Source organism: Schistocerca nitens, chromosome 11, assembly GCF_023898315.1.
Source record: "Schistocerca nitens isolate TAMUIC-IGC-003100 chromosome 11, iqSchNite1.1, whole genome shotgun sequence".
NCBI classification, from domain to species: Eukaryota; Metazoa; Arthropoda; class Insecta; order Orthoptera; family Acrididae; genus Schistocerca; species Schistocerca nitens.
The window spans coordinates 62,944,400-63,016,488 of record NC_064624.1 but is presented as its reverse complement, the minus strand read 5'-3'; positions in this window follow the sequence as shown (position 1 = coordinate 63,016,488).

The window sequence follows — 72,089 nt, the reverse complement described above, 5'->3', positions numbered from 1 at the left end:
AACGTCTTTTGAGCCATGTCCTCTTCAAAAGTTTACAGACTACTTTTCTTCCCGGAGAAAACTGACTGGTTTCGTGTACCTATACACACTGCAGCTGTGGCTTATGCCATAAATACAACAAGCAAGTGAAGCGTTCATTTTGCAACTAGACAATGTCCACCTAACCTTCTTTCGGACATTTATGGTTATCTCGATGCCGAACTGCCTCAGTGTCGAAATGCACATGGTTCCCATCGTGACCCTCTTCTCCAGTGGCCCCCAGGGTCACCTCTCTTAGCTTAATTTGATTTCTTCTTATGGGGTTAAGTCAAAGATCACCACATTCCTGCTTCCATTGCCACTTAATTTGGAAGAGTTGAAAGGAAGGACTAATATGGTCCCCGACAATGTAAAACTGCCTTGGACAGAAAAACGGCCTTGGACAGATTTAGAAGCATAAAGAACATAACATTATGGCATAAAATAGAAAATTCAGTTTCCAGTTCTTCAGAAGGATGAGAAATGCACTGAACTCTTCCAAAGACTGACATGAAAGAACGTGAGAAACCAATCTAAAAAAAGGATTGGGCTTATGTGCTGCACAGTGATAAAAATTTCTCTGTATTCCTATCTGATAGTAAATACATACCGAGCGAGGTGGCGCAATGGTTAGCAAAAAAAAATGGTTCAAATGGCTCTGAGCACTATGGGACTCAACATCTTAGATCATAAGTCCCCTAGAACTTAGAACTACTTAAACCTAACTAACCTAAGGACACCACACACACCCATGCCCGAGGCAGGATTCGAACCTGCCACCGTAGCAGTCCCGCGGTTCCGGACTGCAGCGCCAGAACCGCACGGCCACCGCGGCCGGCGGTGGTTAGCACACTGGACTCGCATTCGGGAGGACGACGGTTCAATCCCGTCTCCAGCCATCCTGATTTAGGTGCTGTGTAGACAAGTTCCACAAGGTGCATTTTAGCTGTGTATGTTTTTACTTGTGGTAAATCTATCTGCAATGAACTTTTTGTCAAGCCTGTGTGGAATGTGCAATCCGATCTCCACTCAAATGTGAATATCACATGAGTGATGAATGAACAATGGAACATGATGTAGACCCAAACAAGTTTTTAATGATCTGAAGGTGACGAACTTAGCTATTGAAACTGGTAAATAAAAAACAGTTTAGATCGAAGTCTTGCCTATAGACTATTTCTTTAAAGTACGTAGAGACCTATGATTCTCATTTCTGATTATAAGAAACTTCATAGAAGTTATGTGCCAGTTTAAGCTTAGGGAACAGATGTATAATGAACAGGTTCCTGGAAATATGGGGTGAAGTATCACAAAAGTGCCATCAGAAAACAAATTTTGTGAACAAACAAAACAAAAAATTTTGTACATCTGCTTGATATGTATTTACGTAGAAATCGATAACTGGCTGTAGTACCTTTTCAATATAAGGAAACATTTGAAAGTGGAGTCTTCTTAATTGACATTACCAAATTAGAATAAAAAGTGATTGATGAACTTTTGCCATAGACTTTCTTCTACCAGTTACAGTAAATGCACAAGTTAACAAAAGACACGGACTCAGAGAGGAACAAAGCACAAACTGAGTGTGACTTTATGTTCTGGATTCCTTCCCGGACTTTATTTCTAAACTAATTTGAAGTAAAAATGTGAAAATGGGCAGTTAAATATTCATCTAATGCACTTTACACATTTCTTCAACACAATTATTTTCTTTCAACATTCTAACGTTTTCTGTCATTGTTAGCACTTTTTTAAAAGAGGACATTTAAGCTTCATTTGTCTTCTTATTTTTTTCCTGGGGATCGCAGTTCCATGTGACTTTTCAATGTAAATACGTACATTACTTGTAACAATTTTTAAGAAAAGGTTTACATGAAGTAATTGTATTTTGAATGCTGTTAATCACTTCCTCAAGCAAAATTAAATCAGTCCAAGAATAATAATAATTACCAACAGATGAAACTGCAAACAGTTTCTGTTATTCCACTTGCTGTGGCATCACATTGATTGCAAGTCACTCCTGCACCCCACAGCAGTTAAATAAGAGCAAATATTAAAGTTACTCTATAACGAATTTGGAATTATGCTTTGTGCAGGTGCACTTAAAGACACTCAAATACAATTCATTTGCATTTTCAAAAACTACACTTAATCTCTCTAATATCGTTCATTTCCTTTATTAAAAAGTATACTTGATCTGAAGTTATAACCGAGTGAGGTGGTGCAGTGGTTAGCACACTGGACTCGCATTCGGGAGGACGACGGTTCAATCCCGTCTCCAGCCATCCTGATTTAGGTTTTCCGTGATTTCCCTAAATCGTTTCAGGCAAAGGCCAGGATGGTTCCTTTGAAAGGGCACAGCCGATTTCCTTCACAATCCTTCCCTAACCCGAGCTTGTGCTCCGTCTCTAATGACCTCGTTGTCGATGGGACGTTAAACACTAACCACCTCCACCACCACCACCACCACCATCTTAAGTTATACTGTCACCAGAAACCTCCTTACTTCCTTTCTCAAATCCACTAGGTCAGTGTCTAACGCTTTGTACTCTGGAATGGAAACATAGGGCATCTGTGTACACTCATATTTAAATCGCCATCACCTGGTGGCGAGTGTGCCACAGAGAATTTCACTCTTTGTGGAAACAATAAGGTCACTGACCAACAATTAGGATATACATTAAAACAAGAAGTGCACTTTCTTGCAAGCATATTTACATAAGCATTACAACCCAAAATTTTCATTGTGTGATATTTTTTGAATCTCTTCAGGGTTGTCTGTTTCCATTATCATTTTACTCGAATTGTTCACAGATGAATCACTGTCATTATATAGACTATTATCATGGAAATCGTTGTTGTTCTAGTTTTAACTTTAAGATTTCTGTAAAAGCTCTACAATCTCTACCTCAGAAAGGAATGTACATGAAGAACTAGCCATTTCACACCTACTTACTTGAACATGGTAATTACAACTTTTCTCTCAACATTATAGCTATAGTTCGACACTGAGTTGACCCAGACTTCCCTCAATGGGAAGCAATCAGTTTCGAGAATGGCGCATGTAAGAGCTATGAAAAGCAATATTTGGAATATCGAGCGCCACTGGCCATTGGAAGGATTGAGAGCATTGAAGCAGCCAAACCTAAAATCCGAATATACTGCCAGTTCTGTGTTTAGTTTCACCATTTATAGAAATGAGTGCGCTAATGTGCAACTACAAATCACATTCCATTAATTATACAATAATACTTACCTACTCAGACAGAAATCTTAACTGTGCATCATATAATGGAACATCATAAACAGTGTAAATTAACAATGACATGCCCACAACTGCAGTGGCCAAACGTTTCATTGCTAGCAACCCCAAATGTAGAAAGTTAATATTATATTGCTGTTAAAATACACACCATATAGTCACAGTCAGGGCACATGCTGTTTGGAATAAAAGCACCCATGATGTTCTCAAAGTTACTTGGTACTCACCAATAATGAAATCATGCTCCACATCTCTTTTTCTTTTTTTACTTAAGTATGGTAACATTATTATTGTGATCAAACTTTCACAACTATCTCTCTGCGTTTCTAAGAATATGTAGGATATTTTTCTAAACGCACATAAAATTAACTAGTACTTTCTTTAAGTAGGCTATAATATAACTTATTTGCAACTATACAGTTGCAACATAATGTTTAGAAATCAGTCTTTATAAGTGCCTGTTGGACTGGCAGACACACAACTTCCTGTGGCTGTAGCACAACAAACAGTACTAAAACCGACACTTTTTGTAGAGATCTTTGGTATGGTGTAAAACTGAATCAGCATATTATCCTAATACACTGGTATAAATATCAAAGCCACAAATACTGCATACTAGCTTCAGAATCACTGAAACCATAGTGGCAATTGCTCGATTTACTTCTGACACTAATTAGTGTGGGTGAAGGAAAGTAGTGACAAATAGTTAAAACGACTTTGTCTTTTATGACATAGTTAAAAGTGGCTTCACTTGAGTAATGCCACAGTAATCTGGGTGCTACAATTTCTTCATGGTTACACGGTTTTCTATATAGCATCAGTGTCAACTGAAATTATTTAGGCAGGTATTATGTAGTAGTACAGTGCGTGGCATTCGAATTGATTGAGTCAAGAATTAATTACACATGAAATAATATGCAAAGGATACCAAAACGGATTTCAGACAGGAATTAAATGGAAATTACAAATTCACCTTTAAAAGTATTACCATTCAAACATGAAAACTGTTTTATAAATCATTTCTGAACTACAAAAACAAATTTTGAGTACTTCTTGAATCACGTATCAAGCTCCATTTAAAGATGAGGAACACAAATTTTGGATGCAAACCCAGTTTTCCTGAAGCTGCAGGTGATAGATACTGGCATGTCAGCGTTATAGTGCATCTACAGTGTCCTCAAAAATACAGTTTTAGGGTACTTATATGAGATGAAGGATGCAGTTTTCAGATGTAGCAATCATAATAAAATTTCTGTCTGTGAACCAATTTCGAATAACAAGAACAAATGTTGCATAGTTGTATAACTGCATATTGGACACCATTTAAAAATCAGATACTCATATTAAAGATGCATTATAAGTTCGAGTGAAACTGCAAATAACACTTCGATATTTCACATGTGGCATTTACCTGTCATCTCCCCAATATTTATATCATGTCCCCAAATACAAATTTTTGAATTCTGGGATGTTCTGTTGGATGCTGTTTACTATTACCAGAAGACACATTTGAGAGCTAATATTTTTTCATCCTTGCACCCAATGTCAGTTAAAAATGACAAAACATTAATGTTACTCTATGATAAATTTTGGAGTTATGCTTTGTTTAAGTGCACTATAATATAATCGAACATTGAATATCCATGTTGCTGTATTAAAAGCTAGAGTCAAGTTGAAAGTATATTGCCATCAGTAACACAAAATTGTTAAAGCTTTCGTGGCCACTTGTTGAAAACGTCAGAAAAATCATTAGATGAACGTCGACCGAAGAACCCGAGACAGAAGCCAATAGGCAGTTTGCCATCAGTAACCTTTGATACTTCCTTTCTGAAATTCACTGGTTATATGCTCAAATGTATGTCGCCAGTACTGAATACATTTTCCAATATTGCATTGATTTTCAACATTTGTAGAATTCAATGAGCTGCAGTGTAACTACAAATCACCTTCCACTAATTACTCAATTACACATGCTTACACACAACCAGAACCTACCCATGTACCAGATAGCACGGATACGATACATTTCCTCCACATATATTAACCGAACAGCTTCGAAAGAAGGAAATTGATATATGCTTCTATTGAATTAATTTAACTAAAAACACACAGATCATGTTGTAAGAATTGCTGCGTACTCACTTTGTACCCAACCTACAGAATGATACCACACTTCATATCTTCTTGTTGTCACACCGGCTAAGCAGAGTAACAACAGTATTTCTACCCAACTTTCGCAAATTATCACAACATATTTTAAAGAAAATACAGATTGTTTTTCTAACACAAAGAACAAACAAACACCATCCAAACAGGCCTTGAAGGTTCAATAGTACTGACTGGCCGCCGTGTCATCCTCAGTCCTTAGGCATCATCAGATGCGGAAATGGAGGGGCATATGGTGAATACATCATTCTCCCAGCCATTGTCAATCTCAGTGAGCAGCTTTTGTAAACACATATAAAATAAAATAACAGGTTTCTAAAGTATAATTTTTTTCATGTAGTGCCAAACATTTTCAGAAAATCTTTACACACGCCACTCTTCTAAGATTTTAACAATTTGTTATGTTCATTGATTTAGACACAGTGATTAATTGTTATTTTACTTTTGGCACAACTAAATGACAACTGCAGACAGTTCCTGTGTACCTACATCTACATCTATGCTCTGTAAGGCAGCCTGAAGTCAATGGCACAGGGTATGTCCAAATACCAGTTATTAGTGTTTCTTCCCATTTCATTCCCATGGAACATGGGAAGCATGACTGTTTGAACGCCTCTGCATGTGCTGTAATTATTGTAATCTTACCCTCAGTATACCTATGTGAGCTATGCATAAGGAGTTGTAATATATTTGCAGAGTCATCATTCAAAGTCAGTTCATGACACTTTGTTAGTAGCCTTTCTCAGGATAGTTTATGTCTATCTCCAAATTGTGCAGTTCAGCTTCTTCAGTATTTCTGTGAAACTCTCACAAAGATCAAACAAACCTGTGACCATTTGTGCTGACGTTTTCTGTGTACTTTCAATATCCCCTGTTAGTCCTATCTGGTATGGGTACCACACACTTGCCAATATGCTAGAACCAATCACATGACTGATTTGTAAGCAATTTCCTTTGTAGACTGGTAGCACTTCCCCAGTATTCTACCAATAAACTGTAGTCTACCCTCTGGTTTCCCAACGACTAAGCCATCTCATATCGCTACAAAGTGGTACACCCAGGTATTTTTATGGTTTGCCTATTCTAACTGTGACTCATTGGTATTATAGTCATAGGATATTACGCTTTTTCATGTTGTAGTGCACGGTTTTATGTTTCTGATCATTTAAAGCAAGTCGTCAGTTATTACATGCCTTTGGAATCTTATGACGATCTGACTGAAAATTTACACAGCTTCTTTCAGGCAGTACTTCATTATGGATAACTGCATCATCTGCAAAAAGTCTGAAGTTACTGTTAATATTGTCTGTAAGGTCATTGATATACGCTATGAACAGCAAGATCCTAACACACTTTCCTGGGGCACATGTGAAGTTATTACTACACATAACGACGACTCTCTATCCAAATAACATGCTGCACGCTCCCTACCAAAAATTCCTCAATCCAGTTGCAAAATTCAGTTAATACCCCATACAAACGTACTTTTGATAACAAGCACAGGTCCGGTACTTAGTCAGATGCTTTTTGAAAATCAATAAATACTGCATCTACCTGACTGCCTTGATTCAAAGATTTTAGTATGTCATGTGAGAAAAGAATGAGTTGGGTTTCACATGACTGATATTTTCGGAATCGTTGCTGGCTGGCATGGAGGAGGTAATTCTGTTCGAGATACCTCATCCTATTTGAGCTCAGAATATGTTCTAAGATACTACAACAAATCCATGTCAAGGATACTGGAGACTGTAATTTTGTGGTTCACTTCTACCATTCTCTTATAGATGGGTGTGTCCTGTGCTTTCTTCCAACTACTAAGCACCATGTTTTATTTGAGGCATCTGCAACAGATTTTAGTTAGAAATGGGGCTAACTCAGCTGTAAATTCGGTATAGAATCAGGCAGGGATTCCGTTGGGCCCTCGAGCTTTATTAAAGTATAATTATTTCAGTTGTTTATTAGCACCACTGACACTAGTACTTATTCCCTCATCTTTCCAGTGTTATGAGGAGTAAATTGGGGCATTTCTCCTGGGTTTTTCTTTGCAATGGAAAATCTGAAAACAAAGTTAAACATTTCAGAATTTGCTTTGCTACTCTCTGTTTCAGTTCCTGTTTCATTCGCTAGCGACTGGACACTAACTTTTGTGCCACTAACAGCCTTTACATACCACCAGAATTGCTTTGGGTTTTGTGTAATATTATTTGACAACAATGCCCGGCAATTCCTGCCCATCACTACGTGAGGTTTGCCTGGTCTGGGTTCAGCTATGTTTATTCCTTCACAGCTCCACTTCAGAGTCACAGCATTGATATTTGACGTGGGCAGCTGACAGAACACTTGACAATGCTCTGCTACGGCAGCCATTGAAAGCCTCACAAATTGATCTCTTGACAGAAAACTGCGTTTTATTCAGCAATTCTCTAGCTACAGCTCTATGCTTTGTTTTACATCTATTACGCAGTAGTCTCTGTTTGTTTAGCAGTTTCTTTACAGTAACTGTATACTGTAGAGAGTGCCTCGTATTATGAACTGTTCTATTGGGTACATATATATCCAGTGCATGCTCAACTATTCTTTTAAACTTGGGCCAGTGTTCCTCTACATGCTGCTGCCCTGTGCTTAAACTTTCAGTTCCTCATTGAAATATGACACTATTGATTTTTTATCTAGTTTACTGAACACACACACACACACACACACACACACACATATATATATATATATATATATATATAAACAAGGATGAGGTGACTTACCGAACGAAAGCGCTGGCAGGTCGATAGACACACAAACATACACACAAAATGCTAGCTTTCGCAAGCAACGGTTGCCTCATCAGGAAAGAGGGAAGGAGAGCGAAAGATATGCTTGTTTCAGTTATTCTTTGTACTCTGTTAGTACTCTGTTAAGCTGAATAGTGCATATCACAGTCACAATACTAGAAGGGAACTTGATATCCACTATGAACATCTAAATCTAAGTATGGTGCTGAAAGGAGTCCATTTCAGTTGCTGTAAGGTTTTTAATGACCTCCCTTGAAGAATTAAGTGTTTGGTAGATGATGATCTCTTGTTCAAAAATTTCGTATTGCAAGGATCATTTTATACAATAGAAGAGTCCTTGAACTACAGTGTTTAACATTTCTTGTATTGTAAATTGCAAATGAATGCCCAAATTTGTATTTGTAATACCGAATATTTTAATTGCAAACATATATTTTGTAATATCTATTTCTCTGTAACATTTATTATTTTGTAATCTTTATCTGTCTCTAAAATGTATTTTTTTGTAGTGGGACTTAAGTTACTGTTTACTGTTTTTGTTTTGTAATCTCTGTCTATCTCTAAAATGTATTTTCTGTGGTGGGACCTAAGTTACTGTTTACTGTTTTTGTTTTGTTTTGTGTATTACCATAAATTCTGGCCAAAAGCTTATAAAATTGACACATTCTATGTCCTGTGATAGTGTCACAACATGGATCACTGGAACAACAGATAAATTAAAAAATAACAATAAATAAAAAAAGTAATTGCTGTCACAACCATATCATGTTCACTGATGTGGACATCCTCAAAGAGATCAGGTCTGTTTGTTGTTGCCATTAGAAACAATATATTTTCATCATGAGAGACGTTCCTAACTGTCTGTTCTAGGTAGTTTTCAGAGAAGCCATTTAGTAATGTCTCACAGGGTGTCTTACCACACCCATCACTAACAAAACTGTAATTTTCCCAATTGATTGTTGAATTACTAAAGTTCTCCCAATGAGTACAGTATGATTTGGAAACTTTTGTTCAAGCGAAACATTCTCACATGCAGCTTCAGTTGCCATCATGGTGGCTTTGAGTTTTTTGTCTATTGCAACGAATTTCTCATTAGCCTATTCTTTTGATATACTCTTAAATTTTCCCCAGATATCTCACTGTCATTATTTTCAGGCTCAGCCATCTATAATTTAAGCAACCTTTATGTCTAAAGTTCTGTATTTTTGGTGATGGCTCTTGTACTTCCAGAAAAAGAACGTTCCCTACAGCTAAGGATCTGTAATAATGTTGCTAACAACAGGTATTTAAACGTTTTTGGTACTCCAGAACACGCATCACACACAAGACAAATTTATGAAATGGAAACCAAATTACAGCGATGGTGCTTTGAAATTCCGTCAAAAGGACGCAGCCAAATGACGCAATTCACTGGTGGGATTGGTAAGTGGAGTCACAAAGTAGAATGGAGTTGAACTTTATGTCGCAAGATAAATGTTGCTTAATTTTTGTCATGTAACCGAAAACTGTGTCTTTACACATTTAACTGTGGTGTCACTTCAGTATTCCATCATCTGGGGTGTCATATTAGTTGCACATGTGCACTCGGCTTAAATCATGAACGAAGATTTACTACAAAGTATTTCACGTACAGCACTATTAACTTAAGAAAACTCTGAGACATGCACTTTTGTTCATGTTGATATGCTCTGAAGTTAGGGATGAGGGATTCTCTGAATGCTAAAATTGTATAAAGCATTGCTTTATTTAAATTTGTTTAAAATCTGGTAGATAGTTCCTTAAGACAGTATTAAGCTGACATATAATACATTCCACATTACACTTCAAGCCTTGAGAGTCTCTGTTTCCATTAGTAGTATTATTTTTAAAATTTAGATATACAGTATATATTTTTTGCAATATTGTTTTAGTTGAAGCTTTGTTATATAGCCGATTGGGTGAATAATGTTTTTTTTTATTTATGTGACCATAGGATCCATAAATACTGTAGAATTATTTGTAGATTTCGAAACCATACTTGCAACTATGAAAAAATTAATAAAAAACACATAGTTTCCCATACGACTTTCGTGAAACAGCGAGGTGGCGCAGTTATAGCACAATGAACTCGCATTCCGGAGGACCACGGTTCAAACCCGAGTCCAGGTTTCCTGATTGGGTTTTCAGTGACTTCCCTAAATCGCTTACGCAAATGCCAGGACATTTCTTTTGAAAAGGCACGGCCGACTTCCTTCAGCAACGGGACCGATGACCTCACTGTTTGGTCCCCTCCCCCAAATTAACCAACAAACGACTTTAATTTTTTTCCTAGCAGATATGCAGCTCTGATTCCAAGAATATTAGAACGACCTCCGTGGTAGGTTCTTTCTTCCGCATTTATTGACTTTGACCAGAGCAGCAGACGGCTCTGTAGTTCGTGTCATGCGTTCGTACGGTATTGTGTTGTGTTTTCTGTGTAATGTGTAAGTGATTTGATGGTGGAGACAGGAAATCACGGAAAGACAGATATTGAGTGTGGTACTAAGTCAGTACTTAATTTGTATTGTCATTACAGCTAACTGCCTCGAATGAAGTAGTTTGCCAATGCCTTGTAATGATGCTATAGTAACTGTTCGTACAATTATTATATTAGTTTAACTTCATTTATTGGGCACATTTGAACGATACGTTTGTTCCACATTTAATTCTTGTATCATCCTTGGCACTTGTGGTTATGGTTTGAGATAGCCTTAGAATTTCGTAAGTAATTATTTCATGTTATGTGTATCAGAACCAAACACTTGTTATTTTCAGTGAGCTTGTGTTTCCGCATTGCGAGCAGGAGGTGACTAGTGTTTAGACAAACGTATTAGCGCACATTACGTACCTGTTCTGTTCGGCAATTACGAAGAATACCAGATCGACGCGTGGGTATGTAATATGCTTGCTGTTTTCGTTCTGTGCGATAAAATTGCTAAATGTTTCCCGTGATTTAGCAAAAGAACCGCCAGACATTTTGATGTGTTGTCTGTAATTACCGGAAAAGTGTCTATATGCTGTAGTGGTTAGAGAAAGTGAAGGTCAATGTGAAATACTTTGTTATGGACGAAAAAAGGCCCTCATGAAGTTCACACACGCGCTGCATTCATATTGTTATATTTACTTGTGTTGTGCATGCGAAGTTCGGTAACAATATTTGTGAAGGAAGGAATGGGGACAGTAAGAGTTTACTGTAATCTGATCTGTAGTTCGCCCGGGTTGTAGCGCAAACAGTTGTACTGCCGATACATCAGATTCGTTAGCACACGTTAATACAGAGTATCAGGGATTCTTATGTTGGTATGAAAGATAATGCTGTAGAGGGAATTCATTGTGTTGCGTTTCCATGGATTTTCAATGTGCCTATGTGCTCCATAGTTTAGTAAATAGTGTTAACTGCTGTTTGTAGTAATGTGCACGTTTCAATCTATGGAAGGATATGGGAAATGTAATTGACTCTTTAAGGCCTAATGGGTATGTGTAATTGTCACTGACAAAAGCATCCCGAAACACAGATCATTGTCATGGGACGCTTATGAGAAAGTAATTTCACTAAGTCTTGTTAGAGGAATTTACTCGTTGTTAAATCTTGACAGTCAAGAATCATTTATTTTTCTATGCAACGTGCAGGCAGCAGTGTGTGTTTTTTAGGGACTGGGTAACGATTGCAGCATTACTCTATATTGAGTTGATAATGTTGAATATAGATGACTGTATAAGGAAACAGTTGTTAAAAATACATACTAAACTGACTGAAAAAAAGAAAGTTCTGTCTGTATGGGTGGATTTTCATGTTCTGCTTTTCTGAATACCATGAGCAAATATGGGTTTATAGATTGATTGAAAATGCAGCCAGTATGATTGAGAAATAATTCTTTTCTGTTCTTGCATACGTTGCTAAGAACATAATTATAAACCTCTTACATTGTTCTATATATTAAGGAATTTGCAGGATACATTGACAGTCTTCGATATAGCTCGAGACTTATGTAATCTTTTATTCTTCATACGTAAAATTGTCTACAGTAAATAGATTAGTCTGGGAAACTCACTTTATCTTAGTTGCTTCACATGACAGTTAGAAATTTATGTGGAAAAGGGAAGAGAAGTCAGCTACCATAATGAGAATAAGACTGATTACCACAAGCAAATGCTACTAAGTAACAGCAGTAACTGAAAGTCATTTGTTTCCATTGTGTGGGGGTTTTTGTTTTCTCTCAAATTGAGTTTTGTTTTCCATTAATGACACTGAGGCTTCAGAGTCCTCATAACCAGCAAGTTGTAAATTAGTTCATTTTGTCAGGTTCTTTGTCCCTCAGCCATTTTTAAATTTTTCATATGCATCGACTCATTTGCTGCAGCCAGAAAATACTGCCTGTGCACTATGTCGAATAATGACACTGTAAACATATCACTTTTGCTTTCTTGTTTTTCAGTGGCTTAGGAGGGCAATCATGGACTGCAAGGGAAGTAGTTGGGTGAAAAAAGAGAAAAATGAAATATATGCTGAACCAGAATCCTTGGTAAATAGCTTCTTGTATTTTTTACCATTGTTTCATTAATTTCTTTGTGCAATGTGTTGTGTAAACAAGCAGATTACATGTCCTGTTTGTCAGATGAAAAATTTGGTATTGGCTGTTGGTTTTGCTTCTTGACCAAATGAAGTTGTGGCTGTTGGCTGTGCAACATATTTGCAATGGATGGTGTCTTGTAGTATATGATGCTGCTCTCTAATATTTAATATGTTTCAAATTTTCTGCAGCTTATTGTTAGTGTGATGTTGGCATCCCAGTAGTCAATGATCACATGTTTGCTGTCTACTAGGAAATTGTCAAATGCTCTTGAGTTGTGACGTTAGCAATCACTTGTTACAAATTAATTTCCTGCTTTGAGATTTAGTTCGGTGTGTTGTTAATGTCTAGATTTGTTCTTTTTTTAGGAAGAGGTATTATTAATGGGTATGATAAAGTAATATATGAGTGGACTCCACTTGCTAGAGTGCTGATGATTTAGCTACTACTGTAGATCAGTTGCATGGTTCGCTGGACAAATTGATCATATGCTATATTTGTGGTCAATTTTTAAGTTCACCAAGTCGCTTTCTCAGACAAGAGGGATATATATATATATATATATATATATATATATATATATATATATATATATATATATATATATATATATGTGTGTGTGTGTGTGTGTGGATTTATTGCAAAGACAATATTTGGCAGTCTATTCGTCATGGTCCCTGATGGAGAAATCTAAACTCATGACCTAAAATATTTTTATCCTGGTGTAAAATTTTTGCTATTGATCATCTAATTGGTTTTATATCCTCAAAGTTATTGTTAGCAATATTACCGTACTTGATCTGTTTTTGTTTTGTCAGTGGGTATTCAGAATCTATTAAATATCGGGAAGTGGTAGGGGACCAAGAGCTGTTGATGAAATCCTTTGAGGAGCTTAAATACTATTAAATGAAAGAGCAGTTGGTAGTGTAATGTACAACCCTAAAAAGGAAATGGTGGTGATGCTGATACTAAAAGGAAAAAATGGAGTGTTACAGTGTTAACTGCAGAGTGTTGGAATGTTTGCAGTGCTCTTTAACCAGTAGTTCTTCACATTACCACTGTAAATATTTAGTATCAAATAAATTACTTAGATGTTAATATAATCTCAGAGTTAAACTGTGCGGGCTCAAGTATGACACGTCTGTAACATACAACATACGCTTACAGGGTTGTTGATCATAAAAGAAGTAATTATAGCAGAATGTCACTGTCAGCTTCAGGCAAATTAAAACGTGCTGAAGTTACTGTTAGAGCTTACTCCTTGATTCAGTTTTTCTGAGATTAGAAGGATTTTGAATTTTCCAGTGTGTGGCCATCAACATTTTATGGAAAACTCACTCCTCATCGAGCTTGTTTTGAAAATATATCCTTCATTTCTTTCTTCATCAAAGCACTGTAATTTGTTTTATGTAGCTAGATCAAAACACTCCTGTGAGACTGTAAAGATGTCATTTGCTCTGAATCATTCATCTTGAGAGTTTCTCTAGAAGCAGTGAAAACACAAATGTACACTCGCACTAGACAATGTCATGTTGTAAAAGTAGCATTGTCAGGTTTTTGTTAGTGTCAGCTGCCAAAGTCTGCATCAAGTAGGACCTTCCTCCTCCCCCCCCCCCCAAAAAAAAAGAACAAAACCTTTGTGCTTTGAATTTCTGACTTACCTTTCATTCTATGAACTTGGTGTATATAGTGTCGTGCTCATATTCAGGGTGTTCATTCTTCTAGTGGTATTGTAGTTCGTGCATTGATATCAAAATGTCAGCAGTTGGTAAAGGCAAGTAGTTGTAGATATAGCACACATGCCTTTGCTGTACCAATCCTCTTATCTCTTCTTTTTGGAACACCTACGGAAGTGAGGACTATATTGCACCCTCATATCATGTGTTACATCTGTATTGTAAATGTATTTGTTTTTCCATTAGCTCAAAGCTGTGTAACTGAGCAATTAGTGTTCAAGCTTTTCATGTGAGGTTGTATCTGAACTGGTCCAATGGTGACAAGCAAAACTCAGTTGCCTTAGTTGTGTTTTCCAAAGAACAGAGAAATTAAAATCAAACTTTGGAAATGACAGGATAGAGTAATGATATACAAAGCATGCATTCCAACTCAACACATTGAGGAGACCTTAGGTTGCAGGTAGGTAGAATGAATTGACTGCTAAATATTTAAGCTTTTGGACAAAGTAATTCATATGAAATACGGAACAACACTAGGCCATGAACACATCTAATGTGAGTAGAAATCTGTTGGAGTGAGAGGTAAAGAGGTGCTGTGGGGTGGGAAGTGAGGGATAGCAGGGTAGGGGTGGAGGTGATGCTGTGCTGCCTGTGGTATTTGTCAAGGACATGGGGGGGGGACAGAATAGGGCTGCTAGGTGCAGTGTTGGGAGGCTGTGTGGGGCGGGGGGGGGGGGGGGGGGGGGGGTTGGAGTTGCGGGATAGGTGTGTGCAGTGCTAGAATGAGAGCATGGTAGGGAATAGGTGGGGTGGAGCATACAGACTAGTGAATGTTGAGGCTTATGGGGATGACTGATATGTTGTACGAAGAGTTTCCATTTGCACAATTTAGAAAAGCTTGTTATGTGTGTGTGTGTTTTTTTAATGTGCTCCCAAAGATGGAATCTTTGCTCATCTTCAACCTACCCTGCCACAAAAGACACCAATCATTTCCTTCACTGAGCTCCACAGTTCCTGCTCCTTTACCATTTGGCACCCTGCTCATCATTGGCAGTGCTATCACCCTCTATGATGACATCCCCAACACCCATGGCTTTCTGTTACTGAACAGTACCTTTCCCAGTGTCTGACTCTCTCCTAACCTACAGCCCCTTCCTGGTCGCCATGACCAACTAGATTCTAACCCACAATTCTCCATTGAAGGCATTGGCTACAAACAAATCTACAGCACATCAAAGGGCATTTGTATGGCACCGTGTTCTGCCAGTTCATTCATATGCCACCTAGAGGATTCCTTTCTAACCACCCAGAATCACAAACCCTTCACCAGATCAAGATTCGTTGATGACATTTTTATGATCTTATTGGTTTGTTTATTGAACCTGATCTGATTAGGTCCATCAGGCCCTCTATTAAACTGGACCATGGTTTCACAAATACTGTACCCTTTTTGTATCATATTTTCCCGAAACTAAGTTTTAATATGACAAATAGTTTTACAATGATTTAGGTGTTTCAATTAGCAATGTCAGTGAATAATACTATGAACTAAAAGTTAACACTGGTAGTACTTCTACTACTGCAGTTGATACCACTAGTGGTGGTGATGAAAGAATTTGAAGGAGTGCAAGGTAGATTTTATTCTGATACAGTGTGTTATGGGGAAAGGAAATGTAAGGAGACTCCACCAGCTAAGAATATTGGGAAACAATGTGGTTGCAAGGAATATACTAATGGTCACACTGAGGCCTGCACAGTCTAAAATTTCCTTTCGAGCGTTTTCCCAGAAACAGATCTCCCATGCCTTGTCTTGTCAGTCACAAATACAGAAGTGTCCAATTCCACCCATCTACTTTGTTCCATGACGTCACAAATATGGCAGAAGCAACCATACACTAAGACTCCAATGTGGCGCCTATGTAAACATGACCACTAACACGAAAATACAATTAAAAACCAAAACACACACACACAAACACACACACACACACACACACACACACACACACACTCACTCACTCTCCCAGTGCACTGTGCACTTATTATTTTCCCTTTCTCTGTTTCTCTCCTCCCCTTCCCCTCCCACAGTACAGCTTCCCAAAACTGCCATTAGGAACCCATACTGTCTCTGCCACATCCTTGCGTGGTGTCACAGAGAACACATTATCTTCCCCCCACCCCTCCTCCCACCTTTACATTGCTATCCCTCTCTTCTTGCCCTGTGCCGCCTCATACCTCACAACCCACCCTAACAGATTGTTGCTCATGCCAAAAGCAGATGGTCATGTCTCAGTTCTTGGAGACAGTGGCTGTGTGTGTGTGTGTGTGTGTGTGTGTGTGTGTTTTCTATTTCAGAAGAAGAGCTTTGTCTAGAATCTCAATTTTTGACACTCTTTCATTGTACATTTCTGTGAGTCAGTATAGAAAGTAAACGTGCCAAATTTCATGTTGATGGGAAAGTTAACTGGGAAAAACACAACAACCAAATCTGGAAGAAAAGGCCTCAAGATTGTTCTACCTTATGTGTAAACTGAGAGTAGTGTTTGGTTGTAACACACTCTGTATGTCATATTTTGGTTCCTTTGTCAGATAAATGTTTATTCCACTGATATCAGTGACATAAAAAAAAATCCATGGGATATGCTAGGCAGAACGTATAGTGCTGCCTGTATTTGTTTACCAGGCTTAGAATACTAGTAGTTTTTGATATGTCTATGACTCTGCTGTTGGCATCAGGAAGAATGGTAAGGAATGTGTTGCCAGAACGCGGTTTACAAACAAGATACTGTAAGTAATGCAAACATCCACATCCCAAGGCATGGGCTAGCAAGAACAGGAAACTCTCACAAAGTGAATGACCTCAAAAGTTTTATTTATTATTCCCCCCCTGCTTCATCCACATCATTTTAAAATTTCAAAATAAAACTGTGTGATTGGCTAATAGAAAATCCATGTTACAATTTGTTGAGCCGGCCGCGGTGGTCTAGCGGTTCTAGGCGCTCAGTCCGGAGCCGCGTGACTGCTACTGTCGCAGGTTCGAATCCTGCCTCGGGCATGGATGTGTGTGATGTCCTTAGATTAGTTCGGGTTAAGTAGTTCTAAGTTCTAGGGGACTGATGACCATAGATGTTAAGTCCCATAGTGCTCAGAGCCATTTGAACCATTTTTTACAATTAGTTGTATGGTGTGGGTATTGTTGATTTCAATGTTAAAGATTTTGGTTGTACCCACTGATTTCACTACACTACTGTTTTTTTATATGAAGAAGCGCATTTCGTATAAAATAGTTACCGATAAGTAAATAAAGATTATGGGAGTAGGAAATATGATTCAAAGTAGCAGCATAGGAAAATGAAGTGCAAGATGTTAATAAATTTTCAAATTTCTTGTCACTGATCATTTATGTACTTTTTAGATCACTACAATTGAAATGCACCTTACTGACTGTCACTGAGAAGGCCACTCTGAAAAGAATGGGTCATTTATTCTTTGGAAGTGTCATACACTTAAAATATGTGATAATTTTTGTAATATATCTAAAATTGTCTTCTTAAAAGAACTCCTGGCAGATTTTTAAATGGCTGAGCAAGTGAACTAACAGGTAATTCTAGAATTTGTGTGACTGTATGAAATTAAGCAGTGTTATGTTATGACTCAATTTTGGTGAATATAATGTAGATTGGCTTGGTGCACTTGCCCATGCTAGAATACCCTCCACTAACCTCTTAATCTCTGATGACTGTCACCTCCTACATCCATTCGAACTTGCTTCTTGTCTTCATGCCATAGTCTCCCTCTACACTTTTTACCCTCACATATCCCTCCATTACCAAACTGACCAACCCTAGATGCCTCAGAATTTGTGCTATTAACAGGTTCCTTGTGTTAGTGAAATTGGTCCCTATGTTCCTCCCTCATTTTTTGTTTCGTTTACCCATCAAATCTTCAGCCTTCTACTGTATCACATTTCAGATGCTTCCATTCTCATCTTGTCTGAATTGCCTATCATTTATGTTTGACTTCCATACAGGGCTGCACTGCAAATATCTTCAGAAAAGACTTCCTAACACTTAAATTTATATTATATGTGAACAGTCCTCTTTATTAAGCACATGTTCATTGATATTGCTAGTCTTCACTTTATTTCTTTCGTACTTTGGCCATTGTCAGTTACTTTGATGCCCAAATAGCAAAAGTTGTCTGCTACTTTTAATGTCTCATTTTCTAGTTGAAACTCAACATTGCCTGATATATTTCAGCTAGATTCCATTGCTTTTATTGATGTTTGTCATACAATCTCCTTTAGTGATGATATCCAATTTTACTCTTCAGAGTTTTACCTTCCACACATCCCTTCATTGACAGTTTCAAGATGCCTGTTTTGTTTGATAGAATTACATTGTCATTGGTAAACACACAGTTTGCTTTACTTTTTTCCAGATTTCCTTCGTGTCTTCGTCGTACAGAGTGCATATAAGATGTAGGCTACAAGCCTGTCTCATTTCCTACTCAATGCTTCCCTTGCATGTCTTTCAAGTCTTACAACTGGTGCCTGGTTTCTGTGAAAGTTGCAAGCAAACTTTTGCTTCCTGTCTATTTATTCTGCTGCTGCGCAAAGTCCAAAGGGTGCAGTCAACTCCACATTCTCAAAAGCATTTCAGTAAATCTGCAAAAGCTGTAAACACAATTTTGTTTTCATTGAACTCATTTTGTAAGGTAAGCCATAGTATCAGTATTGCCTTGTTAAATGTTTGTGGTACCCAAAGTGATCTTATGTAAGGTTAACCCTCTAAAAGCTTTTCCATTCTTGCAAGCATGTCATATTAATCTGATAGTATTCACACCTGTTAGCACCTGCCTTTCTTCAAATTTGAATTATTGCATTCTGGTTGATGTATGACTGTACGTCAACTATCTCAAATCCTGCACAAAAGTTGAATAATTTTGTCATGGATGGCTTTCCCATGTATCCCAATAATTCTGAGGTAATGTCACCAACTGCAATGGCCTTGGTACTACTTCGCTCCTTCAGTGCTGTATCAAATTCTGGTCATCTTATGATATCTCCAGTCTTGTCTGCAACTACTTCCTTTTCCCATTTTGGAGCAAGTTTGTTCCCCTTTGCCCTACAACCATTCTTGTTTAGCCATATTGCATCTTCTGTCAACATCATTCTAGTAATGTTTGTATTCCCTTTTGTCTGCTTAAATAGCTACATGTTTGTATTTGCTCTTCGCATCAATTAAATTCAGTATCTCACGAGTTGTGAAGGTATTCGTACTAGGCCTTACTTTTTACCTATGTTTCCTCCTGCCTTCACTGTTTCATCTCAAAGCTGCCTATTCATTACCTAGTGTATACTTACCCTCTATCACTTTTTGCCTAATGCTCATTTTAAAACCATCAATGAGTTTTGGTTCATTCAAGTTTATCCAAATGCCATGTACTTAAATTCTACTTTTACCATTTCTTCCAAATTACTCTGCAGTTAATAAAAACAACTCTAGCCAGAGTCCACATCTATCACTGGAAATGTTTTGTAGTTTAGAATCCTGTTTTGAAATCTTTGTTTTTGACATTACATAATCTGTCGGAAACCTTTTGGTTTCTCCATGTTATTCCACATACACAAGCTTCTTTCACGATACTTGAAAAAAGTGTTTGGAGTGACTAATTCATGCAATGTGCAAAATTGTACCAGGCGGCTTCCCCGTTTGTCATTTGTGCCATTGGAGGTTCTCTTAACTATTTTGCATCCTGTTCCTACTACTGAATTTCATTACCTTCTAGAATTGGTTTTCATCTTCCTTAGATATTGAATAATTACTCATCAAACTTTTTCCTATTCCATTATTCTTCTGGTCTGGTTGCCATTTCTACCATTGTTGTATTTTGTTCATGCCTATTTCAGCTATGGTAATTCAGTGACATTGCTGTTGATAATAGCGTACTCATGTTCCTATTTTCTTGCTCGCTACTAGGGCCTTCCCTGCATGATCCCTATTTGATTTTTTGTTGATAATCTAGTACTGGTCTGACCAGAACTCCTGTCCTTTCTGCCATTGCACTTCGGTTCGTACTACAACTGAATACAAACTATCCATTTTTGCTATTTAAAGTCTCTAACCTTCCTAGGCTGTTGTTGTTGTTGTCTTCAGTCCAGAGACTGGTTTCGTGTGTGTGTGTGGGGGGGGGGGGGGAGAGGGGGTTTGAGGTTTTCGGGCGCTAAACAGCGTGGTCGTCAGCGCCCAACTGGTTTCGTGCCACTCTCCATACTACCCTATCCTGTGCAAGTTTCTTCATCTCAAAGTATGTACTGCAGTCTACATCCTTCTGAATCTGCTTAGTGTATTCGTCTCTTGGTCTCCAACTTTGACTTTTACCCTCAACACTGCCCTCGTATACTAATTTGGGGATCCATTGATGCCTCAGAACATGTCCTACCAACCGATCCCTTCTTCTAGTCAAGTTGTGCCACAAATTCATCATCTCCCCGATTCTATTCAGTACTTCCTCATTAGTTACATGATCTACCCATCTAATCTTCAGCATTCTTCTTTAGCACCACATTTCAAAAGCTTCTTTCTCTTACACACACACACACACACACACACACACACACACACACACACACACACACACACACAGAGAGAGAGAGAGAGCTAAGACCACACTGCCAAACTGTGGTCTCAGCTCTCTGAGACTGCGATCATGCGAGGGTGCACGTGTCTACTGCTGACAAAGGCCTTAATGGCCGAAAGCCTTAATTGTGTGAATCTTTTTTATTGTGCCTATTGCGACTCAGCATCTCCGCTATATGGTGAGTAGCAACTTTCCTTCTCTGGTATTGTTACATTCCATCCTGGGTTTTCCATTGTTTGATGTTTGCTTCTATGCTATTCTTGTTAAACTGTTAGTTGTCTGTGTTGTCCACTTCCATACAAGACTTCACTCCATACAAATACTTTCGGAAAAGACTTCCTGACACTTAAATCTATACTTGATGTTAACAAATTTGTCTTCTTGAGAAAAGCTTTACTTGCCATTGCCACCCTACATTTTATAATCCTGTCTACTTTGACCATTATCAGTTATTTTGCTCCCCAAATAGGAAAACTCATGTACTACTTTGTGTCTCATTTTCTAATCTAAATCCCTCAGCATCACTGATTTAACTCAACTACATTTCATTATCCTCATTTTGCTTTTGTTGATGTTCATCTTTTATTCTCCTTTCAAGACACTGTCTCTCACACAATTACAATGTCATGGGAGAACCTCAAAGTTTTTATTTCTTCTCCATGGATTTTAATTTCTGCTTCAAATTTTTCTTTTGTTTTCTGAACTGCTTGCTCAGTATACAGATACAATACCATCAGGGATAGGCTACAACCCTGTCTCACTCCCTTCCCAACCACTCCGCCCTTTCATGCCCCTTGACTTACAACTGCCATCAGGTTACTGTACAAATTGTAAATAGCCTTTTGTTCCCTGGGTTTGACCTCTGCAACCTTCATAATTTGAGAGAGAGTATTAAAGTCAACATTATAAAAAGGTTTCCCTAAGCCTACAAATGCTAGAAATATGTTTGCCTTTCCTTAATCTGTATTCTAAGACAAGTTGTAGGGTCAGTATTGCCTTAAGTTTTCAAACATTTTTATGGAATCCAAATTGGTTTTTTCCCAAGGTCAGCTTCTACCGGTTTTTCCATTCATCTGTAATGTATTCGTGTTAGTATTTTGCAGCCATGACTTACCAAACTGATAGTTTGGTAATTTTCATGTCTAGTTTGGTAATTTTTACGTCTGTCAACACCTTCTTTCTTTGGGATTGGAATTATTATATTATTTTTGAGGTCTGAGGGTATTTCACCTATCTCCTACATCCTACTCACCACATGGTAGAGTTCTGTGAGGTCTGCCTCTTCGAAGGCTATCAGTAGTTCTAATGGAATGTTGTATACTTGCAGGGCGTTGTTTCGACTCGGGTCTTTCATGGCTTTGTCAAACTTGTCACACAGTATCATTTCTCCCATTTCATCTTCATCTACATCCTGCTCTATTTCCATATATTGCCCTCCAGTACATCGCCCTTCTGTAGACACTCTATATAATCCTTCCACATTTCTGCTTTCTCTTCTTTGCTTAGAACTGGTTTTCTGTCTGAGCTCTTGATATTCATCCAAGTGCTTCTCTTTTCTCTAAAGGTCTCTCTAATTTTCCTGTAGGCAGTAACTATCTTACCCCATAGTGATATATACTTAGCCTACTAAGGTGTGTAATACTCCACGCTAAGACATATAGAGTGCCTGTCCTGCTTTTCCTGATAACATCCTCCTGTGTAGCCTCTGCTTGGAGATCTGGATGGGGGATTATTTTACCTCCAGAGTATTTTGCCTAAGATAATTTTGTACAGTAGAGCTGCATGCTCTTGGGAAGAAAAAGACAAACACAGCTGCAGTTTCTCTTTGCTTTCATCCACTTGCAGTATTGGCACAGGAAGTTTGTTAATGCTACAAGGCCAGGTCAGTTGATCATACAGACCATTGCTCCTGCAACTGCAGAAAAGGCTTTTGCTTCTCTTGAGGAACCATGTGTTAGCTGGATTTCTCCTCAGATAATATGTATTTGTGTTTGCACTTACTGTTTTCAGTATCGCTCACATGCCAGCAACCCTACCTTGGCAGTGTCCGTGGTTCATTTGGTGTGGGGGCTGTGCACTATTGTTTAAAGTGCTGTCTTGGAGCAGAAGAAATAGTTTTAGCATGTATATTTGTAGAATTACTTCGTTATCTGTATAAACACAAATAACAATTCTGAGAGACTGCGTTGGTAGACATACAAACCCACAGATGAAAACTGTTGCTATGTCTCAGATTTGAGGCTGTAACTCCTGGTTTCAGGATCAGTTACTTTAACAATTACCCTAACCAAGCATGCCTCCAGGGCTGCCAAGGGGATGTCACTTGTGTGTCCTCATAGATTTTCATCTTAGGTTCAGGATTTGAAGGTCAGCAACCAGCCAATAATTTTGTAAAGCAGTGTGACACAGTTCTCCATAGAAGTAGAAACAAGAAATGCATTTGGCAGTTGGGTGATTTGTGAGTGCTGGTAAGTATAAAAAATTTATTATACAGTTGTCTGTAGATGAGTGCATAGGATAACAATATAATAATCATAAAATTGGTGGTTCAGACAACATTGATTGCTACCAGTTCTTTTAGTTCTATTTACATTCCATATGTAAAACAAATGGTAATTTTAATTCATGCTTTACCATACTTTATTAAAAAGTTATTTTTAATTATAAGTTACATAAAATGCAAGTATTGTTGAAAAATTACAATTTGGTACAAAAATGGAGAGCATCAAATTGAAAATAAAGAAATCTCGCAGAAATGTATCAAAATTTTTGTTTTAATACGTCGAATGTTGAAAAAAAATGTAATTTTTACTAAACTGTTACAATTCAGTATTTGTTAAATTTGCGAGTTGTTAGTAGACATGGAAGTTTCTAAAAATTAGTAGTCCTTACTAGAAGATTCGAACCAGCAGCTTTTTCATTAAGGTACTTTTGTGCTATAGTCTCAATTACCAGTAGTTGTGTTAATAATTAGGAAATATTTTGTAGTTGACAGCACTCAGAAATCTTCTGATCTTCAATGTCAAATTTTTGTAGTTGTTTGGTAACTGCATAGTGCTGGTTTAGGGAATTGATGTTCCAGCACAACTCCAAATACTCTAAATCTGAAGGAAATTAAAGAGGATGATCTGAAAGATACCCTTTTCAGTCAAGTTCTTATTCTTGCAGGGGTGTGCCCATAATGGTTAAGGTGATAGCCCATAAAATGCAAGAAATCCAGGTTTAACTCATCAGTGCAGCCAAAATTAATTTTTACATCTGCTGTTACATAGATGATTCTCTAATATTAGGCAGTCATTGGATCAAATTGTGAAGGTTTCTGATCAGCTTAAATCATCTGGTATTCAAAATTGTGTTGGCTGACGGCATTGCAGCAGAATTGTGAGTGAATAGAGCAATTGATTTTTATTATCAATGACTGTAGGATCCATTTTTACTCTTGCAGAGGAACTGTTTTCTTTCCAAAATCATATAGGAGAACAAAATTATCTGCTGTTCAGGTCTTTCGCTCCAAACATGTTTCCTGTGCCTCTTCTTACAAACTGCAATGACCTGTGCATTTTTATTTTCTCATGAAAAGCCACTGTTCCATAAAGTTAACACTTCAATTGCCAGAGGTTGTTCTGCAAGATCCACTTGTTTTATTTAATCTGATGGCTGCCACTTCAGGTCTAGTGGTCTACTGTGTAGAAAAAGTTTGGTTTTTCCATCTCCCTCCTGTCCCCACCTTAGTCAATTATTTATCTGTCATTTTAGTATCCATGCTGCAGCCAAAAATGTGAAATGCATTTTTATGCTCTTTAGTGGAGAAACTTTGTAAGGCAAAGCATTGTAATTGACTTTTGTGTTACTGTCTTCTGTTCTGCTACAATCTGCATCATTGTCAACTATCAACTGTAGAGATGTCTTTGATCCTTTTTCTAACGTTTTTGTTCAGAAGTTCTGGGGTCTTCGTTTTTTGTTTCATGTTTTGCAAGATATGATGTTACTTATAAATTAATGGAAGGCTTCTTATATAAGCTGTCTTGGTGGTTCTCATATGTTCAACTTCTGGTTGGCCATGGGGATTCAGGGGATTTATCTTCATTTGTATTTGCTGTACAGATCTCTCCTGTCATGTAACTATGTAATGTTGTTAACATTTGCAGGTCCTCACTGTATTCCACAACATTCCCCATGCTGGGTGTATTGGCTGTTACATCATGTTTGATCACCTTACCAGGTTTGTTAGGCAGAAGTATGTTCCTATCTTTCAGAATTTGTTTTTAACAGTAGCAATCTGTGATGCTTCAGTAGTCCAGTGCTCATGTTCCAATCTCTGTATTTAGAGAATTTATTATTTTGGGCATGTTTATTGCTAACAGGATAAATATTTTCCTGTTGTGTGTGTTTTCTAAACAGTTACACAAGCAAATTTTTGGAAAACATGTTTTGTAGATTTTCACAGGAATTTTTGTTCACAGCTGTGCTAATGTCACAGGATGTGATTTTGAGATGAATGAGTTCAGATTGTCCTCTGGAAATTTAGATCTATGTTTTCCATGGATTCTCGAAATCTCTTCAAGGAAATGGATGGACAGCTCCTGATAAAATGGCATGGCTCATGTTGCTTATATTTGCTCAACCTCATGTCGTGTTGTACGTTATTGATGTAATTTTCCTCTCATCTTTCTCCCCATCTGAAGGCATGCATGTTCAGTTACGTAGTTGACAAGTATATATATATCCTGTCTCTGCAGTATGATGGAGAAATTCGATTTGTAAACAATATTTACCAGAGTATATCTTAAACATTAATCTACTATGATGGGTGGATGTTGGAACTCGAAATGGTTTTTTTTCCACATCACATTTGACACTTTAAAATTATTTTTTCCTCTCATTTGATACTTATCTGCATGCAGGTTTCAAATTTCAGTAACATGCAATGAGATAAATGCAGATTTATCTCATTGTACAGTACTGATTTTTCAAGATAATAAATGTATTACTGCCTGTGTTCTGTGGTGCATCTTTCTAATGGGTCCTCTGTATGGAATATCAGATTTTGTAGCTAATCATTTCTAGTTTTCCTTCCACTAATGTGTGTATAATGCCACTGTTAGTTAATGAAACTCTCGATCTGGTCTTGAGTGCTTACACACTTTTCTAAGAGTAAGAGGATTGCTTCTTGAATGGGTGTGAGGCTACAAATTCAGGTGTTTTGGGTTCAGTCCCAAGCATCATCTGTCACTTTTTCTATGTGGAAAATGACAGTTTCCATTCCAGTGTGAAGCTCTAGGTCTTCATGTAACTTATTATGTCAGTGAGTTCAGAAGTTGGAGGAAGCCAGTGGCATACCACATCCAGTAAGACAATGCTTAATAGAGCACTAAGGTGTTAATAACTACTTCTACATCCATACTCCGCAATCCACCTGATGGTGTGTGGCGGAGGGTACTTTGAATACCACTATCAGTTCTCCCTTCTATTCCAGTCTCGTATTGTTCGTGGAAAGAAAGATTGTCGGTATGCCTCGGTGTGGGCTCTAATCTCTCTAATATTATCCTCATGGTCTCTTCACGAGATATACGTAGGAGGAAGCAACTTATTGTTTGACTCCTGAAGATATGTTCTTGAAACATCAACAAAAGCCCATACTGAGCATCTATCTTGCAGAGTCCTCCACTGAAGTTTATCTATCATCTCCGTAATGCTTGCGTGATTACTAAATGATGCTGTAATGAAGCGTGCTGCTCTCCGTTGGAACTTCTCTATCTCTTCTATCAACCCTATCTAGTACGGATCCCACGCCGGTGAGCAGTATTCAAGCAGTGGGCGAACAAGTGTGTTGTAACCTACTTACTTTGTTTTCGGACTGCATTTCCTTAGGATTCTTCCAATGAATCTGTCTGGCATCTGCTTTACCGACGATCAATTTTATCTGGTCATTCCATTTTAAATCACTCCTAATGCCTACTACCAGATAATTTATGTAATTAACTGCTTCCAGTTGCTGACCTGCTATATTGTAGCTAAATGATAAAGGATCTTCTATGTATTCGCAGCACATTTCACTTGTCTACATTGAGATTCAGTTGCCATTCCCTGCACCATGCATCAATTCGTTGCAGATCCTCTTGCATTTCAGTACAATTTTCCATTGTTACAACCTCTCGATATACTACAGCATCATCCGCAAAAAGCCTCGGTGATCTTCCCATGTTATCCACAAGGTCATTTATGTATATTATGAATAGCAACAGTCCTAAAACACTCCCCTGTGGCACACCTGAAATCGCTCTTACTTCGGAAGACTTCTCTCTGTTGAGAATGACGTGATGCGTTCTCCTATCTAGGAACTCTTCAATCCAGTCACTGAACTACCTCCAAGTTGTTGAAAGCTTCACTTTTACATTGGGTTTGCATTAGTTTTTGTGACATTTCAGATGTATTTTCCTGAGTACTAAAATTAGGTGACCCACACTTAGATCTGCATTTACGTGCTTATTGTCTTTACAGGTGGTTTTATAATCTAAAAAATGCGTTCTGCATATAACCTGATACTTGCTTAGTTCCTTCTTGACCATAATGCCCTCATGGGCAATGCAGAGGTACCCTATCATCTTCCACTGAATAACACAGGTCAGAAAATAGGGAGCTGAGATCGTCATAAAATCAAAAAATATTCTTATTGGAGCCTTCACTGTGGCACAGGCAGAGGAAAGAGAGAAGTTCCAACTTAATGTCAAACCCAAGTGATCATAAATAGTGATTGACACAGGAATATAAACATTGTTCTCAGTAAAGAAAAGAATTACAGCTTGAGTGGAGTTCTACGAAGTGGACATAAAATTTTGTGGTGCAACAAAATTGCTTCATAGGTAGGGATTTGGTGATTAGCCAACCTAACTCACAGGAACATAATTTAGTTGCAGATGATAATCTATCAGTACATAGAAAGATATAGAGGATCATATATAAATTAGAAATATACAAAAATTGGGTAATAGTGAAAAGACATAAATTGTTATGAGATCTTGAAACATGTAGCTGAATAAAAGTACTCACTGATGATGGCAGAAAAATGCTGAATCATTTTTGGGCATTTATAAACAAAAAGTTTCCGTAACAGGTGGATCAGAAATTCCAGTAATTGTACTATACATTACTCAAACTCACCATTGGAATACCACATCTTAGATGGAACTTCGGCGAACACAAGATGTTGACATGCATCTTATTCCCTGTACTTTTATACTCAAAACATTATTTTATTTTTCTAATCTTGTTACATAAATAACTCGAGTTGCTAGTATCATTTGTTGGAAAGATGATGTAGGGATATGCATCAACTTCTCCACAGTGGTATGTGTCACCACATTTCTTCATAGTGGTGTGTATCACTACACAAGGCTGCTGTGTGTCTGAGTCTCACTCTTCTGACACTGAATTTCACAGTGAAGAGCAACCCCTTACTGCTTGGTTGGATGCTGCAGTGAGGCATTCTTCAGGCCCAAATAAGAGAGTTGCATTGGTTTGGGTGTCCAATCAACAGTACTCTGCACATCATGGAGCCAGTACCCTCCCTTTCCTTTTGACTGAAGACAAACCAGCAAAGTCAAGAACACTGGAAAGCTTATGAGCCTGTGGCATCTTGACTGGAACCAGGGGCTTCTGTCATCCCTTAGTCCTTGCCATGGAGACCTGATAAGTGCAGGTACTTTAGATGGACATACGTTACCTTGAAATAGCTTTTATGTGCCACCATTAATAACATAGTTCCTCAAGTCAACTACTCCTGTGGACAGGTTTATTAGCTAAACTTCACAAACAGTGCTCCACGTACTGCACTAGTTTATGGTAGAAAGTAGATATTTCTGTCATGTCTCAGGACCAGTTTGTTGGCAGCCAATGGGAGGATATTACATCATAGACAATGCACAGCTGTTAACCATCTGTCCTGCCATTAACATACAAACTAATCATTTTGTGGATGGCCTTTACTCCACAGCATGCTTTTGATACATGTTGACAATTCTGTTAATGAAATATAATCATCTCTGTGTGTATACAGAACACATGTGCAACTTTGATTTTGAAATTTTATTAATTTTATCTGATATACAATCCTGGTTTTGGTGAGTGGTATTGTCTGCATAGTCGTATCTTCATGTTCTTCTGCTGCTTACAAGAGGTTCTTGTATTGGGGTGTAGAGCAGTGTTTCACTGCCTCTCTTCAAATACTATTAACAGCTTTCTCTCAGAGATGGATCTATGTTGTGGCAGACTTGATATATAGCCTTCCCTGAGGTTTAGGTTAGCCTCAAAACGAACACTTTCCCCTTATTTCCTGTTTTTGTCCACAGTCCTGCTGGATACAAATCAATATCTGAAAGAAGAGTGCAAAAATAATTCATGAAAACCCAGTTTTACATTGTTACTTTTTTTTTGTTTGGCCACTGCAAACAGCCTTTTTCCCTAAACATTCACTTTGATCCCACTCTAACATCTAATATGTCAAAGTAGCTGTTAGATTAAACACTGTGTTTGTCTCTCCATTGAATTAAAAATATGTCATTGGCTACATAAATCGGCTTTTCAGCCATCATAACTTCCCATTACAGCCTGCAACAGGTGTTACCAATATACACGTAGGGGTTGGAGAGGGGATGGCCCATGAAAAAGTTGTACCAGCTTAACTTGGTCATATTTTCCTCCAGGGTTGCAGATGCATAACTTCATTTCCTGTCTGAGGTGTTTTTTAACTTTATAAATAAAAAGAACTTTGCAAAGAACTTATGTGGCTTCCATGTGCAAAATAGTAGTGAGAAGCATTTTAACTAGCTTGCTGCATCAGCGTTTCCACATTCACACTGGGCAAAACCAAAGTACCTTCTTCAAACTTGTAGCTGTCAAGACATGTACTTGATGCAGTCATCTACATGGTGCCATGACTCACCCCACACTACTGTCAACAGTACTTTCCTTGTTGTGGTGGTTTGTGACATTATTCCATGGTGTCAAAGACCCCTGTGTCATAATTATAATATGTCATATGAACCAAATTACATTTCATGTAATTGAAAGTTCTGCTGTCAGCCGATTGTAATGGATACATTCAAATGCTCAAATGATATTTGGAGTTTCTCATAAATGGTCAGTTCTATTTTCTTGCAGATTCTATTTATAATATATTGATTGAAATAACTTAAATTCCAAAATAAAAATCAAGAAATGCTATTGTGATGTCAAGAGATTCAATGTGAATTCCATTTGAACAAGTCATAGTTCTGACTTCCAATAAATATTAGTAATATCAGGTCCAATATCTAAAAAGGAAACAAAAAGTGAATATTTGCATTACACAGTAAAAATAAGTTAAATAGCAGGGTAGATGAATGGAATTTAAAGCTAATCAAATACTATAACAAAAAGTGTAGGTTACATAAAACTAACTTTTGTAAAATTGTATGTTTTACTTTATAAAGGATTTAGCATCTGAACAGTATTTTACATGTAATAAGAGAGCTTGCAGTTGAACTTGGACTTATGAAAAGAGTGGAGAGCTCAATAGAATTGTAATACAAGCTTGAAGCCATTGACCACATCACACTTCACCACGTATTTTGCAGGCAATTGACCGGTTTTTCCTACTCCTGCACACTTCAAATGCAAAAGGTTCTCTATTTGGCTTCACTCATACAGCACACAGTTAAGTTTAGTAATGTTACTGGAGTTTCTCAAGTCATGCAATTGCAAATATCATAATAATAATAATAATAATAATAATAATAATAATTCATGTTGGCACCTACATAAATACTGTGAGTAATCAACATCTTCCATTCATAAGCAAATACAGTGCATTTCTGTGCAGATAAATTTATTCAGTTCCTCACAATAATGAATAAATGTTGCAGTAAAACAGTAGAAATTCTAAAATTTGTCACATAGTATGATTTACTTAATGATACCCAGAAATGTCTACCTGCTTACGCAAATCCTTACATGCTCAGTGCCTTGCGTCAATGCTGGTGACTGGGACCATCCCTGGCAGAGTTGCCTCAAATCAAATTACAATGGTGGCACACTTTTTAAATGTTTAAATAATGAATGAAATGGGATGACAGTGGTACTGGTGAAAAGGAGAAAATTACCATGATATTTTACATGGCGTGTGTAATTTTTTCCATGGAATGAAATGTTATTGCATTTGTGAAATTTTCTTTGAGCCAACTACCCACAATAACATGTCTCCCTTGCAAAATGAGCAAAATTTTAGTTGAGAAAAATAATATTTTGTGTGTGTGTGTGTGTGTGTGTGTGTGTGTGTGTGTGTGTGTGTGTGTGTGTGTGTGTAATAGGAGTAGCTGCTTGGCAAGGATGAAATAATTTGTTGTTTGGTTGATGTCTGATGTGTCTATCTCCAAATTAAACAGAGTCTTGATTTCAAATGTATGGATCAATTGGAATGAAAGTGAATCTAATTTAACATGACACAGTTTCTTGTTACCTAATGCCAGTAAGTGAATACATGTGACCAATAGGTTTTTAGCCCCACATGATGTGTAACCACCAATCAAGTGCAAGGGACAGAAGCTTTGAATATGCCATTCTTTCTTTTTTCAGTTTCTTGAAGATCCACTAAAGATTGTAATGCCTAGTCTCCATATAAAGCAAGACCTAGAACTGAAACAGGAGGATGGCATTGAGCGTGATGTAAGTTTTCACATCAGTGATGTATTGTGGATGAAGTACTGTATGAATATCATGAAATTCATTGGGTGCAATATATTTCAGTGATCATAAATGAAGAAACCTTAAAACCTAGGATATTAGCACTCCTCCAGAATGTTTATAGCATTTCAATTGACTGTAGGTATATTGTTAGGTTGTGTGTAATGGTATTTGAATGAAACTTGTAGGAAACATAAGTTTATTAACTGTAACCCACGGTAATTTTATTGTACATGTAAATAATGAATGCCTCAAATTTGTTCTTGGAACAAATGTACCAAAGATGACTTCCTTGCAGCAGCTATCAATTTATTTCTCTCTGTCAGAGTTCTATAATAGAAAAGATGTAAGATGTAAGAGGTAAAGCAATCAACTGCAAGCAGTATGTTATCAGATAAGTATTGTGTTTGTCATACTATTTCTTTTCGCTGAAGTATTTAATGAAAAACAAACTGCATTACTGGAATTGTGTTTGCTCTGTGTAAAGACAATGGGTTTATCCAGTATGTATGGCATAAATTTACAGTGTAATGGAACATTGCTTATACCAAACTGCTTGCAAAGAGAAAATGTGATAGCAAGAATTTTTGTAAACAGCATTAAATTTAGTACATTATGCTGATAGTCTGTGAAATTCCATATTAGTTTGATTATCTATCACCATAGTGTACTAAATTTAATGCTGACGAAGGTTTGTTAGATCTCCAGCCACATGGTAGCATTGATATCATGCGATGTTTCAGGAAGTCATGTTACCCATCTTCTGGCGTAGTGTCGAGATTCGTGGGGAGTGGGCTATTTATATGTGCCAGCACCCCCCTCCACTAGACCTTGGGTGGCTGCAGTGGTTGGGATGGTGGCCACATTCGGTTATCGGTGTAAGCATTATGTCTGTGTCCTCAGCGGAGGGCGTTGATGGTCATGCTCCTGATGGATTGCCGCTGTCGCAGGGTTCCATGGTGCGCTGATTTGCTATCCATCATATCTGTTGACCAGATTGTCGTGAATCCTTATTTCTAAGGATTGTTTGATAATGCTTTCCCAGAAGCCAGATGTTCAGCACAGTACTTTCGTGTTTTCGAAGTTAAAGGTGTGTTCTGCTGTGGCTGATTTTTCTGTGTGGCCTGGTCTCACACATCCGATATGATCTCCATAGCATTTAGATATACAGTGCCGTGTTTGCCCATTATATTGTTTTCCGCATTCGCATGGTATGCTATATATACTCCTAGTGTGTTAAGGTTCAGCGGATCTTTGGTAGAACCTAGGTGCTCCCTGGTCTTTGATGGTGGTCGGAGAATGCTTTTGATATTGTATTTGCCCAAATGTCATGCTATTTTGTCCGGGAGCGGAACCGTGTACGGAAGGAATGCGAGACGGTCTCATTCTTCTTCATCATCTTTTTCTGGGATTCTCACTGCTTCCTTCTTCCTTTGAAGTGCTCTGTTGATCTGTGTTTGACTGTAGCCATTTTGGCGAAAGACTTCCCTCAGGTGTTAATGCTCGGATGGTAGGCTCTCTTTGTCACAGATGGCATGCACCCTATGTACCAAGATGGTCGGTACTGTTTGTCTTATTGCTGGATGGTGGCAGCTTGTTGCACGAAGGTATAGATAGGTCTGTGTGTCTTCTTCCTATGTACTGCATGGCCTAGTGAACCATCTGCCTTCCCCTTAATTAAAATATCAAGGATGGGGAGCCAGCCATTATCCTCCATTTCCATTGTAAATTTGGTGTTCGGATGCTAGCACTCGTTTGCCATGTCCGCATATGACAGAAGTGTCATCGACATAGCTGAAGAAGTGCTTTCGTTTCTGTCTGGCAGTTTGAAGGGCCACCACCTCGACATGTTTCATATAGAGGTTTGCAATCACAGGAGCCTGTGGGGAGCCCATGGCCACACCATCGATCTGTTCGAAGAATTCCCCATGGCACTGAAACTAGGTGGTTGTTTGAAGAGCCTGACTGTTTGTGGGTCAAAGTGCTGGGCTAAAACTGCCAAGGAGTGTTGAGGGGCTTTTTTGTGAAAAGCGACGTCACGTTGAAGCTCACGACTAGGTCCTCCATTTGTAGTCACATGTCCCTGAGTATTTTTACGAATTTGGCTGAGTTTCTCACATGGTGGCTGCAGTCCCCCACAAAGGGTTTTAGCAGTGTTTCTAGGAGTTTAGCAAGTCCGTAACAGTGAGAGTTGGAGTCTACAATTGGTCCAGAGGTACCCCTTCCTTATGGGTCTTAGGGAGTCCATAGAGGCTTGGTATTGCTGGTGCTCCGGGGTACAGGTGTTTCTTCATTGGCTCAGGTAAGTAAGATTTCTTAAGCAGAGCTATCGTCTTCCTACTTATCGTCAGGGTTGGATCCGTCTTCAGCCTCTTGTTGGCCTCATCTTGTTGCAGCAGGTTTTCTGCTGGTATTCGGCAGTGCTTAATAGCACTGTAGCATTCCCTTTGTCTGCTGGTAGGATCGTTATTTCACGGTCATCTCTAATGGACCAAAGAGCTGCTCGTTGCTCTGCAGATGTTATTTTTAGGCAATTGAAATCAGTCGATAATTCTGGAAGTTTCCCATGTGACTTCCTCTGCTTCCTCCGTGGGTAGCCTTTGTACTGCTTCTTCCACGCCACTGATAATGTCTCATTTCGAGTTTGTTCTGGGGATGGGGGCAAAATTCAGTCCTTTCTTGAGGACTGCGATCGTGGCAGCAGCCAGTTCTTTTCCAGTCAAATTGACCATGGCTCTGGTGTCATTCATCTCCTTTTTTGTCTAAAACATTGCAAGATATCAATGCTACCACCCGACTGGAGACCCGAGATACCTTCATCAACAGTTTACGCCGGGAAGGCCTACAGTTAAATTTAATGCTATTTATAAAAATTTGTAATACTTAATAGAAATCTATGTTTTGTAATGGTATCCAGCTCTGTGGACTAAGATCAGTTGTGGTGAGTATTAGAATTTTTACTGGGTAGACGTGATTGGAAAATGAAAAAGAACAGAAGTCTCACATTTCAGATGTGGGATTAGAGAATGCTGCTGAAAATTAAGTGAACTTACAGGGAATATGTAGTCCTCAGCAGAACAGTCGAGGAAAGAAATGTACGGAAAATGCTGACGAAAAGAAGGGACAGGATGATAGGATAAGTGTTAAGACATGAGGTAGTGAACTAGTCAGATGTGTTTCCTTCTCACTTGGGGAAAAATGCTACTATTACACATATCATATAGGAACTTTAAATGGAGTGTAGTTAATCTTGTTATGTAGTCAATTGTGGAACATCATCGAGCATTGGCAACTCTAAACTAGTAGATAAAGAAGTACTTTTTTGATGGGTATATCTTGCAAAATAATTGTGCTAACAAAATAGGAGGCATTAGAGCTAATATAGATGCTTCCTGGCAATTGTTCTCCCCAAACATCACCTTCAAATAGAATAGGAAATGGTGAAGTAATAGATGTAGTGGTATCAGAAGTACCCTCTGGCATGCACCATTAGGTCACTAGTCTAGTGTAGATGTAGGTGTACAAAGAATCAGATATTAATAGGCAGGGATATGGACTATAATCACACATTTATTGTGAGACACATTTGGGAGAGATTATGAGAGAATAAGGAATCCATTTCTTAAAGATCACAGTACTCACAGACAATGATTGCACAGCACTGGGAGTGTGTTGAAAAACATCGTTTTCGTTGTCCAAGTGCATTCAACATAATACTTGAGAAATAACTGCGATATATTGAATGGGAGAATCTGTGCTTGGCACAGTCACGGCAAATTCCAGAGCTAAGAAGGTTGTCTGTAGCATGTATGAAAGTTAGTCTGTAGGGCATTATCCAAGGAAACAGATGTGGTGGTTCTTCCTTTCGGAGTAATGCAATGTGTGCCACTTCATACTGAATTTCATGTTTGCCACCATTGAGAACTGTTGACACATGGGTACAAGCGACAGCTGAATGTAAAGCACTATAGCATTAGTACATCAGTAACTTCGAAATTGTGAAAATGATTGTGCAAAATCACAATCTCCAGTAAAATTAAAACTGAGGCATGTGATGTATACTCTCCTCACAATTACTTTGGGATTGACACTAGAGCAGGAACTCATGAATATGCAAAACGAAGTTGCTTAATTCTTCCCCGACTGTTCACATGATCTGACATTTCATTGAACACACTCAAATTTGCATACTAATCAGTGTACAAAGGTGGAAGTGGGATCAATAGATTCTGGAAGAGTTTCACTACATACTCAGATGAGATGTGTTTGTGGCAATAAATTTTTAATTTTATATGCAGAATATTTTCGAAAATGCATTGTTCAAGGTTCCTGAAAATTTGACTTACAGGGAAACTTTGTTACTAAGTTTAAATGTCCAAATTGTGTTAACAAAATATTTAGAATATATCTTACTTTCAACAGCTCCTAACTCTGTCAGATGTCTAACATAGGATTAATTTAAATTAAACATTGTGTGTGATGCTCTGCTCATGTGATAAGGTATCAGTCATCTGTTTAGTTGAGAGAAACACAGCACAACATTTACGGTTAACATGACATTACATTTTCTGATCAAACATTACAAATCTTTGTAGCAAGAAAGGTACCCATTTTGGTAGAGGTATGGAAATTTAAGTATGAAAGTAAGAAGACTAGTGATGACATCATTCACTACCTTCCAATTGCAACTATTATGATGGAAACATTGAAGATTTTGTTAGTGTCATTAGTGCTGAATTCCTGAGGTGCACTTCATTTGACTGTAGTTTCCAGTAACAGCATTCTTAGTAACAATTAAAATTTATGAAAATACAATCTGCTCTGCACGTAAATACACCACACATTCCCTGGTAATTTTCCTAACAGCTTCATTACTGAGTTCCCCAACTGTGGACAGTGTACCTTTTTTACTTGTTTCATCACTTTTTTTGCAACATAATTGTCAATTTAGGTCCATATCAATTCTGTTGGGTTGACGTGCCAGTGAGAACTTGTCAGCCTAATTATTTTATGCCTGTATGTTTTTGTCAACCTGTCAGTTTTTGTATGTGGGCAACTGTGGTTTATGGAGAGGTATTGGATTTATATGCTCCATATTTTTAAATGTTTCACTTACTTCCTCTTACAGATGCTGAAGCCAATAATTTCCTCCTTTTATTTTAGCATAAGGTTCTCATCAACAACAGAACATTTGGGAGCACTATCAACAACAGATGTTGATGTAGGCAGATTATGCACAAACCATTTATCTCAACTGCTTTTGGTTTTATATAGCATTGCCTAGAACAAGAGTGATATCGATATATCCACTGAATAACATTTGCTGAAGTTGCTTTTAACATTCTTAAGCACTGCACACTCCAGAACTGATAACAGTAATGACAGGTAAAATTTCAATCCTATAAGTGTACAAAATGAACACAAACAGAAACTCATAGTGCAGTGAGCGATTCCATAGGACAGCAAGCTGCCTAAAACTGAACTGTACTGCACTTGCATAGTATATTGGCAGTGTGGTGAAGGTGTATCCCTTGGGATAGACTGAATGTATGATCTACAGTCTTTGAATGTGTCCACACTATTTCATATCTAGCTGCCAGTCCTAAAGTAATTCTGTATAGAGTTTAATTAAATTACCCTGTTGCTTTCTAGAACCAGGTCCTTGATTGTGACACAGGCAGGCAATGCAAAACAAATTTTGCAGGCTGAAAATCTTGGACATTATCTTTGGTCCAGTGCAAGACACTGTTGATGATCGGAGAGGAGGAGAAGTCAAAAGAATACATTGTCCAGTAACAGGTGTCAAATGCCTGAACTCATTTAAGCTAAAGCTGTGAGTGTGAGAACAAGATAAGTGGATAAATGCGGGCAACAATAGGCAGGTGAAGGCTGAAGACGAGTGATAAATGGTGTGTGGATGGGAGAAGCACAACATTGCAACTCGAGGCAAATTTCTAGGTCGCCAGATGATGGTCAGGGTCAGTAAGTGCTGTGCTGTGAAGTATACAGTGTAGGAGAGAGCTGTCAGTGTGTCTGCAAAGAGCACAGTGAAATGTACCACATGGTGGAATCATGGGAATGTGAGTTAGAAAAGCTGATCAGCAAATTATGTCTTTGTATGGACAGATTTGCACAAGCTGTATTAATTCGAATATTCTTCGTTATTTTCTTGAAGGTCTGTTGGGAGTATTTTGCCACAGAGATTGTATCAGTGAGGATCCCAGACTAAGTTTGGTGTGGGATGATCTGGATAACATTTCCAGCATTCACATCACTAATATTGCATGTAGAATGAGAACAGTCACTGGCTAATTGAAATAATCATAGATCATGAATTCTCTAGAGATCAGCAGTATATTAGTAACCAGCTGAGTTCGTGATATTGCCAGGGTAGGTATATATTCCAATCTGTTAGTCCATCTTCTCCTACCACATTCATTCCATCTCCCTCTGTCACTCTTCTGTCTCCTACTCACCCACCATTTTACCATCTTCTCACCCACTTTCTCTGCCTGTCTCGTCATTGCCCTTTCTCTCTGCCCCTCAACTTCTCCTCAAGGTGTGCAGTCCACCTATGAGCTCCTTTGCAGGCAGAATGACATATCTGTCTACTTACAGTGTCATGTAGCCATAGTACTTCAACTACCACCTTGAAAAATAATGTATTAGTCAGCAATGTGAAACACATACCAAGCAGTAGTAGGAATCAACTATTTCTTATGACTAGACACAGCCATGTTCCAGTTAAAGTTCTGCTCAATGCTATGGGCTGGTGGAAACTTGTTAACAAAATTAAATTTTTTTGTTGATGAGAAAGCAATGACATTGCTGAGGCAAGGGATGAAAGAATACACAAAACAAATATTAAATGTCCAATTTTCTGTTTGCAAGTTGCAGCTTGAAGTATGTAATACTGAGATGAGTAGAATTGGAATATCTATGCCAGTGGAAAAGCAGCAAATATAAATGCCTGGGAAATGTGATGAATGTGTTGTATGGCAGAAATTCTGTGAGCTTATGAACAATGCAAAAAAGTACCAACTTTGCTAGAGGTTAACAGCTTATGTTGAAGAGAAATGGACTGCATAGCTAGCAGACAGTCCAACAAAGGGATAGGAAAACAGACTGAGGCTGCTGTTATTTAAAGTGCTGGGTATCCCACCCAAAAACCATTTGTCATGGTGGCATTTGTTCCACATATATCGACAAATTTAAATCTCTCTAAAAGATCACACCTCGTTTAGTAGAGCAGATGAGGTTTGTGGTTTAGATCCTACTACACAATGAATTTTCCTTCTCTTTTCCTCTACTGTACTGTCACACTGGATGACAGCTTCAGTGCATGTCGTGATAGGAAAATCAGTAAGATACTTTTGTTGCACCATGAACGTTATATGTACAGCTTGCCACTGGTGCGTTTAATTTGCAATAAATTTAAGGAACAACTTACTAGGGACATTATGCATCATTTGTTTTTTGTATTAATTTTACAGCCATTAACCAGTATAAGAATTAAATTCAGCTTTCTTAACCCTTATTTTCAGTCTTAAGCCAACACATGCTGTCACCAACAAATAGCCCCCTGCGGGTCCGTGGTAAGAATAGGCCCGAGGTATTCCTGCCTGTTGTAGGAGGCGACTAAAAGGAGTTTCAACCGTTCAATGTGATGGTCCCCATTGGGGTTTGACCTCCATTTTTAAAATTCTACAGAAGTACGAGCCTTTTGGGGAAGGACACGTTACGTGGTGTATCACCGGTCCTCAGTGCAATGAGACCTTGACACTCATCATCGTAACGGTGTTGTAACTGCACCCACTGTTCATCAATTTGGGCCTAAACACCTGATGGGTGGCATAGGTTACGTCCGTAGTGCGTCCCCATCTGCACCTTCGATCATGATGGACTTTCCATGGCACCCGAAATCCAGCACGGTAGCCAGCCCCTTGTGGTGGGGTAGTCATGTACCCTCTAGGTTGTAGCCCCCTGACAACACAGGGATCGTACTGCCGATACCTGAGCTGCACCCTCTCCACGTAAGCCAAGGAGTAGATGCCTGTGTACCTGGGGCATCAAGACTCCCAGCAATGGTCATCCTGCCAGGTGGCCCTTGCTGAGGCTGGGTTGCACCTGTGGGGAGAGCCCCTGGTCAGAGTGGGTTGTATCGGGGCGGACGTTTTGCAGATGAAGCGTCAACATGCATCAGGTCGCTCTGCGGCTGTGCCTTCTAAGAAGAAAGGTTCTGTCTCTGTCTCCAGAAGGACCAGAACCAAAGACGGAGACTTTCCCCTTTGGCCACTCCCAGGGAGGAAGGACAGGACCGCCGGCTTGGGGCGAAATACTTCCCCCACAATTTAGTCTGTTCTCTGACCAATGGGGGACGTTCGCCACCTCCAAGCCCATGTTCTTTGTACAGCATATCAAGGATATCTTCGGAGAAATCGAGGCTCTTAGTAAAATGCGTTCGGGGTCCATTCTCATAAAGACCACCTCCGCTACACAGTTGAGGTCGCTCCAGGCATGCCACTGACTAGGGGACATCCCAGTGTCCATTGTCCCACATCTGGCGCTCAATAGGTTGCAGGGGATTATTTTACATTGGTACCTCCTGCTGCAATCTGAAGAGCTCAGGACCAACCTGGTGCGCCGTAGCATGCATTTCGTCCGGCGAGTCCAGCACGGCCCCAAAGATCATAGCGTCAACACTGGGGCGTTTATCCTCGCATTCGAGGGCGATGATCTCCCGGAGAAGGTAAAGGTGATGTGCTACCAGTGCGATGTGCGACCTTACATCCCACCTCCTATGCAATGCTTTCGATGTTTGCACTTCGCGCATATGTCGTCAAGGTGCGAAGCTGAACCCCTTTGTGGCGATTGTGGACGTCATCTTTGTGAGGGACATACATGCACCCCCTCACCTCGGTGCGTCATTTGTCCTGACCTCCACTCGCCTAGATCTTTCGACTGCCCTGTCTATTAGAAGGAGAAGAAGATACAGGAATTGAAAACCTGGGACCATCTATCTTATTCTGAGGAAAGGAAGAAATATGACCGCCTCCATCCCGTGATGTTGGCAACATCGTTTGCTTCGGTCCTGTCCACTCCTTCCGCAGTATCCTCACCCCTATCCTGTCCCCACTCCATCTCCTCACCCCATCCAGGGTCTATGCCTCCGCCTCCCAACTCCCTCCCTTCCAAATCCTTCTTCGTGGCCCCTGCCCCGTCTGCCTCAGGGGCCACCCTTCCTCCTCCTCCTCCTCCTCCTCCTCCTCCTCCTCTGTCGCCTGAGAAGTGATCCTCTTCTCAGGCATCCATCAGGGAAATGTTACGGACCCCAGCTTCTAACCCCCCAGGGGGGTCCACAACTTCTTTGTGGATATGTGCATGGCGAGCACAGGGCCCCGAGCTATTGCAGCCTTCTTTCTCTCCAGGCCTTCATTTCCTCCCCATTCCCCTCCTTTCCCCTTCTTACTCCTTTCCCCTTCTTACTCCTTTCCCCTCGCCCTCTCCTCTCCCTCTCTTGGTGTCCTTTCTTATGTTGGCCCCCGCTATCCTCCTGGTTTTGTTGGTTTTACAATTCGGCTTTGTTGTGTAATCATCTCCTCCTTTTGGCATTCCCTGGTCCCCCTCTGGTGTTTGACCTCCATTACAAAATTTCTCCTCCGTAGTGTGTGCCATTTGGGGAAGAGCACCTTACCTAGTGTCTACGACATGTGCCCTCCTAGTAAATTCCACCTTTTCTTTCACGTCCTTGTCTGATGCTAGGGTGCATAGCCAGCACGGTAGCCAGCCCATGTGGTGGGGTCGCTATGTACCCTTTTGGTTGAGCCCCCTGATCACGCAGGGATCACACTTCTAATACCTGAGCTGTGACCACCTCATTCATGCCTTGGAGTGGTTGCTTGTCATCCTGGAGCATCAGAACCCCTGGCAATGGCCGCCATGCCAGATGGTCCTTGCTGTGACTGGGTGGTGCCCGTGAGGAGAGCCCCTGATCGGAGTGGGTGGTATCAGGGTGGATGCTATGCAAATGAAATGCATACGGGTCCAGAACTCTGGCCATTCTTCTGCGGCTGTCTCTCTGCATGGAACTGATTAAAGTGCTGCTTCTCTTGCCCCTTCGGCCTTCCCGTCCATGGCTACCCCCTCGGAAGAGGGTCAGGCCCATCGGCTAGGGGCGAAACCTTTCCCCTGTTATCTAGTTTGCACCAGGAATGATGGAGATACTTTCACCAATACCAAACTTTTATTCTTTGTGGAACACATTGAAGACAAGTTTGGCGAAGTGGACTCCCTGAGCAAGATGCGGGTGGGTTCGTTGCTGATCAAAACTGCTTCAGCTGCCCAATCTGTGGCCCTTCATGCCTGTACCCATCTTTGCACAATTCCTGTGTCCATTACCCCCACCAGTCTCTAAATATGGTTGAAGGTGTGATTTTTCACAGGGATCTCATCCTTCAAACTGATGAGGAACTTCGGGACAGTCTCGGATGGCGGGGTGTTCATTTTGTTCGGCGTGTTCAGAAGGGTCCTAAAGACAATTGCATTGATACTGGTGCCTTTATCCTGGCCTTTGAAGGGGATACCCTCCCTGAGAAAGTTAAGATTATGGTTTAACGATGTGATGTGAATCTGTACATCCCACCTCCTATGAGGTGTTTTAAGTGCTTGCTGTTCACAGGCACCTCTCTGTGGTGACTGTGGACGTCCACTCCATGAGGAGAGTCCCTGTGTTCCCCCTCCTGTGTGTGTAAATTGTCATGGCAGTCATTCTCCACGTTCACCAGATTGCCCAGTATATAAGAAGGAAAAGAAGATATGGGAAAATAAGTCCCTCGATCGTTTTACGTACACAGAGGCCCATAAGAAGTATACACGTCTTCACCCTGTGTCCATGACATCTAGTTACGCTTTGGTTACATCTTCACCCCTCTCCTCTCCCTTCCTTACCCCCATTCCGGACCCCTCACCTCCCCCCCTCCCATGTGGCTCCCACACCTTCTCCTCTGGGCACTGCTCCCCTCCCCAGCTGGAGAAGTGTCCCACTTATTCGGCGTCTGCCGGTCAAGGGCGCCTCTCCCAGGATGCCCCTTCCCGGCACCTTCCAGGCCAAAGGTCTGCTGCCACGCGACGACCGCGAGAGCTGTGGTCTGTCGGTCCCCAGGTCGAAATCAGGTCGGACCCCTGCAGGCTTCTGGTGGCGTTTATACGTTGGTCCGTACAGACATTGCTAGCACGAGATTCCTCTTCAAACTACATTGGAAGCGGTTGCTGTTAAAGTCCACCTAGACTCTGAGGTCACGGTTTGCAATCTTTATCTCCCTCCTGACAGGACTCTTACACCTGCTGCCTTAACTGCCCTTCTTCAGCAACTTCCTCCACCCTTCCTCCTCCTTGGGGTTTTAATGCTCATCATCCCTTGTGGGGCAGTGCCTTTCCATCTAGACGAGGTCTTCTCATAGGCTAGTTTATTGCAGACCACGACTTGTGCCTTCTTAATGATGGCTCCCCTACTCATTTCAGAGCCGGTCATGGTACCTTTTCTGCCATTGATCTTTCTCTTTCTTCTCCCTCTCTCCTCCCTTCATTACACTGGTTGCCACACTACGACCTTTGTGATAGTGTCCATTTCCTGTTGATTATCTCGCTCCCTTCCCGCTCCCCGATGGACAGGTTACCTCGTTGGTCTTTCCAACGCGCCGATTGGCCTCTATACACTGCACAGGTCGCGTTTTCTCCCTCTTTGTCGGGTTGTATTGATGACGTCCTACGTGACACGTCTGACGCGATTTTTCGAGCCGCTAGCCTTGCTGTCTCGCGCTCATCTGGACCATTTCGTCGCTGGCAAGTCCCGTGGTGGAGTACGGCCATTGCCATTGCCACCTGTGATCGCTGTCGAGCTTTGAAACACTTTAAGAGGCACCCATCCATAGCCAGCCTTGCTACCTTTAAACGCCTCTGCGCTAAAGCCCGTTATTTAAACAAACAGAGCAAGCGGATTTGTTGGGAACGATTCGTTTCTTCCTTTGGTTCTACTGTCCCTCTGTCACGGTTATGGGCTACACTTCCCTCTCTCCAAGGTTGCCATCGGCACTCCACCCTCCCAGGCCTTCACCTCGCAGGTGGCCTTTGTACGGACCCATTTTGCAGTGGCATCAGCATCAGCCTCCTATCCAGCTGCTTTCCTTCACCAGCAACAGCGGGCTGAAGCTTCCACCTTATGTTTTACCCCTTCTGAGTCAGAATCTTACAACGAACCTATTACTGAATGAGAATTTCTTTCTGCTCTATCTTCTTCTCATGATACAGCCCCTGGCCCAGATTCCATTCATAACCAACTGCTTCAACATCTCAGTGCTCTACAACAGCAACATCATCTTCGGGTGTTTAACCATATCTGGCTCCAGGGTGACTTCCCTTCTCAGTGAAGGGATAGCATCGTGGTTCCTGTCCTCAAGCCTGGTAAGAACCCCCTATCTGTTGACAGCTATTGGCCAATTAGTTTGACCAATGTCGTAAGTTACTTGAATGGATGGTAGCCCGTCGGGTCCTCGAATCTCGGGCTCTATTGTCGCTTTACCAGTGTGGCTTTCGAGAGGGACGGTCTCCAATCGCTCATTTACTTCGCTTGGAATCTGCAGTTCGGCAGGCTTTTTCCCAGCGCCGCCATTTGGTTGCAGTGTTTTTTGACCTTTGCAAGGCCTATGACACGGCCTGGCGCCATCACATCTTACTTACCCTTCATCAATGGGGTCTTCGGGGCCCACTCCCGATTTTTATGCGCCAGTTCCTGTTCCATCGGTCATTCAGAGTTCGAGTTGGTACTGTTTTTAGTTCTCCACGGACCCAGGAGATGGGCATCCCACAGGGTTCTGCCTTTAGTGTCCTTTTCCTCATTGCTATCGATGGACTTGTGGCCTCTGTCGGTCCTTTGATTGCCCCTGTCCTGTATGTGGATGATTTCTGCATTTGGGTTGGTTCCTCTTCGATGGAATCTACAGAACGGCAGCTCCAGGGAGCTATACGGCGTGCCTCTGCATGGACCCTCTCACACGGGTTTCAATTCTCTCCTTCAAAATCGATGCACAACGACTGCCTGTGGTCCCACAGTTTCGTTTCCTGGGTCTTCTTTTCGACAACAAGCTCACTTGGCTGCCCCATATCAGCCTTCTGAAGGTAGGATGTTTCCGTAAACTCAATGTCCTTCGCTTCCTTGCCCACTCCTCTTGGGGTGTGGACCGTTCCCCCCTTCTCCATCTTTATTGTGCTCTAGTTTTGTCTTGCTTGGACTATGGTTGTCAAGTTTATGGTTCAGCTGCTCCTTCCACACTGTACGTGCTGGATCCAGTCCACCATCGTGGTATCCATTTGGCCACCGGTGCCTTCCCTACGAGCACTGTTGATGGTCTCCTGGATGAAGCTGGGATCCCCCCCCCCCCCATCTTTTCGGCGGTCCCAGCTTCTGGTGTCATATGCACTCGCTATCCATTCCTTTCCCACTCATGCTTCCTATTCTATCCTGTTTCCAGACCATGGATGTCGCCCACCCAACTCCCATCCTCGGGCAGATTTACCAGTTGGGTTCCGCCTAGTCTCATTGCCATGATTTTCAGCTGCCTTCTTTGTCCTGTCTCCCTCGCTCCCTCCCCTTCACCCCCCCTCCCCCTGGTTAGTTCCTTGGCCTCGAATTCGGATCGATCTCCGCCGAGGTCCGAAAGATTCCATCCCCCCGATGGTGCTCTATTCCTTTTTCCGCCAAATTTTATGGGAGTTTCGGGATGTTGTTGGTTTTTACACTGATGGCTCTAAATCTGCTGATCATGTGGGGTATGCCTTCACGTCCTCTGTTGGAACGGAAAATCATCTGCTGCCACCTACATGTGGGGTGTTTACTGCGGAATTGATTGCAATTTCCCAGGCCCTTACCCTTATTAAACAGTCCCAACACAACCGCGTTTTTTTATGTATGGACTCGATGAGTGGCGTTCTTGCTATTGACCGGTGTTTTTCGCGCCATCCCTTGGTCTCTGCCATCCATGACCATCTCGCTGATATTCACCGTGCTGCTTGTTCCATTTACTTCCTTTGGGTCCCTGGCCATGTGGGTATCCTGGGTAATGAGCTCGCTGATCGTTTGGCTGGGAGAGCAGTCACGTACCCCCAGTTTTCTGTAACCCCTACTGCAGCAGATTTGCGGCTTCACATCAAATCCCACTTCCTACAGTCATGGGCCAGTTCTTGGGAGGCTATTCCCCTGTCTAATAAACTTCGTGCGATTAAGGTGACACCAGGCCCGTGGCGTTCTTCCTTTCGCCTCTCCCGAAGGGACTCGACCACACTGTGTCATCTCCGCATTGGCTATACCAGGCTGACCCATGGTTTTCTTTTGCGTGATGAGCCACCCCCACTTTGTGGTTGTGGAGCCTTCCAGTCAGTAACCTACATTTTGGTCGACTGTCTCCTCCTTTTGGCTCTGTGTGCTAAGTACAGATTCCCCCACACTTTACCTTTGATGTTGGCTGACGATTCCCGGATGGTCTCTCTGGTTCTCGGTTTCCTCCGGGAAAGTGCTTTTTATTCTCAGTTTTAAGGTTTTTTAATCTCTCTCTGGTGTTGGGGCAGGGCGGTGAGTGTTTGGGTGTCTCCCACTGTAAGCCGTGTTTGGAGATTCCCGACTCACCTCCCTAACCGAGATCCTCTTTTCTTCCCCTTTTACTCTGTTTTTACCCTTCTTTTTTAAGGATTGGTTAGTCTCCTTTTCCCATACGTACTTCTACATTCTAGCGGTTGCGCCTTTAAAGTCACAGGTGGTCTTGCCTATGCTGCTTCAGCATAGCGTTGCGTTCGTTCTCTTGCTGACTTCGCTCATTTTGTTTTTATCATTGACAACGTGACTGCCCCTTTACGTTTTTCGCCTTTTCCCTTTTATTGTTCTGACTTTCCTGAGATGTCACATTAGGGGAATGGACCACATTTGAAACAAGGGACTGATGACCTTGCTGTTTGGTCCCTTAAACCTCAAACAACCAACCAACCAAGTTTCGCCAAGACGCTCTGCTGCCAGGTGCTCCGCAGGCCTGTCGCCAGCGGACAATGCTGCCTCTCCTGTCCAACCCAGGAATGTGGCCGCAGCTGGTGGTGATGACTCGTTGGAACAGGATCTGCCTCCCGACAATTGTAGCTATGTTCCCTCGAAACCTGGCCCTTCGCGGCCATTGAGGTGACTAGTTCTTCCCCCTTTCTCTGACTCGCGATGGCTCTATTACATTGGAACATAAGAGGTATTCGATCTAATTGGGAGGAATTACAACTGCTCCTCCATCTGCACTGTCTGCTCGTCATTGGTCTCTGGGAAACGAAGTTACGCCAAACTGCTTGTATTGCTTTTACCCACTATACTTCAAAGTGATCTGACCTAACCCCTGTGGACGGTATTCCAGCTGATGGTGGGGCCATGTTGCTCGTTCGGGACGATGTCTATTACCATCCCATCCCATTGACCACCCCACTAGAAGCAATAGCTGTCCGTACTACTCTTTCTGCGTTTACTTTTTCTGTTTGTACTGTCTACACTCCATCGTCCTCCGCAGTTAGTCAGGCTGACATGATGCATCTGTTTGCTCAGCTTCCTCCGTCGTTTTTATTGTTTGGCGACTTCAATGCCCATCATCCCCTTTGGGGTTCTCCTGTATCCTGTCAGAGAGGCTCCCTCTTGGTGGATGTTTTCCACCATCTCAATCATGTCTGCCTCAATACTGGCGCCCCTACTTTCATCTTGGACTCTACTTATACCTACTCCCACTTGGACCTCTTGATCTGTTCTACCAATCTTGCCCATCGGTTCGAGTGGTATGTCCTATCTGACACCTATTCGAGTGATCATTTCCCCTGTGTCGTTCGTCTCCTGCACCAGACCCCATCCCCACATCCCTCGAGCTGGAACATACCGATAGCTGACTGGGGACTTTACTCCTCCCTGGCGACCTTTCTGGACCAAGATTTTCTCAGCTGTGACAGTCAGGTCGAATACCCCACGGCTGTTATCAATGCTGCCAAACGTTCCATTCCTCGTACTACCTCTTCCTCACGTCGAGTTTCAGTCCCCTGGTGGAATGAGGCTTGCATATCTGGAAGATTATAATGCCCCCTTTACCATGCGGCAACTTGAACGTGCACTTGCACTGTCCCGGTCCTCTGCTCCAGGGCCAGATGCATTCACGTTCAAATCCTGACACACCTTTCTCCGGCAGGTTAAATTCTTTCTTCTTCATACCTATAATCGCGTCTGGAACGAAGGTCAGGTCCCCACGCATTGGTGTGAGGCCGTCATTGTTCCCATACCCAACCCCGGAAGGATAGACACCTTCCTTCTAGTTACTGCCCCATTTCTCTTAAATGCTGTGTCTGTAAGGTAATGGAGCGCATGGTTAACACTCGGTTGGTTTGGATTCTTGAATCTCGACAGCTACTTACTAATGTTCAATGTGGCATTCGTCGACACTGCTCCGCTGTTGACCACCTTGTGACCTTGTCGACATTCATCATGAACAACTTTTTGCGAAAGCGCCAAACGGTAGCTGTGTTCTTGGATTTGGAGAAGGCCTATGATACCTGTTGGGGAGGAGGTATCCTCTGCACTATGCACAGGTGGGGCCTACGTGGTCGCCTGCCCCTTTTTTTTATTTATTTGTAACAGATCTAATGTTCTGGGTATACGTGGGTTCCGTATTGTCCGATGTCTTCCTCCAGGAGAACGGAGTGCCTCAGGGCTCCGTTTTGAGCGTAGCCCTTTTTGCCATAGCAATCAATCCCGTAATGGATTGCATTCCACCTTACATCTCCGGCTCTCTTTTCGTCTATGACTTTGCGATCTACTGCAGTGCCCAGAGAACATGTCTCCTAGAGTGCTGCCTTCAGCGTTGTCTTGACAGCCTATACTCATGGAGTGTTGCTAATGGCTTCCGGTTCTCTGAAGAGAAGACAGTTTGCATTAACTTTTGGCGATATAATGCATTCCCTCCACCACTCAGTCCCATTGTTCTCCCCTTCATAGAGACAACTGAGTTTTTAGGGCTCACAGTGGACAGGAAACTTTGTAGGTCTCCGCATGTCTCTTATTTGGCTGCCCGTTGTACACTTTCTCTTAATGTCTTCCGTGTTCTTAGTGGTTCATCTTGGGGAGCGGATTGCACTGTCCTGCTTTGCTTATATTGGTCCATAGTCCGATCAAAGCTGGATTATGGGAGCCTCGTCTGCTCGGCCATCCCTCTTACGCCGTCTCAACTCCATCCATCATCAGGGGTTATGTCTTGCAACCGGAGCATTCTATACCAGTCCTGTTGAGAGTCTTTATGCTGAAGCTGCCGAGTTACCATTGACCTACTGGCGCCACGTACTGTTTTTTCGGTATGCCTGCCGGCTGTTGTCAATGCTCGACCACCCTCTTATCAGTCCTCCTTCGACGATTCTCTCGACCATCAGTATGGGTTGTATGTGTCTGCGCTGCTGCCCCCTGGCGTCCGCTTTCGTCCCCTGCTTCGACAATTGGATTTTGCCCTCCCTACCACCTTCAGAGAAGGTGAGAGCCCGACACCACCTTGGCTCTAGGCTCCGGTTCACATTCTTCTTAAACTCTGCTCGCTCCCGAAGGAGGCTACTTCGGATGCAGTGTATTGCCCATGGTTTGTCGAACTTCGTGCTCGACTCGCCAATAACACCTTTATTTACACTGATGGCTCCAAAACTGACGATGGTGTCGGCTGTGCCTTTGTCGTTGGGGACATCCCCTTTAAATACCGGCTCCTCGACCAGTGTTCCAGCTTTACAGCCGAGCTTTTTGCCCTCTCTCAGGCCGTTCAGTATGTCTGCCACCACCGCCATTCTCTGTATGTACTCTGATTCACTCAGTGCTCTTCAGAGCCTTGGAGCTCCATATTCGGTCCATCCCTTGGTGCAATGGATCCAGCAATCCCTCCATTCTTTTGCTGATGATGGCTCTCCTGTTAGCTTTATGTGGGTTCCAGGCCATGTAGGAGTGCCTGGGAATGAGGCTGACTACAAGCGTCATCTCCTTGTCTTCAACGGAATCTGGTGCGATGGCATCTTTATATTGCAATGGCGGGAGAGCACCATCATTCCAGTGCTCAAACCCAGTAAAAACCCACTTGATGTGGATAGCTGTCGCCCCATCAGCCTCACCAACGTTATTTCTATGCTTCTGGAATGTATGGTGTGTCTGCAGTTGGGTTGGGTCTTGGAGTCAAGTGGCCTACTGGCTTCATGTCAGGGCGGCTTCCACTAGGGTCGCTCTACCACTGATAATCTTGTCCCTGGAGTCTACCATCCAAACAGACTCGTCCAGCTGCCAATAACTGGTTGTCAACTTTTTTTGATTTGCGAAAAGCATATGACACAACCTGGCAAGATCATATCCTTGCCACATTATATGAGTGGGGTTTCCGAGGCATGCTCTCGATTTTGATCCAGAATTTCCTGTCACTTCGCACTTTCCGTGTCAAAGTTGGTGCCTGCCATAGTTTGCTCCATTTCCAGGAGAATGGGGTCCCACAGGGCTCTGTAATGAGTCTCTGTTTTTAGTGGGTATTAATGGTCTAGTAGCAGCTGTAGGGTCGTCTCTCACCTTCTCTGTATTCAGACGACTTCTGTATTTCGTACTGCTCCACCAGTACTGGTGTTGCTGAACGACACCTACAGGGAGCCATTCACAAGGTGTAGTCATGGGCTCAAGCCCACAGTTTCCAGTTTTTGGCCGCTAAGTCATGTGTCATGCACTTCTGTTGGCGTAGTACCCTTCATCCGGAACCAGAACTTTACCTCCATGACGATCCAATAACTGTAGTGGAGACATATCGATTCTTAGGACTGGTTTTCAACACCTGATTGACTTGGCATCATCACCTTTGTCAGCTTAAGGGGAAGTGCTGGCAGCACTCCAGTGCTGTCCGCTGCCTGATCAACACCAACTGGGGTGCTCATCGCTCTATGCTGCTGCTGCTGCTCTACAGAGCCCTCTTCCAATCCCACTCTGACTATGGGGGTCTGGTTTATGGTTCGGCGGCGTGTGCAGTGTTGCGTTTACTTGACCCGGTGCTCCACTGTGGCCTACGCCTAGCGACAGGAGCTTTTAGGACGAGCCCAGTGACCAATGCCCCTGTGGAGGCCACAGTACCTCCATTGCGGATTAAGCGTGCACAACTGCCAGCCAGTTCCGTTGTGCACATTAGTAGTTCTCCTGCACATCTGAATCAGTGTCACCTTTTCCCACCTATGGCAGTTCATCTCCCACATCGGTGACCCAGGTCTGGGCTATTGATTGCGGTTTGTGTGCGGTCCATTCTCCTTGAACTGGAATCCTTCCCTTTACCACCTCTACTTATGGTCTGTTCACATACACCTCCATGGTGTACACCTCAGCCGCAGCTTTGGCTGGACCTTTCACATGGCCCTAAGGACTCTGTTAACCCTGCAGCTTTCTGCTGTCACTACTTCTCAATTATTTACATGTTCTGGGGCTGTGAAGTGGTTTACACCAATGGCTCGATGACTGATGGTCGTGTTGGCTTTGTCTACGTTCTTGGCGGCCGTATTGTGAACAGCATTCCTTACCTAATGACTGCAGTGTGTTCTCTGCGGAGCTGGTGGCCATTTCTCATGCACTTCAGTATCGCTGTTCATGCCCTGAAGAGTCATTTCTTTTATGTACTGACTCCTTGAGCACTGTGAAAACTGACAGTGCTACCCTCGTCATCCATTGGTAGCATCCATCCATGATTCCATCTATGCCCAGGAATGGTCCATTCGTTCAGTGGTCTTTATCTGGACCCCTGGTCATGTCAGAATCCCAGGAAATGAACTTAGTGATAGGCTGGCCCAACAGGCTACATGGAAACCACTTCTATAGATCGACATCCCCGCAACCGACCTGCGTTCTTTATCATGTCGTGAGGTTTTTCAGCTTTGGGAGACAGAATGACAAAATCTCAGTATGCACAACAAACTGCGAGCCATTAAGGGGACCATGAATGTGTGGAAGTCCTCGATGAGGGCCCCTTGCAGGGACTCGGTGGTTCTCTGCTGGCTCCACATCGGCCATGCCTGGGCGGCTCACCGCTACAGCATACGCTGTGAAGACCCACCTCAGTGTCGGTGTGGCGCCCAGTTGACAGTGGCCCATATTCTTCTGCTTTGTCCTCATTTGGCTGCCCTGTGTCTTCATCTTCAGTTGCTGGACTTATCATTGATTTTAGCAGATGACGCCTCATCAGCAGATTTGGTTTTACATTTCATTCATGAGGGTGGGTTTTATCCTTCGATCTGAGTTTTAGCGCATGTCCTTTTCTGTCCTTCACCATAGTGCTTTTTAGGGTGGAGGTTTTAATGTGTTGCAGAGTGGCTGGCTTTTCCTTTTTATTTTCGTGGTCGGCCAGCCACTGTAATCTGCTTCCTTGCTTTACTATCTTCTAACTGTTTCTTGCATCTCTGTTTTCTTGTCCTCTTTTGTTACTTTTAGTGTTCATTGCCTTTCCTACCATTCTTGTGGTCTTTCCTTTCTTTCCGTTTTGTTTTACGTCTTGACTGTTTTATTCTCACACATGTGGCATCGTCTTATTACAAACAAGGGACTGATGACCTCGTAATTTTGTCACTTTCCCCATCTTCTAAACCCGCCAATCTTGAGCACATCTGTTCATGCCCTGGGAGTCGTTTCTTCTGTGTACTGACTCCTTGAGCAGCCTACAAGTTGTTGACCAGTGCTACCCTCACCATCCTTTGGTAGCGTCCGTCCAGGAGTCCATCTATGCCCTGGAATGGTCCAGTCATTCAGTGGTGTTTGTCTGGACCCCAGGTCATATCATAATCCCTGGCAACGAACTTGCAGACAGGCTGGCCGAACAGGCTACGTGTAAACCTTTTATGGAGATGGGCTTCTCTGCAACTGAACTGCATTCAATACTATGCTGCAAGGTTTTACAGCTTTGGGAGATGAAATGTCATAACGTCAGCATGCACAACAAACTGCGTGCCATTAAGGAGAATTAGAATGTGTGGCAGTCCTCCATGCAGGCCTCTCACAGGGACTCTGTAGTTTTTTCAGCTCCACATAGGCCACACTTGAGTGATACATGCCTACATCTTGTGCCGTGATGACCCACCTCAGTGTCAGTGCAGCCTCCAGCTAGCAGTGGCCCATGTCTTGGTGAGCTGTTCTCCTTTGGGTGCCCTGTGACGGACTCTTCAGTTACGACTCATTTCCATTAATTATAGCTGACACCTCATTAACCAATTTAGTTGTACATTTTATACATGACTGTGGGTTTTATCATTCTATATAAGTACTAGTGCATGTCCTTTGTCCCTTTGTCTTCTCCACTCTAATGCTTTTACGGTGGATGTTTTAATGTGTCACAGAATGGCTGCCTTTTCCTTTTTATTTTCGTGGTCTGGCAGCCAGTCAGTCATTTCCTCTCTTGTTTCTACCTTCTCTCTGTGGTTTTCTTTTCCTGCTTCGTCCATAGTAGTGTTTGTTGTCCTACTGTAGTTATTTTGGTTCTTCCTTTCTCCTGCCATTGTGCTGTATGCCTCCTTTGTTTCCTTCTTTCCATTGTGTAATTCTTTTACCAATGACCTTGCAGCTTGGTCCCTTCCCCCCCCCCCCCCCTCTCTTTTAAACCAACCAACCATCCCTTTTGGCGTTCTCCCAGATATTGTCAGAGAGGTGCCCACTTGGCTGACTGTAACCAACTTAACCTCTTCATCTTAACACAGGAGCACCCATATTCCTTTCCGACTCCTCACAAACCTATTCCCATTTGGACATATACTTCTGCATTGCCCAGCTTGCCCATGCTCTGTAGCGGTCCATTCCTTCTGACACCTACTTGAGCGACCATTTCCTGTGTGCTATCCATATGCTGACTCCTACCCCACCTGCATTCACACCTAAATGGCAGCTTACTAAGGCTGACTGGGGGCCTTCGACAAACAAGATTTCCCCAGTTCTGATGACCAGGTGGAATATCTCACAAACGTTATCTTACTCCTGCAGAATGTTCCATTCCTCACGCTTCTCCTTCACCACGCCATGTCCCAGTCTCTTGGTGGACAGAGGCATGTCACAATGCAATTAGCATGTAGAGATGTATTCTACACGTTTTCAACCACCATCCTACGAAGGCATCCTACAGCGGTGCATGCACAGTGTCGTCGTGTTTTTCGGAATAGCAAAAAGCTTGTTGGATTTCATTTACAAGTTCTTTTAACAGTTCCACTCCCACTGTCATGTGGACCAACCTCTAATGGCTCTCTGCGGCCAAGATCCATTCTCCAGTTTCTGGTCTGACGGTAGCAGATGAGGCTATTGTGGACTCTACTGTGATCTCGTAACGCCTTGGGCCGTCATTTTGCGGAAATTTCGAGCTTTTCTCACTGTCGCTCTCCTTTCCTCCACTGGAAACGAGCAGAGGCAGCTCGGGCAATATCCTACTCTTCTCAAAATCGAGTGTGCTACAATGCCGCCTGTACTATGAAGGAGCGAGTTCATGCTCTCACTTCATCCCGATCCTCCACCTCAGCGTCAGATCTGTTCACATTCAGATGTTGTCGTGCAAGCAAACACTTTCTGCTTAATATGTACAACCGCATCTGGGCAGAGGACACGTTTCCCAGGCAGTGCTGTGAAGCCAGTCATACCTATTCCTAAGCCTGGTAAGGACAATCACCTTCCTTCTAGCTACCACCTCATCTTTCTCACCAGCTGTGTTTGCAAGGTGATGTAACATATGATTCATGGCCGGCTGGTATGGTGGCTAGTCTCCTGCAGTTTGCTTATGACTGCACAGTATGGATTTCGAGTGTGCCATTCTGCAGTTAACCATCTCGTCATGTTGCCCACCAATGTCACGAATGGTTTTCTGTAGAAATCCCAAGCTGCGGCTGTCTTTCTCGATTTGGCGAAAACCTACGTCGCATGCTGGAGGACTGTTATAATCTGCATTCTCTACATGTGGGGCTTCCGTGGCCACCTGTCCGATTTCCGTGAAGAATTTTTAAAAGACAGAGTTTTCAAGGTATGTGTGGGTTCTGCCTTGTGGGACACTTTTATCCGGGAAAATGGTGTGCATCAGGGTTCCGTCCTGAGCATCGCCCTCCTTGCTATTGCCATTAACCCTAAAATGGCCTGTCTCCCTCCAGGCACCTCCAGCTCTCTTTTTGTTTACTTTTCCATCCATTGTATTTATCATGGGCCTGTTTCATTGAGTAGCATATTCAGCGATGTCTCGATCGTCTTTTCCCATGGGGCTTCGACAGTGGCTTTCGCTTTTCCGCTCACTGAACAGTTGGTACGAATTTCCGGCATGCAGTTGATTCCTTCCACTGTCTTTACATCTTAGCCTTGTTGCTCATCTGTTCATTGAAACGGTGAAATACCTGGGTCTCTTGCTCGGTAGGAAAGTTTCTTGGTCCTCCCATGTCTCACCTGCAGCCCACTGTATGTGATCCCTCTATGTTCCGCACGTCCTCAATGGTACGCCACCATCCTCGGTTTGTACTGATCCCTTGTATGTTCGAAATTAGACTACCAGTGCTTTGTTCATGCATCTGCACTTTCGGCTCTTACTCCAGCAGCTTAACTTCACACTACCTGCAACTTTCCTGGTGGGTGTGAACCCTTGACAATCTTGGATTCGTGTGGCGGCCCACGTTCACCTTGGCATTCATTTGCTTCCTAGGGACACTACTCCAGCCTTGCTCTATTTCATTCAGTTTCATGACATTCATATGGAACGTCATGATAGTACCTTTGTGTACACTGACGTTTCTCAGACTGACCATGGAGTCGGTATGACTTCATCATTGGCGATGTTTTTCAGAATCGGCTTCCAGCACACTGCTCAGTAGCTACAGCAGAGCTCCGTGCCCTGTATCAACGCTGGTGACACAGCCTTTACAATTATCATCTGCTCACTCTGCCCTTCAAAGCCTCTGTGCACCGTACACCGCCAATCCCATCATGCAATGGGTCTAGGAAAACTGTCCCTTGTACACTCTTGATGGAGCCACTGTGACGTTTATGTGGGTTCCTGGTCATGTCGGTATGACAGGAAACATGTCTGCTGATGCTGCTGCCAAGGCTGCATTCCTCATACCTCAGCCCATTAGTTCTTACATTCCCTCTGATGATCTGTGTGTTGCTGTCTGGCAGGAGGTGGTGTCACTTCAGCATTGTCACACGTCCTCCTTTCATGGGACTAAGCTCCAGGTTTTTAAGCATCGCCTTGAACAACCTCCTCTCGACCCTCCCGCCGCAAAGCGGTCATTTTAACTATGTTGTGTATTGGACGCTGCCGTTTTAGCCATGAGCATTTGATAAGTGGCGCTCGCCCACCACTTTGTGCACATTCCGCCCAACTTGTAATTGTCTGCCATTTCCTGAGAGAATGCCCTTTTTATGTACCTGCTTGGATTTGCTGTCAGTTATTGGCCATTTTTTTCTTAGTGAATGACGTGCTGGCTGTCGACTGCATTATACTTTTTATTCATCATAGCAATATGGCAAAGGCCATTTAATTTTTAGTTAGGGACCTCTGTTTCTCTATATTGTATTTTGTAGACATTTCTCTATGTATCCGTTTTTAGCTGTCTTCTCTTCAGTCGATTGGGATTGATATGTGGTAATTTTTATCTCCTCTTTTTCTCCATGTTACACAGTTTTTACATGGGCGCGTATAAACCTTGTTGTTTTTACGCCCTGAAACGAAATACTAGCAAATGTGCTTGTGAATAACAAAAATTTTATTTTACAGCTTTATGTTTTTGGTTGCTGATTAAATATTGGACTACTCCACATGTACACTATGTGATCAAAAATATCCTGAGACCCCCAAAACATACATTTCTCATATCAGGTGCATTGTGCTGCCAGGTACTCCATAACAGTGACCTCAGTAGTCATTAGACATCGTGAGAGAGCAGAATGGGGTGCTCAGCGGAACTCGTGGACTTCGAACCTCGTCAGGTAATAGTGTCACTTGTGTCATACATCTTTACATGAGATTTCCACACACAGCTTGAGGCTGCTGCCAAGGGGTGCCACTGTGGGGGATCGAATGTGGGGTTGCAAGGGATGTCGAGCACGTCCCACATGTCCTCTGATTGGTCCACTGCTATGCCCGCCCCAGGTACTATGAGGTTGACCCCTCACCTGTAGTCGAGTGAGAGATCATTCCAAAGTCTGGCAAGCAGCAAAAAACTTTCCGAGGAGCCGATTGTAGCGCCTCCCTGGTTCGTTTCACAAACAGGTTTTGGGCGTTATCTGTGGCTGATGATGTCTCTGAGCCGGACGCTGTTGTCCATCCTGTTCCAGAGGAAGCTTCTCAGTCCGCAAGGTATGGACATTCACAGAGGGCGGGTTTGCTGGTAGTTGGGAGCTCCAACGTTAGGCGCATAATGGGGCCCCTTAGGAACATGGCTGCCAAGGAAGGAAGGGAGGCAGTGTGATTCCAGGGGGAGTCATTCCGGATGTGGGAAGGGTGCTTCTGGATGCCATGAAGAGTACAGGGTGCTGCCAACTGCAGGTGGTGGCTGATGTTGGTACCAATGACATTTGTCTCTTTGGATCGGAGCAGATTCTGTATGGTTTCAGGCAGCTAGCGGAAATGGTGAAGACTGTGTCTTGCTTTCGATATTAAGGCGGAGCTCACCATCCACATCATTGTCGAAGGAACCGACTGTGGTCCTTTGGTGCAGAGCCGAGTGGAGGGTCTGAAACAGAGGCTCAGGCAGTTCTGTGACTGCACGCTGCAGATTCCTTGACTTGCACCATCGGATGGTGGGTTTCCGGGTTCCGCTTAATAGGTCAGGAGTCCAGTACACACAATAAGGGGCTGCACGGGTATTTGGGGTGTGTGGAAAGGTTGGGGCGCTTTGTAGGTTAGAGGGTATCACGGAACCATGGAAGGGACGTCCATCTAAAAGTGGGCAGGTAAAACAAAGTGAGGTAGTTGTAGAAATGATTGGTATTGTAGTTGTAAATTGTTGTAGCTGTGTTCGGAAAGAACTAGAGCTCCAAGTCCTAATAGAAAGCATAGCTGTAGGTACAGAGAGCTGGCTAAAGCCGAAATTTTTTCAAATGATGCAACAGTGTTGAGAAAGGATAGATTAAATACAGTTGACGGTGGAGTATTTATTGCTGTCAGAGGTAGTTTACCTTGTAGCGAAATTGAGGTAGATACTTCGTGTGAAATAGTATAGGTGGAGGTTATACCTGACAATCGGACTAAACTATGAATTGGATCGCTTTACCGACCCTCTACTCAGAAGATATAGGTATTGAGTAGTTCAAAGAAAACTTGAGTCTCATTTCAAATAAGTACCCCGTTCATAAAACTATAGTCGGTGGTGACTTCAATCTACCCTCAATATACTGGAAAAATCATATGTTTAAAGCCATTGGCAGGCATCAAACTTCAACCGAAATTGTACTGAAGACATTCTCAGAAAATTATTTTGAACAATTAATTCATCAGCCCACTCGACACATAAATGGTTGCGAAAGCATACTTGACCTTTAGCAACAAATAATCGTCGACAAATAGTGAGTATTGTGTCGAATACAAGAATTAGCGACCACAAGGCAGTTGCTGCTAGGCTGAATACCATAACACTCACAACCATCAAAAAGAAACGCAAAGTATATCTATTTAAAAAAGCTTGTAAAAATACTCTTCTGTAGAAAAGTTGTGAAATGTTTTCAAAGAGATAGTATCGACAGCAATTGAGAGATACATACCACATAAATTAATAAGTGATGGTACTGATCCCCCATGGTACACAAAACAGGTCAGATAGTTGTTGCAGAGGCAGTGAATAAAAGCATGCCAAATTAAAAAGAATGCAAAATCCCTAAGATGGGCCAATTTTTACAAAAGTTCGATATATGGCGCATACTTCAATGTGAGATGCTTTTAATAATTTCCACAACTAAATTCTGTCTCGAAATCTGGCAGAGAACCCAAAGAGATTCTGGTCATACATAAAGCACACTAGTGGCAAGACGCAATCAATATCTTCATTGCGCGATAAGAACGGTGAATTCACTGATGACAGTGCCACTAAAGCAGACTTACTAAACACTGTTTTCCGAAACTCCTTCACCAAAGAAGACGAAGGAAATATTCCTGAATTCCAATCAAGAACAACTGCCCAGATGAGAAACATAGAAGATATCCTCGGTGTAGCAAAACAGCTTAAATCACTTAATAAAGGCAAGGCCTCTGGTCCTGATTGCATACCAGTCAGGTTCCTCCCAGAGTGTGCTGATAAAATAGCTCCATATTTAGCAACTATATACAACCGTTTGCTCACAGAAATCTGTACCTAAAGACTAGAAAATTGCTAGTCACACCAATACCCAAAAAAGGAAGTAGTAGCAATCCGTTGAATTACAGTCCTATATCACTAATGTTGATTTGCAGTAGGGTTTTGGAACATATACTGTATTCAGACACATGAAGTATCTCGAAGAAAACGATTTATTGACACACAGCACGGTTTCAGAAAATATCGTTTTTGTGAAACACAACTAGCTCTTTATACTCGTGAAGTAATAAGTGCTATCGACAGGGGATGTCAAATTGATTCCATATTTTCAGATTTCTGTAAGGCTTTCGACGCCGTTCCTCACAAGCGTCTTCTAACCAAACTGCATGCCTACGGAGTATCGCCTCAGTTGTGCGTCTGGATTCGTGATATCCTGTCAGAAAAGTCACAGTTCGTAGTAACAGATGGAAAGTCATTGGCGTTCCCCAAGGAAGTGTTACAGCCCTCTATTGTTCCTGATCTATATCAATGACACAGGAGGCAGTCTGGGTAGCCGTCTTAGATTGTTTGCGGATAATGCTGTCATTTACTGTCTTGTTAAGTCATCAGATGATCAAAACAACTTGCAAAATGATTTAGGTAAGATATTTGTATGGTGCGAAAAGTCGCAATTGACCCTGAAGAATGAAAAGTGTGAATTTATTCACAGAAATAAGCTAAATTTCGATTATGCAATAAGTCACACAAATCTGAAGGCTGTAAATTCAACTAAATACTTGAGGATTACAATTACCACTAACCTACATTGGAACGAACACACAGATAGTATTGTGGGTAGAGCAAACGAGAGACTGTGATTCATTGGCGGAACACTTAGAAGGTACAACAGGTCTACTAAAGAGACTGCTTACACCACGCTTGTCCACCCTTTTCTGGAGTATTGCTGTGCGGTATGGGATCTGCATCAGGTGGGACTGACGGATGACATCGAAAAAGTACAAAGAAGGGCAGCTCGTTCTGTATTATCGCAAAATGGGAGAGATAGTGCCACAGACATGATATGCGAATTGGAGTGGCAGTCATTAAAACAAAGGCGTTTTTCGTTGCGACGGGATATTCTCATGAAATTTCAATAACCAGTTTTCTTCTCCAATTTCGAAATTCTGTTGGCACCCACCTACATAGGAAGAAATGATCATGACTATATAATAAGAAAAATGAGGGCTCGCACAGAAATATTTAAGTGCTCGTTTTTTTCCGCGTGCCATTCGAGAATGGAACGGTAGAGAGACAGCTTGAAGGTGGTTCATTGGACCCTCTGCCAGGCACTTCATTGTGAATAGCAGAGTAATCACGTAGATATAGATAAACCACATATCATGCCAGTGAATGCCAAACGCCACCTCGCATGGTGTAAGGAGTGTAAACACCGGACGATTGAACAGTGGAAAAACGTTGTGTGGAGTGACGACTCACGGTATGGCGATCCGATGGGGGGGGGGGGGGGGGGAAGGGTACAACGAATGCCCAGTGAATGTCATCTGCCAGTCTGTAGTGCCAACAGTAACATTCGGAGGTGGTAGTGTTGTGTTGTGGTCGTGTTTTTCATGGAGGGGGCTTGCACCACTTGTTTTGCGTGGCACTATCACAGCACAGACCTACATTGATGATTTAAGCACCTTCTTGCTTCCCACTGTTAAAGAGCAATTCGGGAATGACGATTTCATCTTTCGACACGATCGAGCACCTGTTCATAATGCATGGCCTGTGGCGGAGTGGTTACACAACAACAACATCCCTGTAATGGACTGGCCTGCACAGAGTCCTGACCAGAATCCGGGTTGTTTTCGAACACAGACTATGAGCCAGGCACCACCAATCGATATTGATACCTCTCCTCAGTGCAGCACTCCATGAAGAATGAGCTGCCATTCCCCAAGAAACATTCCAGCACCTGATTGAACGTATGCCTACGAGAGTGGAAGGTGTTATCATGGCTAAGGGTAAGTGAACACCATATTGAATTCCAGCATTATTGATGGAGAGCGCCATGAACTTGTAAGTCGTTGTCAGCAAGGTCTCTGGATACTTCTGATCACATAGTGTATCTTTACTTTTGTTTTGATGCCATGCAGCTGGAGTCTCTGTAAAAGTCTTCGCCTCTTAGGTAGTTCCTCACAAGCATGAAGTCATGTTCATATCACAGCCCACATTTTGTCACTATATGCGAAATGTGGGATCCAGCTACTGGAACAGTGTGTTCCTACATTATGAAATACTTTAAAGAAAATTATCTATTGCCACATAATCAGCGGAGATTCTGAATGTCTTTGTGAAACGTGACTGGTTTCATAATCACATGTGGTGATGAATGCTAGTGATACCGTATCTCAAGTTGATACCATAATTTTAGATTTTTAGAAGGCGGTTATCATTTGTCATAAGTAGGTTCCAGTCAAATTATGTGCCTTCATTGTTGTCACAGTCATGGCACTAGATTCCTGATTTTCTGTCAGTAAGGTCACAATTCATAGGAACTAATAGAAGTCTTGTACTGGGACTGAAGTAATTAGTTGGTTCCCCAAGGAAGTGTTATAGGGCATCTTTCGTTCCTAATTTACATAAATGATATAGGAGACAATCTGAGTAGCTGTCTTTGTTTACAGATGTTGTTCTGGTAAACTCATCAGATGAAGGCAAATTCAAAATGATTTAGACAAGATATCTATATGGTGTGCTCCCTGCCGCCGTTGGATAAGCAGCTGCAGCAGCAAGTCGTATACCCCTAGCTTACGTATTTGTTACATAGTTTAATTCTTAATTTCTTTGCGTGTTTTTGGGTACTTGCATTGTTTAATTCATAAATTTCGGGCGTATTATAGTATTTGAGAGTTGTGGCATCGCGCTTTAGTGTTTACTTCGTAGATTCTTACTTAAGTTGCGTGTGAGTTTCGTATAGGAGGTGTAATTTCGAGTTTTAGTTACTGTAATCGTAAATTCAGGCAGATTGTAGCGCAGTCGTTAGGCATTTATACAGGTTAGTTAATACATTCTTTGTGTGTTTCCCTTGCGTTATCTAGGCACGGACTCGTGTTTCAGTAACTGTTGTTAAACAGAGATTAGAATGGACAGGGACTGTGATTGCTGTGTACAGATGAGGGCTGAGTTGGCATCCCTTCGCTCACAGCTGCAAGCGGCGCTGACTTCGATCACGCACCTTGAGGCTGTTGCCAATGGGCACCACTGTGGGGAGCCGGACTTGGGTATCACGGGGATGTCAACCTTGTCCCGTCTGTCCCCAGATCGGTCTGCCGCTGTGGTTGCCCCGGTTGCTGCCCGCAGTGGGGCTGAGCCCTCGCCTGTGGTTGATTGGGAGGTCGTTCCAAGGCGTGGCAGGCAGCGAAAGACGTCCCCGGAGGCTGTTCAGAAAGCCTCCCCGGTGCGCCTGACAAACAGGTTTCAGGCACTATGTCTGGGTGAGCCAGATGCAGCTGCCTGCCCTGTTTCAGAGGATGATTCTCAGCTTTAAGGTCCGGGCAATCTCAGAGGGTGGGCTTATTGGTAGTTGGGAGCTCCAATGTTAGGCGTGTAATAGGGCCCCTTAGGGATATGGCGGCTAAGGAGGGGAAGAAATCAAGTGTGCACTCCATGTACATTCCGGGTGGAGTCATTCCTGATGTGGAAAGGGTCCTTCCGGATGCCATGAAGAGCACAGGGTGCAGCCAGCTGCAGGTGGTGGCACATGTCTGCACTAATGACGTGTGTCGCTTTGGATCTGAGGAAATTCTGTCTGGATTCCAGCGGCTATCTGATTTGGTGAAGGCTGCCGGTCTTGCTTACGAGATGAAGGCAGAGCTCAGCATCTGCAGCATCATTGACAGAACAGACTGCGGACCTTTGGTGCAGAGCCGGGTGGAGGGTCTGAATCAGAGGCTCAGACGGTTTTGCGACAGTGTTGGCTGCAGATTCCTTGACTTGCGCCATAGGGTGGTGGGGTTTCGGGTTCCGCTGAATAGGTCAGGAGTTCACTACACTCAACGTGGCTACAGTGGTAGCGGTGGCTGTGTGGCGTGGACTGGGCGGTTTTTTAGGTTAAAAGGCTTTGGGAAAGTACGGGTTTGGTTGCAATCTCAAAGGGTGCATGGCAAATACAGGACGTGCTTGGATCAAGGAACAGTCGGAATTGTAGTTGTACATTGACGTAGTAGTGCTGGGAAAGTCCCTGAGCTTCAAGCGCTAATAGAAAGCACAAAAGCTGAAATCGTTACAGGTACAGAAAGCTGGCTAAAGCCTGAAATAAGTTCTGCAGAAATGTTTACGAAGTCTCAGACAGTGTTCAGGAAAGATAGATTAGACAGAATTGGTGGTGGAGTGTTTGTGTCTGTCAATAGTGGTTTATCTTGTAGTGAAGTCGAAGTAGATAATCTGTGCGAATTGGTATGGGTGGAGGTTATACTTAACAGCCGAACTTAGTTAATAATTGGCTCCTTCTACCGACCCCCAGACTCCGATGATATAGTTGCTGAACAGTTCTGAGAAAATTTGAGTCTCGTAACAAATAAATACCCCACTCATACGGTTATAGTTGGTGGGGACTTCAACCTTCCCTCGATATGTTGGCAAAAATACTTGTTCAAAACCGGTGGTAGGCAGAAAACATCTTCCGAGATTGTCCTAAATGCTTTCTCCGAAAATTATTTCGACCAGTTAGTCCACGAACCCACGCGAATTGTAAATGGTTGCGAAAACACACTTGATCTCTTAGCCACAAACAATCCAGAGCTGATAGAGAGCATCTTGACGGATACAGGGATTAGTGATCACAAGGTCGTTGTAGCTAGGCTCAATACAGTTTCTTCCTAATCCACCAGAAACAAACGCAAAATAATTTTATTTAAAAAAGCGGATAAAGTGTCACTAGAAGCCTTCCTAAGAGGCAATCTCCATTCCTTCCGATCTGACTATGCAAATGTAGACGAGATGTGGCTCAAATTCAATGATATAGTAGCAACAGCAATTCAGAGATTCATACCTCATAAATTGGTAAGAGATGGAACTGATCCCCCATGGTACACAAAACAGGTCCGAATGCTGTTGCAGAGGAAACGGAAAAAGCATGCGAAGTTCAGAAGAACGCGAAATCCCGAAGATCGGCTACAATTTACAGACGCGCTAAATTTGGCACGGACTTCAATACGAGATGCCTTTAATAGGTTCCACAACGAAACATTGTCTCGAAATTTGGTAGAAAATCCGAAGAAATTCTGGTCGTATGTAAAGTACACAAGCGGCAAGACACAGTCAATACCTTCGCTGTGCAGTGGCGATGGTACTGTTACCGACGACTGTGCCGCTAAAGCGGAGTTATTGAACGCAGTTTTCCGAAATTCCTTCACCAGGGAAGACGAATGGAATATTCCAGAATTTGAAACACGAACAGCTGCTAGCATGAGTTTCTTAGGGGTTACGAAACAACTGAAATAGCTTGATACGGGCAAGTCTTCAGGTCCAGATTGTATACCGATTAGGTTCCTTTCAGATTATGCGGATACAATAGCTCCATACTTAGCAACCATATACAATCGCTCGCTCACCGATAGATCTGTACCTACAGATTGGAAAATTGCGCAGGTCGCACCATTGTTTAAGAAGGGTAGTAGGAGTAATCCATCGAACTACAGATCTATATCATTGACGTCGGTTTGCAGTAGAGGTTTGGAGCACATACTGTATTCAAACATTATGAATCACCTAGAAGGGAACGATCTATTGATACGTAATCAGCATGGCTTCAGAAAACATCGTTCTTGTGCAACGCAGCTAGCTCTTTATTCGCACGAAGTAATGGCCGCTATCGATAGGGGATCTCAAGTTGATTCCGTATTTCTAGATTTCCGGAAAGCTTTTGACACCGTTCCTCCGAAGCGACTCCTAATCGAGCTGCGGGCCTATGGGGTATTGTCTCAGTTGTGCGACTGGATTCGTGATTTCCTGTCAGGAAGGTCGCAGTTCGTAGTAATAGACGGCAAATCATCGAGTAAAACTGAAGTGATATCAGGTGTTCCCCAGGGAAGCGTCCTGGGACATCTGCTGTTCCTGGTCTATATAAATGACCTGGGTGACAATCTGAGAAGTTCTCTTAGGTTGTTCGCAGATGATGCTGTAATTTACCGTCTAGTAAGGTCATCCGAAGACCAGTATCAGTTGCAAAGCGATTTAGAAAAGATTGCTGTATGGTGTGGCAGGTGTCAATTGACGCTAAATAACGAAAAGTGTGAGGTGATCCACATGAGTTCCAAAAGAAATCCGTTAGAATTCGACTACTCGATAAATAGTACAATTCTCAAGGCTGTCCATTCAACTAAGTACCTGGGTGTTAAAATTACGAACAACTTCAGTTCGAAACACCACATAGATAATATTGTAGGGAAGGCGAGCCAAAGGTTGCGTTTCATTGGCAGAACACTTAGAAGATGCAACAAGTCCACTAAAGAGACAGCTTACACTACACTCGTTCGTCCTCTGTTAGAATATTGCTGCATGGTGTGGGATCCTTACCAGGTGGGACTGACGGAGGACATTGAAAGGGTGCATTCTTGCTGCACCATTGGTCAAGGACTAGTTGTTAGCATGTCCATAATGCTGTCGCATGGCTCAAATTAACCAGTGTCTATTTGAGCTGCTCTTCATAGTGTATGTTTTGTATTATCACGTAATAGGGGAGAGAGTGTGGCAGATATGATACGCGAGTTAGGATGGAAGTCATTAAAGCAAAGACATTTCTTGTCGCGGCGAGATCTATTTACGAAATTTCAGTCGCCAACTTTCTCTTCCGAATGCGAAAATATTTTGTTGAGCCCAACCTACATAGGTAGGAATGATCATCAAAATAATATAAGAGAAATCACAGCTCGAACAGAAAGGTTTAGGTGTTCGTTTTTCCCGCGTGCTGTTCGGGAGTGGAATGGTAGAGAGGTAGTATGATTGTGGTTCGATAAACCCTCTGCCAAGCACTTAAATGTGAATTGCAGAGTAGTCATATAGATGTAGATGGTGGAAAAATAGAAAATTACCTAAACAATAAAAAAGTGTGGTCCCTTACATGAGTACTAAAAAGACTCAAATTATGACTGCACGAAATTCGCCCAAATTTAAAGACTTACAGCTTGACAAAATATGTGTGCACTATATGCATTATATGCATTGTAACCATAATATGCAACGTGTTGGGAAGAAGGCAAACCAAAGATCACATTTCATTGGCAGAGATTTAGGAGGAGCAACATTTGTGGAGGACTACTTACACTGTCCTCATTATGGGAACGCTCAAGGAATGGCAGCAAGCTTTGTTTTATCACAAAGTATGGGAGCTGGAAATTATATGTTAGCTGGGGTGGCAATCAAAACAAAACAGTTTTTATTTGTAGCATGATCTCTTCCTATTATTTCAATCACCAACTTCCTCTTCCAAATTCCAAAGTATGATAAGAGAATAAAGAACTTGCACAGAAAGATAGTGTTCATATTTCCCCCACATCGTTGTTGAGAGTAGAAGAGTAGAGAAATATTCTGGAAGTGGTTCTATGAACTATTGTCAAACACTTACGTGAATTGCAGACGTATCATGTAGATGCAGATTTAGATGTAGAAGCACTTAAGCTACATTCTTGCTGCACCATTGGTCAAGGACTAGTTGTTAGCATGTCCATAATGCTGTCGCATGGCTCAAATTAACCAGTGTCTATTTGAGCTGCTCTTCATAGTGTATGTTCAATATCTCCTGTCCATTATAATTATCCGGGCTGTTATGCCGTGGTCGGTTAATGAATTCTGAGGTGATTCCCAACGTTTCGTCTCCAACTGCGGGAGAATTCATCAACCGACCACGGCATAACAGCCCAGATAATTATAATGAACATGATATTTCCGGCCGTGAAAGTTTACGTTTTAGTATCAATATCTCCTGTCAGTCCTGTTTCATAAAAGTGCTGCATGCTTCAGATTTGTATTAGGATGGGTTGTAAGAGTTGGTAAGCGATTTCCTTTGAGGCTCAGTGTTTTCCATGTAGTCCGCCACTGAACTGATGTCTGCTATTGGCTTTACCTATAGCTAAGCCTGTGTAATTGTTGAATTTCAAATTCCTAAAAGTTGCTACATCCACATAATTGTTTGGGTGGACCATTTCCAGCTGTGACTCATTGATACTGTAGTAGTGGGATCATACATTTTTTTGTGAAGTGTAAAGTGTTATATTCTGAACATTTACTGCAAGTTGCCGATATTAGCACTACGAAATCTGATGAAGATGTGACTACTTGCACAGCACTTTTCTTGTATAGATTGACAAAATCTAAACTCTGTTCTATTTGTAGTACATAAGAACCCTCGAGCAACAAAGAAATCAGAAATTCCTACACTCGTGTTTTATTCAGTACACGCTGCATTTCGGATCCTGTGGTCCATCTTCAGGTGTATTTCGTCTTAGTACATGCTTTATTTTCCCCCTGCGGGTTGGGGGGTAAGAATAGGCCCGCGGTATTCCTGCCTGTCGTAAGAGGCGACTAAAAGGAGTCTCAAACGTTTCGGGTTAATGTGATGGTCCCCTAAGGGGTTTGACCACTACCTTTCAAAATTTTCTGTTAGTGTGTACCATTTGGGGAAGGACGCCTTACGTGGTGTATTATATATCCATCTTGCCCTAAGATCTGGCACACCCAATATTGTCATGGCCTTACACTGTGCTTCCAGCCACATCAGCTGCTGTGTGTTCCGGGCAGCATACATGCCCTCCATTATGAACTTTCATCTTTGCCCTCCTGACACATATGGGTATTCGACACCAGACATCCAGCACGGTAGCCAGTCCGTTGTGGTGGGGTCGTCATGTACCCTCTTGGTGGTAGCCCCCTGACTACACAGTGATCGCACTGCTGATGCCTGAGCTGCTACCTCCCCACGTATGCCGAGGAGTAGATATCCATCCCTCTGGGGAATCGGGACTCCCAGCAAAGGCCATCCTGCCAGGTGGTCTTTGCCGTGGCTGGGTGGCGCCCGTGGGGAGAGCCCCTGGTCAGAGTGGGTGGCATCAGGGAGGATGACCCGCAATGAAGCGTGGTGTATCATCTCTCGCTGGTGGGCCTCCACCAGCAGTCTCTAAGCGATCGAGGTCTAACCTCAACGGCAAGCAATTCAATCCAAGATCATTTCCCTCCCTGGCCACTCCATGGGAGGAACGCATGGCTAAAGACAGTAGTGGAGATTATTCACCCCAGTACCTTGCCTGTACGCGGGTCGATGGTGAATCTTTTATGCAAACTAAGCCTCAGTTTTTTGTGGAGCATTTAGAGGACAAGTTCGGGGAGATGGAGGGCTTGTCCAAAATGCGCTCTGGGTCGGTTCTCATCAAAACAGCATCCTCTGCCCAGTCACGGAGGTTGCTCACTTGTGACAAGTTGGGTGATGTTTCCGTCACCACCACTCCCCATAAAAGTTTAAACATGGTCCAGAGTATTATATTCCACAGGGATCTTCTTCTGCAGTCCGACGATGAACTACGCGCCAACCTGGAACGACGAGGTGTTCACTTCGTCCGGCGCGTCCATCGGGGTCCGAGGGATAATCAGGTATCCACCGGTGCCTTCATCTTGGCCTTTGAGGGTGATGTCTTACCCGAAAAGTTTAAGGTGATGGTTTACCATTGTGATGTGAAGCCATATATCCCTCCTCCGATGCGATGTTTTAAATGCTGGAAGTTCGGGCACATGTCATCTCGCTGTACTTCCAGCATCACGTGTCGGGATTGTGGACGTCCTTCGCATCCCGATACTCCATGTGCCCCGCCTCCTATCTGTGTTAACTGCGGAGAACACCATTCCCTGTGCTCGCCGGACTGTAGGATATTCCAGAAAGAAAGGAAGATAATGGAATATAAGACCCTGGACCGCCTGACCCACCCTGAGGCTAGACGGAAATACGAGCGGCTCCATCCTGTGGCAATGACGTCAACCTACGCCGCTGCTGCAACGACAGTTCTCCCATAATCACGAATCGGCTCTAAGATCAGTCAGCCTCCACCAGCCCCTTGGTTGTGGGGCGCACTTCACAACCTGTTGCTCCTGCTCCATCTACTTCAGGAGCAACACTGACACAACCACCGGGGACATCTGTTCCCCCTTCCCAGCTGGAGAAGCGGGAGCCTTCGTCGGCTCCTCTCGCCCGGAAGGGGTGCCTTGGCTTTGCCCAGTGCCGAAGCCGACACCCACAAGTATCTCAAACAACCACCGGTCGCTGGTCGTAGGGCGTCACGGTCGTCTTCAGTCCCTGACACTGACACAGTGAGGCCCTCCCAGCCAGAACCACCTAAGGCACAGCGCGCAAAGCAGTCCAAGAAAAAGGCTCCCAAGCATTCTGACATTGCGGTGGCACCTGTCCCACTGCAACCTTCTCACTCTGCGTCCAAAGATGAGGTATCGATTCTGGCGTCCGCTGAGGACCTGGATCTCGCCAGTCCCTCGGACGCAATGGATGGCTGTTGTACAGGTGGTGACTCAGTAGCTGCAGGGGCACAGGAGGTGTAATCTGCCTCCCCAGTCCCTTCACGCCTTTCCCATCCATGGCCAATACCATAATCATCCAGTGGAACTGCAGCGGTTTCTTCCACCATCTAGCTGAGCTCCGCCAAATTATAAGCCTTCATCCTTTCCTTGGCATTGCTCTGCAGGAAACTTGGTTTCCAGCAATGCGGACCCCAGCCCTCCGTGGCTATCGGGGTATTATAAGAACCGAGCGGCTTATGACAGGGTGTCTGGTGGCGTCTGCATCTACGTCCTTAACTCTCTTCACAGCGAGTCTCTCCCTCTACAAACAGCTTTAGAGGCCGTCACTGTTAGGGTATGGATGCTGCAGGCTATTACCGTCTGCAGTCTTTACCTTCCACCGGATGGTGATGTCGCGCTGCCTGTCCTGGCTGCACTGATTGCCCAATTGCCGCCACCTTTCTTGTTGCTGGGCGATTTCAATGCCCACAACCCTCTATGGGGTGGGACTGTGTCCGATGACCGCGGTCGTGCTGTGGAGCATTTGTTGGCTCAGCTCGACCTTAGACTCTTGAACACCAGTGCTCCGACGCATTTCAGTGTGGCCCATGGCTCGTTCTCGGCCATCGATCTCTCTCTTTGCAGCCCCGGACTTGTCCCATCCCTCCACTGGAGAGTGCATCCTGACCTTTGTGGTAGTGACCATTTTCCCATCGATTTGTCACTGCCCCAGTGTCATTCTTCTGGGCGCCTGCCCCGCTGGACTCTCCACCGGGCTGACTGGCCGGCTTTTACTTCCGCCGCAACCATCACGTCTCCCCCACAAGGCGACATTGACGAGGTGGTCCGTGTCTTAACCACGTCAATAATTTCGGCGGCCGAGGCTGCCATCCCCCGCTCTTCTGGACTCCCTCGGAGGAAGGCTGTACCCTGGTGGTCGCCGGAGATTGCTGAGGCTATTCGCGACCGTAGGTGGGCCCTCCAGCGTCATAGGCGGCACCCATCTCTAGAGACCCTCATTGCCTTTAAGAGGCTCCGTGCCTTGGCCCGTCGTCTTATTTCACGGCGTAAGCAGGAGTGCTGGGAGAGGTATGTCTCATCCTTGGGCTCCCGTGTCTCCCCCTCGCTCGTCTGGTCCCGGATCCGGCGGATTTATGGATACCAGACCCCTATGGGTGTCCCTGGGATCTCCTTGGACGGCGCTGTCTGCACGGACGCTGCCGCCATTGCTGAACATCTTGCTGCGCACTTTGCTAAGAGCTCTGCGACTGCAACTTATCCCCCCGCCTTTCGCTCTCTAAAGGAGCGAGCCGAGCAGACGCCGTTATCATTCCACATGCGTCGTTCTGAAAAATACAATGTTCCTTTCAGCGAGAGGGAATTCCTCGCTGCCCTCGCCGATTGCCCTGATACGGCACCAGGACCAGACTGCATCCCCGCACAGATACTGAAGCATCTCTCCAGGGACTGCCAGAGACACATCCTCACCATCCTCACCATCTTTAACCACATTTGGAGCGAGGGTGTGTTCCTGTCGCAATGGCGAGAGGGTGTTATTGTCCCCATCTTGAAGCCCGGTGCAGACCCACTGGCGGTGGACAGCTATCGTCCCATTACCCTCACCAACGTTTTGTGCAAATTGCTCGAACGTATGCTGGAACGTCATTTGTGTTGGGTCCTTGAGTCGCGCAGTCTCCTCACTCCATCCCAGGGTGGCTTTCGTCGGGGCCGGTGTGCAGCGGACAATTTGGTGCGGCTGGAATCTGCTATCCGTGCGGCCTTTGCCCGACGTCAGCATCTCATTGCTGTATTTTTTGATCTGCGGAAGGCGTGTGACACCACATGGAGGCATCACATCCTTGCTACGTTGCATGAGTGGGGTCTTCGTGGTCGGCTCCTGGCTTTTCTTCAAACCTTTTTATTGCACCGCTCTTTCCGGTTGCAAGTCGGTGCCACCTCTAGTTCCTCTTATACATAGGAAAATGGGGTCCCGCAGGGCTCGGTGTTGAGCGTCTCCCTTTTTCTCATGGCCATTAATGGTCTTGCTGCAGCCGTGGGGTCGTCGGTGTCTCCTTCTTTGTATGCCGTCGACTTCTGCATCTCATTTAGCTCCACGACTATGGGAGTCGCCGAACGCAGGCTGCAAGTAGCCGTTCGCAAGGCAGCGTCATGGGCTCTGACTCATGGTTTTCAGTTCTCTGCAGCCAAGACTCGAGTTATGAACTTCTGCAGGCGCCGGACGGTCCACCCTCATCCTGAACTTTACCTTGACGGCCACCTGCTTGAAGTGGTGGACACTTGCTGCTTCTTAGGACTCGTCTTTGATGCCTGGCTCACATGGGTTCCTCATATTACTCAG